The sequence below is a fragment of the Sciurus vulgaris genome (assembly GCF_902686455.1).
Source record: "Sciurus vulgaris genome assembly, chromosome: 2".
In the NCBI taxonomy this organism is placed as follows: Eukaryota; Metazoa; Chordata; class Mammalia; order Rodentia; family Sciuridae; genus Sciurus; species Sciurus vulgaris.
The window spans coordinates 166,811,843-166,883,931 of record NC_136462.1 but is presented as its reverse complement, the minus strand read 5'-3'; the positions used below and the strand labels follow the sequence as shown (position 1 = coordinate 166,883,931).

General features: G+C 36.9%; 1 long non-coding RNA gene across 1 annotated transcript; it reads left to right on the top strand.

Moving 5' to 3' along the window:
• Positions 1-27,580: 27,580 nt before the first annotated feature.
• Positions 27,581-63,767, top strand: LOC306655231. The gene is made up of 4 exons (XR_013762240.1): positions 27,581-28,769; positions 35,596-35,668; positions 57,952-58,063; positions 63,084-63,767. It is a non-coding gene; the product is annotated as an uncharacterized lncRNA (long non-coding RNA).
• Positions 63,768-72,089: the final 8,322 nt, after the last annotated feature.

Here is a 72,089-nt window from a genome sequence, read left to right as displayed (position 1 = left end):
ACACACACACACAAAGTTTATAAAACACTCACTATTACTACCCATCCCTTAAGCTTCTTTAATAACATGGGGTTCTCATTAACATCACCCCCACTGACCTGAGAATTCAGCCAGTTATCACAGACTTAACCTGTGAAGCTGCAACTCAAAGCTACCAAGAATGAAGAAATTGTGGCTGAATCTTGCCTTGTGGAAATGTACCAAATACCCTGTCACACAAATTCCTAGCTCTGACATGAAAAAATTGGATTAGGAAATAGCTAAGGAAGAGATATTCATGAAGGCGTAACTTTCTGAGTGCAGAGAAGAAAATGTCTTTGCGTATTTGTTACTTTCTGTGGTTATAGAGTTATTGGGAAGCAAACAGTAACAGTGCAGAGGTAATTCTGAGAAAATGGGCTGAGTGACTTATTGCTTGTTGGTTCAGAGCCTGCAAATCTGTTTTCCAAAGTGCAGCAAGGATAAAGCTACAGAATAATGTGCTGCTTTTTACCTGTTCCCAAGTCCTTTATTGGGTCCCAGGAGGGAAAGCTGAGTGAGAAAAGGAATAAAGGAAACTCACACACCAGATTCTGTATGTTACAGACTGGGTAGCTGCAAGATGGATATTTACCAGGCTTCCATTTTTCATCTTAAATAAGTGACATATCTTCATTAATGAGGACAGACCACACTAAGATTGTGCATCTCTGTTTCTTTTTTGGAAAAAAAAATAAAGTCAATTAAAATCATTGCATTTTGGAAGGGAAGCAATTTACGCAGTCTTTTATTAGCAGCACAATGATGTTGTTTTCCTTTGTTTCCAAGACATCAATTAACAAGCTTCTAATGGCACAAAGGTGGGTGAGGAGAGAAACAGGATATTTGAGAAGGTGACTGCTTTCAAACCTCTAAACAAAGAAAGCAGCTTCCAGGATTGAAAAACAAAATATGATATTTTCTCTGTGCTGTTGATCTCTTTACATTAGTTTGTAGACCTATTTCTAGCAACTGGCCTTATGCTGTCTGGTGAAAGCATTTAAAGAATGATGTTTTTCCTAGAATATTTCAAATATTTAAAATGATGTGAAGCAAATATTTAAGTCATATCTAGAGAGCAAGTAGTGGTTTTAGAAATTTTGATTGTAATAAGATTCCAGTTGGCAATTTTGGTGATTTTTTTTATATTTATTGATTATATTTTTGATTCATCAGAATGTATAATATATATATTTTCCTGCTTTTAATTGGAGTTGGTGACATTTTTCTCAAGAAGTCACTGTGAGACTAAATAAAGTAGAAACCAAGAAGTGATGTGCAACCAAGGTCAGCAAGAAAACTAGGGGAGGATCCCAGGTCTTCTGACATACATAGAACCACACAGGGAAAACACTCAGGACAGGAACCTGCCATGATTAGAACAGCTCTTTGTCTTTCCTTTTGTCCTAAAATTGTTTTTCTTTTTTTCTCTTTCCTATTTTTCTTTTGTTTTTCTTTTTCCTACAGGAGATTGAACCCAGGGGTGCTTAACAGCTAAGCTACACCTCCAACCCTTTATTTATTTATGTTTTAAAATTTTGAGACAGGGTCTCATTAGTTGCGCAGGGCCTGGCTAAGTTGCTGAGGCTGGCTTGAACTTGCAATCTCCTGCCTCAGCCTCCCAAGCTGCTGGGATTATAGGTGTGTACCACAGTACCCAGCCTAAAATTGCTTTTCTGTCAACTTTGCCTAACTCTCCCCGTGATGTTACCATTCTTTGGCTTTATGAGGGTGTAATATTTTATCTCCATGACTTTTAGTTTCTTATCTTTTCCTAAGATGAATGTTTAGAATGGCCTCTTATCTCCATCTTTTTATCGTTGTTTTAATTTTTTTTTTTTTTCATTTCCAGTTTAGAGTGAATTTTTGTTTAATTTTGGACATATTGAGCAAGACATCTAGAATGCACTTTCTGCCAAATGGGTATAAATGTGGTGTTGGAATTCAGGAAGAACCTCAGGGTTTACAAATAAATCCAGTTTTGAAACCCATTCATAAAAAGAAAGTAGTTGTATAACACTGAACCGGATAGAGGTAGCCCCCCCCCCCCCCCCCCCCACCCGGAGAGATTCAGTTCTAGAGCTCTTTCATGAGGATAATGGCAGCAGGAACAAGAGTCAAGCATCATATTCATAAAGGGAGGAAAAAATCATGCTAGGTCTAATATACTGAAAAGCAAAGAGGATCTAAGTTTCCAGGACTCATCAAATCATTGTTCTCAAATATTGTGAAGAGGTTCAAGAAGAATGGAGGATGAGAGTAGCTAGGTGAACTTGACTTCCAGGTGGGACTTTCAAGATCACACGAAGTGTTAGGAAACCAAATCAAATACCTAGAAATGACCTGTGGTGAAGTCTAAGTGGGAAGCAACATCTTCAAAATCAGTCTCATGGCTTCTCAGATTATACTATCCTATGCTAGCCTGGGTTTCCTCCATTCTCTTGCAAAACATTGTCTATGGAAAGGTCTTGAGTGAGCATAGGGTATCATGGAACAAGACCCCAAAAGAATGGAAGAAGGGGGATTTAGGGAAGAGTGAAACAGTGAGAAAGCAACCCAGAGTATTCTAAAGCCAACGAAACTAAAGCTGTTTGTACTTCAGAGTGAGACCATGGGTAAATGTTTCTCCATTTCTTCCCAAGCCCATTTACATTTTTGTTAGTGCATTAGAATTATACCTAATAGTTTGTTTTATTTTGACATAATCATTCATGCATGGAATTCCATTTACTTCATTTCAGTTTCAGGTGCTGCCTGTCTTTCCTTCCCCTCTTCTCCCTGTGTATTCCCCTTTTTCTACTCTAATGGCCTTCTTTTACTCATTTATTTATTTATTTTAATTGGTGCTTTATAGCTATACATAAAGGTGGAATTCACGCTAGCACATTTATACATGCACACAGCATAATTTCATCAAATTAATTCCATATTTCCTCCCCTTTCCCATTATTCCTTCCTCCTTCTCAACCTCCTTTTCTACTGCACTGAAGCCCCTCTCTTTTTCTCCTTACTTTGATCTAGCTTCTACATATGAGAGAAAACATTCAAATCTTAATTTTCTGAATCAGGCTTTCTTTCACTTAACATGATCCAGTTCCATCCATTTACCAGAAAATGCCATGATTTCATTCTTCTTTAAGACTGAGTAAAACTTACAAAGGGCAGTAAAGAGAAGGGAGGAAGAATAGGAGAGGAAAAAACAGTGGAATTAATCTGACAACTTTCCTATGTACATATACGGATACACCATAGTGACTCTCTCTATCATGTTCATCCACAAGACAAGTAAATAGCTGAAAGATCAATGGAATAGAGGGAAGGGAACAGGGGGTGGGAAGATTAGAGGGGCAGGGGAAGTACTGGGGACTGAATTAGGTCAAATTATATTCCATGCTTTTATAATTTTGTCACAATGAATTCTATTGTCATGTGTAACCAAAAAGAACCAATAAAAATTTTGTACTTACATTACAATATTTTGATCTATTCATCTATTGATGGACATCTGGGTTGGTTCTGTAACTTGGATATTGTGAATTGTGCTGTTATAAACATTGAGGTGGCTGTATCACTATACTATGCTGATTTTAATTCTTTCTGATATATACTGAGGAGTGGGATAGCTGGGTCATATAGTAGTTCTATTTCTAGTTGTTTGAGGAATCTTCTACCTCTTTCCAGAGTGACAAAATGCATTTTTTAAATTTCTTGCTTCAATATTATTAGAGAACCATCTAGCTAGAGTATACTTTACTCACTCCTATTTCCTGAATCTATGAAGACTTTAGCTCCCAGAGGTTCCTATGCCTGCTCACTGTTCTCTCTCCTCCAAAGCTTAGGAAATGTATTTTATATACTTTGTTTGAAAAGGGGTCTTCCTGATTCCTCAGATTGCTCCACTTATTTCTTCTAATTACCCCACCCCTAATTGGGTTAAAAACAAATTGCAATGTCTTCTCTGTGCTGTCAAGTTTCTTGTATGCATTTGTAGACCTGTTTTCAGTAATTGGCCTTATGCTATCTGGTTGAAACATTTAAAAATTAGTATTTTTCCTGTTGTATCTCAAGTATTAAAATAATATAAAGCAAACATTTAAGTCATTTCCAGAGACTAAGGAGTAGTTTTAAAAGTTTTGATTGTGGTAAATTTCCAATTGGCAGTTTTGGTGATTATTTTATGTGTTGTATATTTTAGTATTTATGGATCTAATTTTTTATTCTATTTTATTATAATACTACCCATCTTTTCTATTTTAGTTACAAAAGTAATGAGTAAAAAAATCTGCCAAATTATTTCTAAAGAGGCTCTGTCATTTTGCATTTTTCCCTCCACATACATAGTGCTTATTCATTCACCCAGAAGTTCTGAAGGTCAGCCAGTCCTTGACTTCTCAAAAAGGTGTGATAATAAATTCCTAACCATTTTTTATCACTTCCTGTCCAAAAAAGTTTCCTTTCTTTCCTTCTCCATCTCACCTTAGGAATACTTGAATAGGAGATGAGAAAAGAGAAATTAAAGAAAGCAAAAACCTGTATATCTCTGTGTATGTTCAGTTATTAATATATTCAAGTGATTACTTGAATGGATAAAGGGAAAAGTAAATAAGATAAAAATAAATAAAAGAGAAAACTGTAAGTTAATATTTACAGATATCATCTAGTCACGTTTAATTATTTTTTTTCTCCCTAGCTTTGCTGCAACAGGCTATAAATTTATTGATATTAGGCCCTAAGTAGTGCCTAACGTCACACTGCAATTCTTATTGGTTACATCTTGACTATTTGAAATACTATTGCACCGGAGAGATATGAAAATCTTCTCTTTAAAATATCTACTCCAGCAGGTGAGCACCTTCATTCTGCTCAAGGAGATGTTGCATGCATCAACATTTATTAGGTAATTTTCAGCCAGAAGAATAAAAAAGAGTAACAGATTCCCTGCATGGGTGAGGGTGAGGTGGGGATTGGCCTGCCCTGCCACATACAGGGCATCCACACTGTTCTCTTGAGGACCTCAGATTGGGATGTACATGTCACACATCATACAGCAACTTCATCACCCAAAATTTCCATCTCAGAATATTTCCCCTACTTCTCTGCCAGTACACTTCCCCTTGTCTTGTTTTCCTTCATAGCCTTTTCTTGGTAGGTGCTTGTAGAATGATCAGTTCTATTTACCGTCCTTAACATTGAGTGGTGCACCTGGCAAGAGATTATGTATGTATTGTAAAAATTTGTTAAAAATTCCCTCAAAATTAAGGCCAGTTTTTTATTTTCTCAGGAGGCCTTTCTGACATAAACTGGGTGTCATTCCCTATTTCATAGGTTTATGTGAAATGAACTATTCTCTGTTACATTATGACTGGACGAGCTTCAATTATTTTCACTTGGTCTTTATTTTCAGAGATTAATGTCACTGGAATGGACATTGAACAATAACTCAGGCTACCCTCTGTTTCTATTTGGACAGTAAGTAAACTATGCACCCTGAACAGTATTAGTTTTTACTAGGGAAGAAATCTCTCAGTGATATAATTATTATGTCATGGTTTTTTTAAAATACCTTTCCAACTAATCAGAAATCTTGATAGACATTGAAAGAAGATTTTATATAAATGGATAGTTCCACAGAAATTTTTAACAGAATCTGCTATCGGTCCCTGATGTAGGTTCTATAGACTGACCTGGAGAACTGAGGAAGGAAGAAGACAAGACAGTTCTGTTCCCTCTCGGTCTGCTGAAGGTCAGAAGAGAATCAGGAACAACTGTACATTATGTTTTCATAAAAAAAGGGCATGGGTACTTCCCAATGCATTTCCTAGGAACTTGATATGAAATAATGATACTGATTAGAAATTTTTATAAGAATGTTCTCTTGGTTCTACCTCTAACAAATACCTAGGCTTAGGATCTCCGATAGACTTTTGTCCAGTTTTGCCTCTGGAAAAGGAGGTCTTATTTAGCATGACCTCTGGATATCTTATTTGTAAAAAGTTTCCAAGAAAATGATATTCAATCTCAGATTTCCTAGAAAAGTAATTTTTATGAAAAAAATCTGTGTAGCAGAAAATGATAGTTCATTTCCATTAGGTGATTAAAATAATCATGACTAAAATATACTTTAGCTTAAAATCTTCAATGTTCTCAAATATTATATATAATATAGATTTTAATATTTTAATGTATAATATATAATATACATTTTAGTATAATATAATATATATATATATATATAGAGAGAGAGAGACAGAGAGAGAGAGAGAGAGAGAGAGAGAGAGAGAGAGAGAGAGAGAGAGAGAGAGAGAGAGACAGGGAGAGAGAGACAGAGAGGGAGAGAGACATACCACGTTCTAATATAACCATGGAACCAATCCCCATTACCCAAAGTAACATGAATGATGCATCTTGTGGGAATGGTTATGTATTTCTTTCTCAGAGTCATAAGAACAGGTGGGATCTTTTTTTTTTTTTTTTTTTATTGTAAACAAATGGGATACATGTTGTTTCTCTGTTTGTACATGGCGTAAAGGCATACCATTTGTGTAATCATAAATTTACATAGAGCAATGTTGTTTGATTCATTCTGTTATTTTTTTCCCTTCCCCCCACCCCTCCCACCCCTCTTTACCCTCTATACAGTAGTTCCTTCCTCCATACTTGCCCCCCTCCCTAACCCTAACTCTAACCCTTCCCTCCCCCCCATTATGTGTCAACCTCCACTTATTAGCGATATCATTCGTCCTTTGGCTTTTTGAGATTGGCTTATCTCACTTAGCATGATATTCTCCAATTTCATCCATTTGCCTGCAAATGTCATAATTTTATCATTCTTTATGGCTGAGTAATATTCCATAGTATATATATACCACAGTTTCTTTATCCACTCATCAATTGAAGGGCATCTAGGTTGGTTCCACAGTCTGGCTATTGTGAATTGAGCAGCTATGAACATTGATGTGGCTGTATTTCTGTAGTATGCAGATTTTAAGTCCTTTGGGTATAGGCCAAGGAGTGGGATAGCTGGGTCAAATGGTGGTTCCATTCCAAGTTTTCTAAGGAATCTCCACACTGCTTTCCATAGCGGCTGCACTAATTTGCAGCCCCACCAGCAGTGTATGAGTGTACCTTTCTCCCCACATCCTCGCCAACACCTGTTGTTGCTCGTATTCTTGATAATCACCATTCTAATTGGGGTGAGATGGAACCTTAGGGTGGTTTTGATTTGCATTTCTCTTATTACTAGAGATGTTGAACATTTTTCCATATGTTTGTTGATTGCTTGTAGATCTTCTTCTGTGAAGTGTCTATTCATTTCCTTAGCCCATTTGTTGACTGGACTGTTTGAATTCTTGGAGTAGAGTTTTTTGAGTTCTTTATAGATTCTGGAGATTAGTGCTCTATCTGAAGTATGATTGGCAAAGATATTCTCCCACTCTGTAGGCTCTTTCTTCGCATTGCTGATAGTTTCCTTTGCTGAGAGAAAGCTTTTTAGTTTGAATCTATCCCAGTGGTTGATTCTAGCTTTTATTTCTTGTGCTATGGGAGTCCTGTTAAGGAAGTCTGGTCCTAGACCAACAAGATGAAGATTTGGACCTACTTTTTCTTCTATAATCTGCAGGGTCTCTGGTCTGATTCCGAGGTCCTTAATCCATTTGGAGTTTAGTTTCGTGCATGGTGAGAGATATGGGTTTAGTTTCATTTTGTTGCATATGGATTTCCAATTCTCCCAGCACCATTTGTTGAAGAGGCTATCTTTTCTCCATTGCATATTTTTGGCCCCTTTGTCTAGTATGAGAAAATTGTATTTATTTGGGTTTGTGTCCATGTCCTCTATTCTGTACCATTGATCTACCTTTCTATTTTGGTACCAATACCATGCCGTTTTTGTTACTATTGCTTTGTAGTAGAGTTGAAGATCTGGTATTGCAATACCCCCTGTTTCACTCTTCCTGCTAAGGATTGCTTTAGCTATTCTGGGTTTCTTATTCTTCCAGATGAATTTCATAATTGCCTGCTCTATTTCTGTAAGGTACATCATTGGGATTTTAATTGGAATTGCATTGAATTTGTATAGCACTTTAGGTAGTATGGCCATTTTGACAATATTAATTCTTCCTATCCAAGAACATGGAAGATCTTTCCATCTTCTAAGGTGTTCTTTAATTTCTTTCTTTAGTGTTGTATAGTTCTCATTGTAGAGGTCTTTCACCTCTTTTGTGAGATTGATTCCCAAGTATTTTATTTTTTTCGAGGCTATTGTGAATGGGGTAGTTTTCCTAATTTCTCTTTCTGAAGATTCATCACTTATGTATAAAAATGCGTTGGATTTATGGGCATTGATCTTGTAACCTGCTACTTTACTGAAATCACTTATGAGTTCTAAGAGTTTTCTGGTGGCAGGTGGGATCTTATTTTAAAGAATAACAGGAATTGCTGGGATATTTGATTTCAACCACAGAGAACATATCCTAAATTTTTACATGGCTAATGATATCCTTTGAGGGAAAATAAAAACTGAAAAAAAACATTATTCCTTTATGGTTTCTAGAACAGTATCTTTCTTACAGGTACCTGACCATTATTCCCGTGAATGACAAATAGACCTACAGCAAAAGAAAAAATTATATGAAGAAGGTGGGCTATATTATTTAAAAACTTCTTATGTTAGCAAAGATTTTTTTGGTTGGAAGTGATAGCAACTGAACTCAAATTAAAAACTGATTAGCTGGTACAATTCAGAAGTCAAAGGATTGACTGGACTTAAGAACTCTGGGTGAATAAATAGGCACTCTCATACATAACTGAAAGAAATGCAAAATGGCATAGTCAATTTAAATAATTTGACAGTTTCTTATAAAGTCAAACATAATTACCATATTTAATAACAATCCCACTCCTACGTATTTATCCAAGTGAGATGAAAATCTATGGATACATGTGTCTATTGTAGGTTTTTTTTTATTGTAAACAAATGGGATACATGTTGTTTCTCTGTTTGTACATGGAGTCAAGGCATACCATTTGTGTAATTGTAAATTTAAATAGGGTAATGTTGTTTGATTCATTCTGTTATTTTTTTCCTCCCCCACCCCTCCCACTCCTCTTTTCCCTCTATACAGTCCTTCCTTCCTCCATTCTTGCCACCCTCCTTAACCCTAACCCTAACGCTAACCCCTCCCACCCCCCATTATATGTCCTCATCCGCTTATCAGCGAGATCATTCGTCCTTTGGTTTTTTGAGATTGGCTTATCTCACTTAGCATGATATTCTCCAATTTCATCCATTTGCCTGCAAATGCCATAATGTTATCATTCTTTATGGCAGAGTAATATTCCATTGTATATATATGCCAGAGTTTCTTTTATCCATTCATCAATTGAAGGGCATCTAGGTTGGTTCCATAATCTGGCTATGATGAATTGAGTAGCAATGAACATTGACGTGGCTGTATCTCTGTAGTATGCTGATTTTAAGTCCTTTGGGTATAGGCCAAGGAGTGGGATAGCTGGGTCAAATGGTGGTTCCATTCCAAGCTTTCTGAGGAATCTCCATACTGCTTTCCAGAGTGGCTGCACTAATTTGCAACCACACCAGCAATGTATGAGTGTACCTTTTTTCCCACATCCTCGCCAACACCTATTGTTGCTTGTGTTCTTGATAATCGCCATTCGAATTGGGGTGAGATGAAATCTTAGGGTAGTTTTGAGTTGCATTTCTCTTATTACTAGAGATGTTGAACATTTTTTCATATATCTGTTGATTGCTTGTACATGTTCTTCTGTGAAGTGTCTGTTCATTTCCTTAGCCCATTGTTGATTGGATTATCTGTATTCTTGGTGTAGAGTTTTTTGAGTTCTTTATAGATTCTGGAAATTAGTGCTCTATCTGAAGTATGAGTGGCAAAGATATTCTCCCACTCTGCAGGCTCTCTCTTCACATTACTGATAGTTTCCTTTGCTGAGAGAAAGCTTTTTAGTTTGAATGTATCCCATTTATTGATTCTTGCTTTTATTTCTTGTGCTATGGGAGTCCTGTTAAGGAAGTCTGCTCCTAAGCCAACAAGTTGAAGGTTTGGACCTACTTTTTCTTCTATAAGACGCAGGGTCTCTCGTCTGATTCCGAGGTCCTTGATCCATTTTGAGTTGAGTTTTGTGCAGGGTGAGAGATAGGGGTTTAATTTCATTCTGTTGCCTATGGTTTTCCAGTTTTCCCAGCACCATTTGTTGAAGAGGCTATCTTTTCTCCATTGCATATTTTTGGCCCCTTTGTCTAGTATGAGAAAATTGTATTTATTTGGGTTTGTGTCCATGTCCTCTATTCTGTACCATTGATCTACCTGTCTATTTTGGTAACAATATCATGCTGTTTTTGTTACTATTGCTTTGTAATAGAGTTGAAGATCTGGTATTGCGATACCCCCTGGCTTCACTCTTTCTACTGAGGATAGCTTTAGTAGTTCTGGGTTTTTTATTCTTCCAGATGAATTTCATAATTGCTTGCTCTATTTCTGTAAGGTGCATCATTGGGATTTTAATTGGAATTGCATTGAATCTGTATAGTACTTTAGGTAGTATGGCCATTTTGACAGTAATAATTCTTCCTATCCAAGAACGTGCGTGGGAGATCTTTCCATCTTCTAAGGTTTTCTTTAATTTCTTTCTTTAGTGTTCTGTAGTTCTCATTGTAGATGTTTTTCACCTCTTTTGTGAGATTGATTCCCAAGTATTTTATTTTTTTCGAGGCTATTGTGAATGGGGTAGTTTTCCTAACTTTTCTTTCTGAAGATTCATCACTTATGTATAAAAATGCATTGGATTTATGAGCATTGATCTTATAACCTGCTACTTTACTGAATTCACTTATGAGTTCTAAAAGTTTTCTGGTGGAATTTCCAGGTTCCTCTAAATATATAATCATGTCATCAGCGAACAGGGATAGTTTGAGTTCTTCTTTTCCAATTCAAATCCCCTTAATTTCTTTGGTTTGTCTAATTGCTCTGGCTAGAGTTTCAAGGACGATGTTGAATAGAAGTGGTGAAAGAGGGCATCCCTGCCTTGTTCCAGTTTTTAGGGGGAATGCTTTCAGTTTTTCACCATTTAGAATGATATTGGCCATGGGCTTAGTGTAGATGGCCTTTACAATGTTAAGGAATGTTCCCACTACCCCAATTTTTTCTAGTTTATTGAGCATGAAGGGATGCTGTATTTTATCAAATGCTTTTTCTGCATCTATTGAAATAATCATGTGATTCTAACTTTTAGTCTGTTGATAATGACATTTATTGATTTCTGGATGTTGAACCAACCTTGCATCCCTGGGATAAAACCCACTTGATCGTGGTGCACTATCTTTTTAATATATTTTTGTATGCGAATTGCTAAAATTTTGTTGAGAATTTTTGTGTTGGTGTTCATTAAGGATATTGGTCTGAAATTTTCTTTCCTCAATGTATCTCTGTCTGGTTTAGGTATCAGGGTGATATTGGCTTCATAGAATGAGTTTGGGAGGGTTCCCTCCTCTTCTATTTCATGGAATACTTTGAGGAGTATTGGAATGAGCTCTTCTTTAAAGGTTTTGTAGAACTCGGCTGAGAACCCATCTGGTCCCGGACTTTTCTTTGTTGGTAGGCTTTTGATGACCTCTTCTATTTCATTGCTTGAAATTGATTTATTTAAGTTGTGTATATCCTCCTTGTTCAGTTTAGGTAATTCATATGTCTCTAGAAACTTGTTGATGTCTTCGAGATTTTCTGTTTTGTTGGAGTATAGATTTTCAAAATAGCTTCTAATTATGTTTTGTATTTCACTCCTGTCTGTTGTGATATTTCCTTGTTCATTCCCAATTTTAGTAATTTGAGTTTTCTCCCTCTTTCTCTTTGTTAGTGTGGCTAAAGGTTTATCAATTTTGTTTATTTTTTCAAAGAACCAACTATTTATTTTGTTAATTTTTCGGATTGTTTCTTTTGTTTCAATTTCGTTGATTTCAGCTCTGATTTTAACTATTTCCTGTTTTCCACTACTTTTGGTGTTGGTCTGCTCTTCTTTTTCTAGGGCTTTGAGCTGTAGTGTTAAGTTGTTTATTTGTTGATTTGTCCTTCTTTTTTTGAATGCGCCCCATGAAATATATCTTCCTTTAAGTACTGCTTTCATAGTGTCCCAGAGATTTTGATATGATGTGTCTTTGTTCTCGTTTAAGAATTTTTTTATTTCCCTCCTGATGTCTTCCTTTATCCATTCATCATACATATAATACATATAATAGTGTATTATTTGATCTCCGGGTTTTGGAGAAGTTTCTGTTTTTTATTCTGTCATTTATTTCTAATTTCAATCCATTATGATGTGATAGAATACAAGGTAGTATCTCTATCTTCTTGTATTTGCTAACAGTAGCTTTGTGGCGTAAAGTATGGTCTATTTTAGAGAAGGATCCATGTGCTGCTGAGAAGAAAGCGTATTCATTCTTTGTTGGATGGTATATTCTATATATGTCCATTAAGTCTAAGTTGTTGATTGTGTTATTGAGAACTATGGTTTCTTTATTCAATTTTTGTTAGGAAGATCTATCCAGTGGTGAGAGAGGTGTGTTAAAATCGCCTAGTATTATTGTGTTGTGGTCTATTTGATTTCTGGAATTAAGAAGGATTTGTTTGACATACATGGATGAGCCAATGTTCGGGGCATAGATATTTATGATTGTTATGTCTTGCTGATTTATGCTTCCCTTAAGCAGTATGTAATGTCCTTCTTTATCCCTTCTGACTAGTTTTGGCTTGAAGTCCACATTATATGAAATGAGGATGGATACTCCAGCTTTTTTGCTGTGTCTATGTGCATGGTATGTTTTTTCCCATCCTTTCACCTTTATTCTAAGGGTATCTCTTTCTATGAGATGAGTCTCTTGCAGGCAGCATATTGTTGGATTTTTCTTTTTAATCCAATCTGCCAGTCTATGTCTTTTGATTGATGAGTTCAGGCCATTTACATTCAGGGTTATTATTGTGATATGATTTGTATTTCCAGTCATTTGACTCATTTTTGTTTTTTGACATGATTTGGTTTCTCCTTTATTTGGCTATTCTTTTAGGCTAGTTCCTCCCTTTGCGGATTTGCATCATTGTTTTTCACCTCTTCCTCATGGAATATTTTGCTGAGAATGTTCTGTAATGTTGGCTTTCTTTTTGTAAATTCCTTTAGCTTTTGTTTATCATGGAAGGATCTTATTTTGTCGTCAAATCTGAAAGTAAGTTTTGCTGGGTATAAGATTCTTGGTTGGCATCCATTTTCTTTCAGGGCTTGGTAAATGTTGTTCCAGGCCCTTCTAGCTTTTAGGGTCTGGATTGAAAATCTGCTGATATTCTTATTGGTTTTCCGCTGAATGTAATTTGATTCTTTTCTCTCATGGCCTTTAAAATTCTGTCTTTATTTTGTATGTTAGGTATTTTCATAATAATGTGCCTTGGTGTGGGTCTGTTGTAATTTTGTATATTTGGAGTTCTATAAGCCTCTTGTACTTGGTTTTCCATTTCATTCTTCAGATTTGGGAAATTTTCTGATATTATTTCATTGAATAGATTGTTCATTCCTTTGGTTTGTTTCTCTCAGCCTTCCTCAATACCAATAATTCTTAAAATTGGCCTTTTCATGATATCCCATAATTCTTGTAGATTTTGTTCAGGATTTCTTACCATCTTTTCTGTTTGTTCAACTTTGTTTTCAAGATTAAATATTTTGTCTTCAATGTCTGAAGTTCTCTCTTCTAGGTGTTCTATCCTATTGGTTTTGCTTTCTATGGAGTTTTTTAACTTGGTTTATTGTTTCCTTCATTTCAAGGATTTCTGTTCATTTTTTTTTCAGCATCTCTAACTCTTTATTGAAATGATCTCTTTCTTCCCATATTTGTTCTTTTAACTGTTGATTGGTGCGATCATTTAATGCCTGCATTTGCTCTTTCATCTCCTCCTTCAATGCCTGCATTTGCTCTTTCATCTTCTCATTTGCTTCCCTGATTGTTTTAATTATATACATTCTGAACTCCCTTTCTGACATTTCTTCTGCTCTGCTGTCACTGGGTTTTATTGATATAGTATCTAGGTTTGTTTGGGACATTTTCTTCCCTTATTTTCTCATATTGGTCAGGTATCAGTGGGACTCTGAGATATTGCAGATTTCCTCTATTCGCTTATAGTGTCCCTGTAGATTTCCAGTATATCACCTCCCAGCCTTCAGTAGTCTGAAGTCTTGGAGGAACTTGATAATGCAGTGCTTCCGACGAAATCTGCCCCTAGCCCGCTACTAGTTCCAGGGCTTGGAGCTGGCTCTGTGTGGAAAGGCTCTCACTGGTCGGCCTGCTCCGAGAAGCTGGCCGTGGATGGAGCCTGCTGCCGGAGGGAGCAGGACTGCTTGGGGAAGTCCCTGGCTGCCCTGCCCTGGTCCCTGAAGCCACCTGCAGGCCTAGGCTCGCTGCTGGGTCTGGGGCTTGGAGCTGGCTCTGTGTGGAAAGGCTCTCACTGGTCGGCCTGCTCCAAGAAGCTGGCCATGGAAGGAGCCCTACACCGGAGGGGGCAGGGCTGCTTGGGGAAGACTCTAGCTGCCCTGCCCTGCTCTGAGATGCAACCCCTGTCCAGGCCTGCCACCCGGGCCGAGCTTCACCCGGTGGGGGAGACTCACCCCGCGACTCTATGTTAGTCGGAGTCTCTCAATGCCTCCCCTTCTTGAATCCTGGGTTCTGGAGCGATAGGAGATGCAGTCACCCTCTAGTCCACCATCTAGGATCCATCTCTATTGTAGCTTTATTCATGATTTCCCCAAACTGGAAACAAACCAAATGTCCTTCACGAAGGGAATGGATCCACAAGTATTGGAACATCTGTATAATGTCATACTTCTCAACAATGGAAAATAATGAACTACTGATACACAAAGATATGGATGATTCTTGAGCGCACATTAAGTGAAAGAAATGATACTGAAAACACCATATACTATATGGTTCTATTTATGTGATTTTTTGCAAAGGGCAAATAATAGAACAGAAAATGAATCAATGGCTGTCAGGGCCTATGAAGAGGGTGATTACAGGAGTGTGGAGGAATTCTGGGAGGTTATGGATCTGTTTTACACCCTTATTGTGGTGGACACAGAACTGCATATATTTGTCAATTTGTAGAACTCCAACACACACAAACACACTCACACTCATTCACTCACTTTCTCTCTCTCTCTTTCTCTCTCTTTCTCTCCCTAGGGATGGACATGTGTCTCATAGTAGTCTGTGTTTTACTTTTTCTTTTTTTGCTTTTCATCATTCTCTTCTGATGTATGTATCTTCCTCCATGCAATGAAAAAGTTGCAGTGCCTTACACCCAGGTACTGTCTCACAACAACCCAGTTTATTAATTTCAGAGAACAGGGGAAATAGCTTGTCCCCAAGTATGTTCACATTAAATACGTGATGCATTTTTGATGCATTTTGAGTCAAATGGAACCTCTTGACCAGTCCCTTTGATCAAATCAATGGAGTGCTGTCTTGGAAATCACATGTCTATTCCTGTGGGAAGGGAGATGGGATATGTTGATGGATCACCTGGAATGGAGGGTGGGTCTGGTTTCAAAATGAGGAGGTAGTTCCATGATGAGGGATGGACTGATCAAAACGGTGATACCACTCTACAACTGATCGTCCATTTGCAGGATATAGGGAAGTCATTAACTGGGGATACCCATGCAACGAAGTTCCATAGGAATTTACAGTTAGGCATCCAAATCTGTCCTCCATGCTGAATCAGAATCGCTGAGACTTGGAGACAAAGAAAATTTCCTTTTTTGATTGTCTATAATGGGTATGCCCTTGATCTTCTTATTGTTACTGTGACTATTACTGGCTACATATATTTTTTCTTTTTCTAAATCACACATCTTTTGAATATCTAATGAGTTGCCTTAGGTCAACTCCCTTGGCCAACATAGGAGGTGTGAGGTTACCTAGCCCACCCTCACTACCCCTGCACCTCATGACCCCCCTCTGCCAGTTCATGCATGTCAGCAAAGGACCATTCAACTAGACTGATGATCTTAAGTATCACCCTACCTTATGATCTCCTAGAGAGCTTGTTAAGCAGAGACTGCTCTGTGCTACCCCAGGATTTCTGATTCAGCAGGACTGGAGTGGGCCTGAAATTCTACATTTCTAACACATTAGCAAGTTCCCAGGTGAAATGTCCATTGTTGGTCCTGGGACCTGACTTTGACAACCACTGCTCCAAACCGCAGACTAATAATTTCATCACCAGCTGTCTTTAATCTCATTTTTCTAATTCTGTACTTTTTTCCAGTTTGTGACTCAGTCAAGAAAGTGTCTAAATTTGGGTTTATTATTGATGGCTACACTCTTCATGCCTTAGTTAAAACCAGAGTTGGGGACAGAAACAATGACAAAATTACATAGTTATTTGTGTTTGATTCAGATTTTACAACTTGAGCTATTTAAAATATGGGTGATGTTCTTCCATGGGATTGAAGGACTCAAGAACTTGGCTGTTAGAGTCACAGTTAAAAAATTTTAACATTTATTGTAAAAAGATCCAGCCTTCCTAAATAAGTCATTTGTAGGCTTTTAAAATAAAAAGTGATAATGAATATTTATAATTTTTACAAATTTAGGGCCAGATTGTGTAAACAATTTTGTTCCCATTTTTGCTTAGCATCCTATGTGTTTCCTCACACCCTTCCAAACCCTTTAAAAATGGGATTTCTAATTGGAGGTGCAAGATTCTCTCATATGGATGTGTCACAATTTGCAGGAACTTTCTGTGTTTTGTTTTGGTCAGTGAAATTTCTGATTCCAAAAGTTCGAGTTTATCAAATAATGGTTTGAGCATACCCTCAAAAACATATTCCTCAAATATATTCATAATAGTAGAGCCACTGGATCAAGAAGACTGAACTGTTTAAAAAGACATTTCTTTACTAACACAGTACACTGGTTTATCCAGGCAACCAAGGCCCTCATTCAGACAAGGGAACTTCAGAGACCTTTCCTTATGCTTAGTGGGAGAAAGAGGGACATTTAGGGGTACCTTGATGTAAGGGAGTTTTCAAAGTCTTTCAATTCCATTTAATTCCAAGGTCTTCATCATTTTAAAGTGTCAAACATTGGGGCATCATTTTCTGAGCTCCAACACAGGTAGCATAACATACCATGGATTCTGGTGACTAGGGAGTGGTCATCTTTGAGAGACCACAATTCTGCTTACCACACCAGGACTGCAGGACCCTCTGCCTAAACAGACCAAGCCCGTCTAGTGTACTCTCCGAATGCAGACCCAATGTCAGTGAGAGCATCCTAGGGTCAAGGGACGGCAAAGAGGCACTGCTGGTGGATGCTGAGAAAAGCAGTTGAACATGCAGGTTGGAGGGTCTGCACAGGTGTGCATAAGGTCTCACACTGAGCTCTGTGGAGGTGTGGGAAGCATGGGGGTAGGAAGGCCACCAGCCCTCCTTGGAAAGCCTTTATTTGCACTTTCGCTCTGGGGCTCACAGAATTAGGGGGAGATCTACACCACTAAAAGGTAAAAAGGAGACACTGTATTTCATTTTTCTGGTTAAAAGAAAGTTAATTAATACTTAAACCTAAATTGTATGAATTCTTTGATATTTCTGAGAAATTAATATCCTAGATGTTCCTGTTCTTTGGCTGCATTTTATATTACTTTATAAGTTAGCTTTAATTATTTCTGGAATAACATGGGGAATAAACAAACTAAAACTTTGAACTTCACTGGAAATTTTCTCTATGCATATAAGTTTAGAACATAGTGTTTACTTCTGATTTCATTTAATCACCTAATGAATACATCTACTCTGGAGTAAGGAAGCCACATGTGGTTATCATGTTGATTTGAAATTTTGAGAAATTACAAAAAGCAAAATCTGGTTGTCTTACTTTGCCATTCTAAAGCATTTCTAGAGTCATAAGAATATATCCACAGTCAGCCATTGCTGGTGCTCTGCTCTGAAAAGCCTGATGTCCAGCCTCCTGAATCATGTTACCCTGAAAAGCCAAAGAATGAATCTTTCTAAAGTGACAAGTGTCCAAGCAGCCAAAGGATAATACTAATTGTTTTAGTGTTAAATGATCACAAGAGGATGGAACTCCAAGCAGTCTCTGGAGTTGAAGCATTTGTAATCTTATGCCTCTAAGACTTTGACAACTTTCTAATTCTGAAATTTAGTTAAAGGTTTGTTTGTTAGGCTTTTCTTTCTTATCCTTGCAGCTGTGTTGCTATGCTTCTTATGACCTTGCAAGGCTTAATCGAGGTGCAGCAGTTAAACGGGAATATTTACCTTCCTAAGACAATGTTTAATTTTGTTAAGCTTGTCTGCCTGATTGTTCCGTGTGTTTGGACTAAACAGTTCTCAGCATGAAACCTTAGCTTTTGACCCTTAACCCCAATTTCTAGTCTTCCAAAGAAGTGCTTGCTCTTTGTACTTCAATTTTCCTGAGAAACTTAAAATATAACACTTCTGTACTATCATCTCAGCATTTTTCCGGGAATGGAGTTGAAGCAAGTCTCAGGTAACATATGCAAGGCTAATAGTTGGTTGATTAATTGAAAAAATATATTTAAAGCCAGAGCTCATAAAAAATGATTCATACATGTTTTAAAGACTTTTATTTTAACTTAAAACATATAAATTGACATTCATTTGCCAATCTTTGATGTAAAGCCGAGGTCTTTCCTCTGACTCTGGGTCCCTTAATTGGCATTATGTGTTGTCTCTCTTAATAAATCACACTCTTAATGCATCCCCTAAGACTTCCAACTTAGTTTCTTTACATTGAAACAAGAATTAAAGTGAGTTTTGAAGCAATCTGATTGAATAAGCTTCCTTAGTTGTTAGAGTTTCTGACACCTTCACATTTTTCTCAGCCATACCTCATGCTATGGAACCTGTAGGTTCTTTGTCTTACTCAATACCATTGGTAAACAACCAAACCATTCTAGGAGCAGGTGGGAAGTTACCTCTTTTCTCCCCAAATTTGGACAGGACTGGAACTGTTATGGTGCTGGTGGATGCGCTTTTGACATTTTAATGCAATTATAATAAGTTTAAGGTAGTCTGGAATGTCAAGGTGGCATTAGCAAGTCTGGAGTTCCCCTTGGCAGGGGATAACTGGGTGGTAGACATTTGATTATTGGCATCTGTCTTTATCTTTTGCAAGCAAATGGTAACTGTGGGCAACTAAAGCTGATAGGACAGCAAGCTATTAATAATTGGGGGGTTCAGGATGTTGGCACTAATTCAGCAATCACTTTTATTGGCTTCCTTTCATCTAACCATTCTGTAGCATTCAACATATTTTTCATGGAAACACCTCTTTCTTCAAGAACTCATATTTCATCAATTTGCATAAATCTAATTTATATGAGACATATTTGCCTCAACTACAATAGCAATTATGGCTCTAACACATATGGTACTAAAAGTTGCTGACTCTTGGAAAGGATAGGTGTGTTCTGAGATAGAAGTGTATTGGCTTGTGGAGAGAAGCCTTTCAGGAGTGGGAACATTCAGGGCTCTGCAGTAGATATTAATTTGTGCCTTGCATTCACTCCTTGGCCCATGTCGGGTGACACCTGTCACTTTGACATCTTTCTTCCTCAAGTGCCCATGTCTCTCAACCTAAGTCTGGAAATGCTGTGGAGCTTAGCAAGCTGAAGAGCAGTTCTTGAGGGTTAAGATTCATGGGGGAATGAATGTTCATTGGTGAATATCCCAGCTTTCTTTTGCATCAGAGGAATGGTTCTGAAATAGATTCTACTTAACCCCTTGTTATGGTTTGAATGTGAGGTATCACCAAAGGCTCACATGTGATACAATGTAAATAGGTTTGAAGGAGAAATGATCAGATCATCACCTTAACCTAATCATTGAATTAATCTTATGGGATTAACTGAGTGGTAACTGGAGGAAGTGGTTCATTGGAGGCAGGGCTCTGGGGTACATATTTGAATCGAGCCAGTAGAGTCTCTCTCTCTGCTTCAGATAGTCATGTGAACTGCTTCTCTCTGCCACACTCTTCAACATGATGTTCTGCCTCACCTTGAGGCCTGAAGAATGGAACCTGCTGTCTGTAGATTGAGACCTTTGAAACCATGAACCCCAAATAAACTTTTCCTCCTCTACAATTGTTCTGGTCAGCTCTTTAAGTCGCAGCAGTGAAAAAGTTGACTAAAACACCCCTCTCCACAAGCCAATACACTTTCCGTGTTCATGTGTCTTCCTGGTATTCAAATCCTTAACTCTAGGTCTTCTATCAAGGTAACCAAACTAAGACAAGCATCAGTCAATAGGTCGTATAGAGAGAACTAAGAACTGATCAGGTGAGTGGATTAACTGGAAGCTCCCTAAGAAATCTTCTACTGCTTTTGGAAATCTAACTTGTCCTCTCCCTCTTCAAACTGTTAAGTCGTTTCTATCCTCATATTTATACATGTGGGCCTTCCTCTTTGAGAACTCTAGGAAGAAATGTCTTAAGGAAGGTGTTACATGCTTCCAGCTGCAACAAGAGTTTGACCGGTGTATTGTCTTCATCATTCTGCTCTGATTCTTTTCTCTTGCCCAATTTCTGTTTCCTCTCTTGATTTGTATCTCAACTTCACTTTGACTTTCACTTTATCTGTGCTTCTGGGCCCCTGCAATAGGAATCCAATGCTTAGCTGAAACCCCCATCTCAGACTTAGGCCCCGAAAATTCCAGTCCTGCTTGCCACTCTGTCTTTTTTCCTTCCTCTTCCTCTACAATTTTCCTTCCTGTAGCTTCCTCTCAGCTACACTATAATCATGACCCCCACGTCCTGTTTCTCACCTGTGGACTCCAGGTGGCATTTCCAATGCATTATTTTACGAACATTTTTCTATAAAACTTATCTTCCTGATACTGAGAGCCATCTAAATGTTTTTCTTCAAAGATACACAATATTGAATTAGTGCTCTTTCAGAAACAGAGCAAAACTATTGTACTCTCTCTCCCCCATTCTTAAGAACAAGTATTTGGATTGTTAAGTGATTGAACCACACTCCATTCTCTCCTATTAATGGAAAATTGGCCATAAATTGCCGAGGCGTGACTAGCTCATTTCCCAACACAGCTGCAAATGCTTTATGCTGGGATCACTTTCGATTTCTCAGAATGAAAAGAGAAAACTGTACAGAACTGACACCTCTCCAAACAGCATCCTGTGTCACTCTTAGCAGAGAACAAGTACTCTGAAGAGACAATTGATTGAAAAATAGTACCACCTCCAGCCAAGGCTTTTTCCTTGGAACACGTCTTTATTTTTTTCATGGTGTAGTAGATTTGCCTGTGAGCTTTGAGAATGTAGTCATTAAATATTTTCCCTTTTTTTTTCATTTTAAACACTAATCTAAAATGCACGTTTGTGAAGTGCTCTGTAGTTAATACACAATAATTCATAACAACATCTTATTATAATTTTGAAAGCACATTACATTTTACAAAGCATCTTTACCCATAAATTATCTATTTGAATCCTCTAACATCCTGGTGAAGCATGCTTAGTATTCCCATTTCATAGATGAAGATGTTCAGATAGATTTAATGATGTGGTCAAAAGATGTGATGTATCAAAGAAAGACAGTTGAGCTTATATCCCTGACACCACATCTCATATCTCAGTAGGTATTTATCTTTTGTCTCCCCCCAAATCTTCTTTCTCCTGGAACCATCCCTCCTTTGGTAAAGTATTTCTTCCTGACTTCAAATGAAAGTCATAGAGTGGCTACTAAACACTGTGCCCATTGACACCTTTCTCTCAGGGTTTATAATGCATGCAATGCAAAGAGCATACCAGTCAGAATGTTATCCAGTAGGTATAAAGGGAAGATTTTTTTCTTTTCAGAAATTACATTTCTTCTCTGTCACATGAGAAAGGCAATGCAGTCCATGAGAATGAAATTGACATAGGTAGAGGAAAAGAGAGAAGGAAAGTGATTGTTATGGTTTGGAAGAGGGTGACCCCAGTCTATGAGGCTAACTGATCCCATGTCTTACACCTTTGCTTAGGGTGTCATTACAGTCCCCCTAAACCCTTGGAGTTAAAGTTCATCACTTGCATTAAACAAAATCATAGGCTTCCCTTCCATTGCTTTAGCTCATTTGAGCTTTACAAGAACACCATGAGTTAGGTGGCACAGTTCTTGCAGTTTCCATTTTGGAGATGAATTAACTGAGGTTATGGTCATTTGACACCAAGCTACTGAGATAAAACTAGGCAACCAGTCTGAGATCAGAGCATCCCTCTTTTAAGCAACTACAATTCCTTTATTTCTCACTATACAGTTTCTCTACTACCACAGGACAGAGAGAAGGTAAAATATGACAGAATTGATTAGATATAAGCAACCACTTGATTAGATAAAGTTTTTCATTTCTTCGAAAATAAAATATCCAAGTTCTACCAACTTAGATATTCCCACTTTGCTATATGTAACTATTTCTTCTTCTAGATGACTTCACTAGCTACCCACCCCCCCCGAAATTTCTATTTAGTTTAATCATTTATTGATCACCTGTTTAACCTAAAGACCAGTGCTAGTGCTGGAAATTTTATAAATGTGTAAGACATGATCCAATTTAATTTTATAGCTTTTTCCTTCTTTCTCTGATGTTTCTGTTATTTTTCCCACCAAGGTTGGTACCCCACACAAATCCCTTTAACCTGAATGAGACCCTGTTTCCCAACCACTGGGGATAGCTGCTGTTGGCTTACATTTGCCCTCTTTTCCTGAGAGAATTGCCTTTGGTTTCCAGGAACTGTATCAATAGAAAAGTCTATTGGTTGTGCCCTTCTCTCTTGGGGCAGCTTTTAGCCAATGAGAGACTGGTCCTTTTCATGCACACTTTTCAACTCCTTGCAGGACCAGGCTTAAACCAGACTTTACCTGAAACTACATATTTCCTTCCCTTCTTTCTGCATCCAGTTCTGTTTTTCTCACTTGGAAGGCTTCCTCCAGATAGTACTCTTTCACTTGTCAATCTTCCCTGTGTCAAAAAACTAGTTATAAGGACCAAGACCTAAGACATCATCTTATTTTCATTTTCACATCCATATCATGTTTGTCTTTTCTATTGTCTTATGCTGCTAACTGTACACTTCCCAAATATGTTGGTAAACTGGACTCAATGGAGCTGCCTGGTGGTTTTAGGGATGGCTGCCAAACCTCAATATGCCATATTGCACACTTCTGCTCAGTTGGTTAAGCCAGTAAGTCCAGAGTGAGGGATGGCCTGCTTTCCAAAAATAGTATAGCAGTGATGGTACTAATTTTAGATAAGGACATAAAATGCCTGGGGATGTTAAAATCTTCTAAATTATTTTCTGTTACAAGATCAACTTAATGTGAAAAAACTTGCAAGAAGCACAGAAAAAGTGAACTATGTTACAGTTTTTCACTTGAAGTGAAGTGAATGCAAGGGTTAAGGAATAGATGCAGGAACCCTTTTCCAATATCAGTTGGCTTGGCTAATTGAGTAACTCAGACTACAAGAGGGCAGAAGGTGGGAGTCTCCTCTATCCATGGCCAGTAGTGTTGAATAGAAATGAATGCCAGATCATTTTGAGAAAAGTTGAGAATAATCTAGGAAAAAATGTGCAAAATTGATACTTTATGTAGGGGTCACCAGTTTAGTAGTGAGGACAAAGCCAGCCATAGTATAGGAGGAGAGAAGGCCGAGTAAGGAGGAGAGAGCTCAGAAAGTCTCAGATTGGATATTTATTGACATCTTTTATGTATTTCAGAAGAAGATTGATGGGGAAATGTGGCCAAAGGGAATATATCTTTATTAAGCACATACCTTATTATAAAACAAACGAAATAGGCTTTATCTAATCCCATGAGGTATGTACAGTTTATTGTCTCGTCATACAATTGAGGGACTCAGACATGAAGTTGGGGGACTTTCTGTGGTCACACAGCCTGCCAGAGTGGAGGAGCTGAGACTCAAACCCGTCTTTTCTGTTCTAAGCTATTACATGTGGTGTTACCTCTCCTGTCATCTCTTTTTCTGTGCTATAACTTCACTATATCTCTTTGAAGTTCTGGTATTCTATCTTACAGAGTTGGAAATCTGAGCTAAAATCCTATCACTGATATTGTACAGCTAATTTTAAATCTATGTTCCTAACTATAAGGTTGTTAAGGTAATGTTATAAAGTTCTGAGTATCTGTTATATTTCCTTTGTATAGCGTAAGATTGAGCTGCTTTTTTGCTTGTTTCCAGTTATACCCCCCACCCCCTTTTTAAAGCTTTGACAACATTCTAGCTAAGATGTAGCAGAAATTAGTGAATATGTCTAAGTCTGGTGACCCAATCATAATCATGATTTGGCAGTTTTTATCATAGTTCCTCTCAGCTTCCACTTTTCCTACCTAGAGAACACCCATTTCTTAAGTGCATTCTCATTTAGCTTTTCTTCCTTTTCCTTCATGTATTGGATTGCCTAGTTTTTAATCTTACTCATATCTAAGGAAAACCACTGTAATAGTTCCACAGCCTTATTGACTCCTAACTTCTGGTCATTCCCCTTGGCCTCTTCTTCATTACTGCTCACAGCAGTAAATCAAGTAGACTATGTACTAGAGAAAATAGCTCACCCATCCCTTCATATTATTTTGGGTATAGCACCATTATGTCTCTTGAGCCATGATACATGTGTTCATTAATATAGCATTATTAAACTAAAGTTCAGAATTCTGATTTGCCTAGGGTTACAAAATTACATGGTGGCAAAACTGAAACCAAAATTCATCCTTGTCCTCAATGTTTCTTCCCACAAAATTCCACTGCCACTCAAACACAACAGGATAATGCACAGCATGTACCATGGGATATTTTCTGCCATTTGTATTGGCAGGGAGGATATCTTAGGGATTTTTCCCCTAGAAGCAGATCTTTTATGGGAATTTTAGTAAAGGCAATTTATTCAAATTGTGTTCCCAGGAGAAACCAACCAGTGAGGTTGCAGAAGCTAGTAAGGAAGAGGAAGGAGACAGGCAAAGGCACACTTTCAGGCTAAGTTTCAGCCTCAGTCTCATCCCATTGGTATTTTGGGAATGCAAACGACATTGCAGAGATTTCTTCCATTGAAGTCAAGAAACTGGGCTTTCATACATCTATATCAGATCAGTCACTTCCTTCAGCTTCCCTTGAAGATGTGAACCTTTGATTCTACATCCGAAGAGGCTCCAGTAGCCCAAGAGGGGAACTCTGAAAGAAGCAGCAGGTATAAGACATTAAGTAAAGAATTCAGGGTGCTGAAGCATAGCATGCAGACCCATACAAAAGAATCTGAAAGGATCTGAGTAGAGCCCCAACACTGGGCACTACCCAGGCAAAGGCCATGGCAACAATGAAGCTTCACTCATCTCTGCGACCACCTAGCTCTTTTTTCCTGTCAGACACTCCAACACCACATCTCCACATGAGTTCTGCCTTCATCCTTCATGCCAGTACCTCTCCAAAAAGGCCTTCCATGGCCATCCTCTGTAATGTATTACATTACATCTCTACCCATCAGTATTTATTGTCCTGTGTCATTTTCTTTGGTGTAATTACAGTTTAAGCCTTACAGTCTCTAAGCCTGTTTTTATAAAAGTTTAAAATCTCTCTTTTCAGGGTATGCTCATGAAGCTTAAGTTTTCATCTTTCTTTTATCTTCAATCCTAGAAGAATGCTTGGCACATAGTAGGTGTTTAATATATATATATATATATATATATATATATATATACTGTTGAATAGTAATATAAATATGAATGAAAAAATAGTCATGGAGTTTCTGGACAGAAATGTGGAACGATTATGAAGTTCTGATATGTGTACTGTGGTACATGGAATTTCATGTTACTCTCTTCTTATCATTATGTGAGAGAACATATAGGAAGGAGTTCAACCTGTAGTCTTTCAAATTATTGTAGATAATACCATTCTTAATGGGTATATTTTACAGTGGCATAATGCTTCCAGAATATTTTTGAAGAAAATTATGGCATGGAAAGAAGGCTTTCAGTTCTTGATACATTATCTCTCTCAATGGAATATAATAGCATCTTTTTTCCCTCGAAAGATGTGTGCATTTCATTAGCTCATTATCTGATATGTGTTTGTCATAATAGCACTTTTCCATTTCCTTTTTTTTTTTTTGGTACATGGGACATATATGGGAGAAAATTCCCATGAGTTAGTGTCACCTTCTGTTCTACAATGTATTTCATTTGGAATTAGCCACAGCCCCTTTTCTGCCAACGTAGAGGGAAATATGTTGATTAATTACATAATTGGTATTCTATTCCTCAGGTCAGAAATTGGCCTAGGTATTCTGGTTGTCACAAATCTTTCTCTCTCTACCATTTTTTTCCCACTTAGCCAAATACCACTTCCCTGAGCAGCAATTTAGTCATTATCCCATGATATAAATGTGAAATCTGTCACAAAGAAGATGATGTTGTGACACAGAGAGAGATCCTCTGGGAAGTTTAACCAGGTTTTCTACAAGATTGAAATGAATGTGACATTTTGCTCATATTTATAATTAAATTTATCCTTTTAAAAATGTGTGTGTGTGTGTGAGTGAATGTGTGTGTGTGTGTTCTTTACTATGGAGAGAATGAGAATGAGAAAATGTGGGTCTGACTGTAGACTGAAGATAGAAACCAATCTTAGCCTTAAACATATCAATATGTGGGTTATGCTTTAATTTAAGTTTCAAGTCACTCAAGGGAAAGCATTAAAGTATAGCTGTGACTTCAGGCATGGACTAATAATAGATGGCTAATGGAATCCCCAGGAGAATTGTAATTACCTTTAAACATCTTTCTTCTCTGTGGGGTATGAGAAAAGTTGCTATGACTGGTCTCTCACTGCTGCATCTCCAGCTTTTGGACAACATTGGCACAAATAGGCACCTAATAAATACTCATTAAAATTGGAAATAGAAATAGATGTGATTAAGAGCAATAAGGGGTTGGAAAGGAAGAGAAGAAAGAGGAAAATGAAGAAGAGATAGGAAGAAAGGAGAAGATGGGAAGGTGAGAGGAGAGGAGAAAAGAGGAGATGGGAGGGGAGGAGGGAAGAAGAAAACTTCTGAATAATTACACTAAGGGCTTGAGGAAAATCCTAAACCCAGCTCACAGTAAAAAAGTGACAGAACAAATAAAGCAAATCAAAGAAGTAAATGCCACAGGCTGTTAAATCATCAGGAAGAAAGCAAATAGACTGGGAATAATAAGATGTGGAAGATTGCAATAGAATCTCTGTTCTTCACCACTTATGGGTTGTTCCTATGCTTCATTGAATAGGATCACAATTGCTCATTTTCATCTACAGTATGCAGGAAAATATGTATGATACTTGACCTATGGTCATGTTAATACCATGTGGAATTTCAGAGAATATAAATAAAATGACACATCTTCCTACCATCTCTTCTCTTGAAGTCTACTTGTTACCAAATCCTTGGAGAAGATAGGGACAGTCAATTGGAGAGAATTTCCTGACACATGATGTTGAGTCTAAGAAGAGGGAAATGTGACACTCTGCAAACCAACTGCATGCTACACATATCTGTCAGGCCCTGTAGAACTATACAGACACCAAGGTCAAAATGCAGATGGGTGACAGGGGCAGGCTCTGGGTCATCAGTACACCTGAGCCCTGATTTTCTCCTATGTCTGATGTGAGAGTCACCAAAAATTAGCAAGTCACTACTGTTCGTGTTGCTCAATTTCATACAAACTCATAAAAGAAATGCTCTGCTGGGCAGTAGGTCAGTCTCCTCACCATGCCACCCTCATGGGTCCCCAGGTAACCCCATAGGCAGGAGTCCTGGTCAACTTCGGGGCATTTGGTTAACTTCTTGCATGGGGTAGAGAGTCAGAAAGTTCTCTGAAGCAAGAAACAGTGACTAGGACCCTGTTCTGGGTCTGACATGTCCTGACCACACAGCACAGCCACCATGGAGGAATTTGGAGAAGACCAGTATACTTTCTTTGAAAGAACAGTGACAATAGTTTTGGGCTTGGGTGGATGTCCTGCCAGATGACACTGTTTGTCTCCATCTGGTCTCAGACCCTGGGGGAATTTGGAAAACTTGAGAATGGTTCTCCAAAGCAAGGGCTCATGGACCTCCTATACCCAACTTGATCAAGTTTAAGGGGGTTACCTTGTGATTACATGCCAATTTTAACTGTAGATCTCAAGAAAATTTGAATGTTTCTGTTGGCTCCTTATTACCTCTCCATGAGAACATGTGGGCCAATCTGTTGGAAGATAAGAAATAGTAAGCCTGCCCATGTCACCTCAGTAGACCCTCTTGACAGTTACTAAGCAGTCATGACACGTGAGTAATCATGGCCCAAATTAGAAAAAGCAGGGAGGTAACTCCCTTCTGATCTCAGATAAGAGAGCAATGAACATGTCACTGTATGCCACTCAAGCTTTATGCTTGTTTGCATGGCAGTGTTATTGTGGCAACAGATAACTAGTTCAACTTGTCTACTAAAAGTTTAGAAGGTAAGTGGAAAATTACTACTTAACAGCAAGCATCAAAAGTCTCAACAAGTTTTCTACATTGCCAATAGCAGCTGGAATGTGTGTGTCCATTGATATGTTTGATTCTGCAGATATAGAAATGATCAAGAATAAGAGAGGACTGAAGATGAAGAAAGGTCAGTATGGAGACTTTCTTCTGGTTGAAAGTGATAATAGTTTTTTCTCAGTAGTATTCTAGGTATGGTCTCTGAGTGTACAGATTTTAGCTGTAGAGACTTCAAGTGACAATGCCAGAGCAAAGCAGGGTGGAACAGGTCAGATAATAAGTGCTGATACAGTGCAGCATGGGGTATAGCTCTCTCAGGAAAAAATGGAGTCCTTAGGCATCCTCTGGGGCAGGAGAGGCTCTGAGTTGAACATGAGAATCAGTAAGATTTGCTTAGATGAGAAAGAAAGCATTTTAACTGGCAAAATACTGTTTGGAAAAATAGAGTTTCTCATGAAAAGAATGCAATTACAATTCCTATCACATCTTCTGAGTTTGAGAAAAGATTCCATTTTAATGTAACAATGGAGACATAGATTACTTACAGATATTAGAAGCTTACATCTGAAATTATACTTTCTTGATTCATGATCGACAGAGACAATAAAAAATCTCATGTGAATCTAGATCTGCTTCCAATCCATCCTGTTTGTTTCCATCTCTGCCATTATTCACTCATTCATTTTATGAAGACATTTGTTAATTATTCATGGACTGCATGCTTGATAGAGGTAGAGATACATCAATAACTAAACTTGGCTGCTGGTCTCAAGGGCTCAGAAATAAGGAAGGGTGAAAAGATGTCAATGGAATTGTTGATCAATATGACAAGTATTTTAATGGAGATGGGCACCAGGTGTCACTTGGTGCCAAGGAAGGGGATACTTATGGTAGAAAAAGGCTATTAATCTAGGTATTTAGAGATGAGTTGGAGGTCATCAGATAAGCCAAGGGATTAGCAATTTCTTCCTCCACTGGGCCTAACACAAGCGTTTGGAGATTTAAACCAATCCTTATCAGTTGACTGCATGCTCTCATGATACCTCAGCATTTTCTTATTGTCTGATTAGTTCAGCTAGTTTCAGGGAGGCACTTTCTGCTACTGTTGCGCTTGCTATTATAATATTTGACTGGCTGAATTTGATGCTCTTGTTTTGGGTCATTAAGTGTTCACTGAATTCTTAGGATGGGTGGTGTATGTAGAACTGTAACCCATTGTGGTGCCTGTGCTGGATCAGGTGGAATGTCTTAAAGTTAAAGGACATGGATCCAGGGAGACACTGGATCGTAGATAAAGAGGACATACAAGGCAAAGCTTACAGACCAATGTTGAGGGTAAAGCCTGAGTCTGCAAGAAAGTCTACTTAGTTCCTGGTCTCTAGAAACAGAGCTAAGATGGGGCTTTTTGTGCAAGAGATTAACTGAGGAAGTGCTCTTAGAAGATGGGCAGTGAGAGAAGCAAGCTGGTATACAGGAAGTGGCCAAGCCAAAATGTAGCTTCAGGTGGAGTCCACCCTCAGCCTGATCCTATGGAAAGCTCTGGAACATACATGGTACCATGACTTTGGTCACTTTGAAGTAAGAGGCCTTTCTACTTCCATATGATTCTATAACCAGCACTCAACACATCTGGGGAATGAGTGCACTGGCCCAGGCACCAACACCACCAATATCAAGGCCATACACCATAAGACATAGAAGAAAGGGTGCTGGAGTTTTCCTCCCTGGGTGCGAATTCCAGTACTTTTAGCTTTGAGACCTTGGCAGTTTCTTAACATTCATTTCCCTCTCTGTAAAGTGAAGATAATTTTATTTATTCATTTTAGTGAAGATTAAACGAAACATGTTGTGCAAAGTTCTTGAAAAAACACCTACTTTAGCATGGATATTTAAAAGAGTTTGCTAAGTCTCTTAAGCATTTTACCATAACCATTTTATGTTACACATTCTGGTATTTTGCAATTGTCTTTGGCTTCTACTGAACAGTGTTTGCATCATTGAAATACATAGCCTCTCCATTTGCCTGCACATCAAACTTCCTGAATTCTTAACAAACAACAGAATCAGAAATGTAAAGACTTAGAGAAAAATGCAGAAGTCACAATATACATAGATATTGTTGTGTCAGAAAGATGGACTCACAAGAAAACCCTTCTCCACCTGTGATAATTGATAATAGAAAAAACAACTATTGGTATAGAAAAGAAAGATCATAAAAATGATCTCATCAGTGTTGTTATTTTTTCCCTTGCTCTTTTTTCTGTTATCACTACTTCTAATACTACTAATATTTATATTATCATTTTTTGAACATTCAATAAATGTTAGGCAGTGTAAGATGTTGCCATAGAAAGAAAATGAATAAAAAGTATTTTATGGTTCCACTCAAAGAACAAAATGTCAACATACTATCAGTCTCTGAAAAAAACACTAGTGTAATTTTAATTTAGAGAAGGTTATCAGGAAAGTATGAATTTAAAAACTCTATATGCATAAAAGCAATAATTACATTCATTTAAAACAATTTTTAATATATTAAGTGGAAAACGGAAGTGCTGATGTTGAAATGGGTGAACAATGTATACCTGGAAAATTCTTTATATGGAACTTTAAAATTGGATTGTTAACAAGTATATGTAGGGAACTCTTTACATTCAGTGTAAAGGTCCTTGATTATTTTTATTTTTTATAAGACTTTTTTAGTCATAGATGGACATGATACCTTTATTTTATTTGTTTATTTTTATGTGGTGCTGAGGATCAAACCCAGTGCCTCACACGAGCTAGGCAACTGCTCTACCACTGCACCACACCCGGCGCCAGGTCCTTGATTCTTGACACAGAAGATGCAGATCTTTCATGAACTAGCTGGGCACATCACTTCAGTTCTTGAATTCACAAAATAAGAATGTTGACATAACCAGGATCATTCAGTGATTGTTTGCCTTAGGTAATTGCAGTGCTGTTGTTGATATTGTTTTATGACAAATCCAGCAATGTTACTCCATAGTTAAATTGAATACAGTAATGACATTCTGCCTTCTGACAAAAGATAAACAAAACAAAATCACCCTATTATTGTGATTCAAAATCAGTGAAGATGATCCAATGAATATTAACTTTAGAGGTTGAAAAAGGATATAAAGAAAATGATGCTATTTATTAAAATTAAAGAAAACCCACATATAGAAAAGTGATTTTTTGGTTGAAACATAAACAGTAAAATACTGTCAACTTATGTGGTTACTACTGAGAGGCATAAAAAAAGAAAAAAAGAAGGAGAAAGAGGGGAAGACGACTGGCTGAGGAGATATTGTTTTGTCTGATATATGTCTTTAAGGAATTGGTAGTAAGAATATAGGTGTGCTGGTATACTTTCTTTTACTTTGAAATAACTAATAATATTAATAATTTATTCATTTTAACTTATGCATGTCCTTTAAAATCTAAAGTGAATTTATATGTTCAGCATATAGCTTGATTTTTATCCATTTGGCTTCTCTATATATTTTGACTTTAGAGTTTAATCCATTTATATCTAAAGCAGTTACTGATAGGATAGAAAATAAGTTCCATGCAAATGGTAATCAAAGGAGAACTGGGGTGGCTATAGTTGTATCAAATTAGATTTTAAGTCAAGAAACTTTTACAAGTGATGGAGAAGGACATTATAAAATAATAAAAGGTCAGTTTAATAAGAAGATACAATAATTATATATGTATATCTACATATATAATACATATATATGTATACATATATATGTGTATATATACATATGTATACATATTTATATATGTCTGAAACATCAATGCATCAAAATATTTAAAGCAAATGTTGGCAGAATTGAAGGGAGAAATAAATGGCAAGACAATACTTCACTTTCAGCAATGGAAAGAACATCCAGACCAAAAATCAATAAGGACTGGGGAAGTGGTTCAGTGGTAGAGTGCCGGTGAGTTCAATCCCCAGTGGGGGGGAAAAAAAATAGCAGACATGAGCAACACTTTAGAATATAATAGACCTGTACAGAAAATTCCACTCAGTAGCAACATAGTACACATTCTTCTCCAGCACACAGAGAACTTTCTACAGAATAGGTCTTACATGAAGTCATAAACAAGCCCTCAAAGAAAAATTGAAAACATGACCACAAAGGAATGAAAGTAGAAATCAATCTCAGAAGGAAAGATGGAAAATTCATAAACTAGTGGAAATTAATTGACATACTTCTTCAGGAATCAATGGACTGAAGAAGAAATAAAAAGGAAATTAGAAAGTATCTTGAGACAAGCAAAAACACACCATTTAAAAACTATTGGATATAGCATTAGAAAAGGAAGTCTTGTGATGAAGAATGTCTACATTAAGAAGGAAAGGTCTTAAATAAACAACTTACCTTTGCAACTGAAAGAACCAGAAGAACAAACTAAACACACATTTAGAAGAATGAAGCACAAGCTAAAAATAAGAGCAGAAAAAATAAAATAAGGAATAGAAAAATAATAGGGGAAAAATCAATGAAACCTAGAGTAGGTTTTATGAAAAGAAAATAAAAATTGGCAAACTTCTAGGTGGACTAAGACAAGAGGAGAAAAAATTAAATGATACAAGAGGAGACATTACAATTGATGCCACAGAAATAAAAAAAATTATATGACAACAAACTGAAAAACTTAAAAATGATAAATTCACAGAAACATAAAATGTTCCAAGTCTGAATCATGGATAGAAATAGGAAATCTGAACAGAAATATAACTAAGAGGGAGCTTGGTTAGTAATCAAAAACCTCCCAACAAAGATAAGCCAGAACCAGATGACTTTACTGGTGGAATATACTAACCATTTAATACATTAATGTCCTAATTAGAATAAGATATATTCTGTGTTTGAATAATATATCAAAATGGATTCTACTGTCATGTACAACTAAAAAGAACAAATAAAAATTAATTAATTAATTATTTTTAAAAATTGATGTTATTCCTTAATCTCTATAAAAAAGTTGAAGAAGAAACTTCCAAACTCATTTAATGAGACCAGCATCACATTTATACAAAAGTCAGACCCAGATACTATCAGAAAACCACAGATCAAATCCTTAATGAACACAGATGCAGATGCTCTCAACACAATACTAAGAAACCAATTTCAACAGCACATTTCAAAGGATCATACTGTAACCAATTGGTATCTATTCCTTGGTGCAACACGTGAAACCCAGTTAATGTGATACATAATTCAGTCATGCTTTGGTGGTGTTATTTCAAGGGGAAGCTCTGAAGTGGACCAGGGATACAAGAAGGAAATGGCAGACTTTGAACTCACATGACCAGTGCAATTATTCCAAAAGTGGTCTCAGAACCATGAACAGTGTTTGGCAGCAGTTGGGAGCTTTGCAAGAAATGCAAATTCTATAGATCCACCCCAAAGCTTCTGAGTCAAGTTACAGGGAAGTGGAGCCATCATTCTGTGTTTTCAAAAGCCTTCCTGTTGCTTCTGGAACATACTCAAATTTGAAAAGCACTGTCATTCCCTTCCTCCTGATAGTGAATATTAATTGCATTAAGCAGTGAATATATCCACAAAAAAGCACTGACATGTGATTACTCCATCTTCATGGAGAAATGCTCACAAAAGATTTGTATAGATTATAAATAAGAAATGGGGCATCCGAAGCAGTGATTTAGGTTTTCATTTCTCTAAAATCTACTATTACACTAATTATCTTAGTATAATACCAAAGTTGGGAACTGAAGAACTGAGATGGAACAAAAAAAAAAAAAAAAAAAAAAAAATTGCACTTGCTGTTTCCTATACTTTGGGTAAAATTTATACATTATTTTCTAATGGAAAATACTATATAGCTCTTTTTGTCATATAACATGTATATCACTATCTGTTTCACAGAGATATCTAACAGAAAGATGAGAGACAGTTCAGCTTCAAATCACAGTTTTATTTGCCTTAATGAAATAAAGTGCCTGTGGAATTTAATGGAATATGCTTCATAAAAACTAATTTAACTTTTATTCTGGCGGCCACATCTATCAAAGAGCAATTTTCAATGAAGGTTGAAATTCTGTAAAATTTAATCACCAACAATCCAGAAATAGCTGACTATGAAAGGTATTGCAATTTGTATTCAGATGTCCTTTTGTATCTTATTTTACTTGCTTTGTATAACTTCTGAAGAGACTTCACTCCTATAGAAGAGTGCATGCTTTGTGAAAGCATATTTTTGTTCTATTATTGTTGACATTCACGTATTAGTGTAACAAGCATATATTGAGCATGGCATATGTGCCTGGCTCCATTCTAGGTGGTAAGGATAAATTAGCAACCAAATCAGATACAGCTGGTGATTGCATCCTGCATACTAGCCCAGGACACAAACAATAAACACACACAATTTTATAATCTGTCACAGGTTGATAAATGCTGCAAAAAGGATTGAAGGAAGGAAGGTGAATAGAGAATCACATTAGTGCTTTTAATGGGGGGGTCAAGGAGTTTCTCTGATGATGTGATACTTAGGGAGATGAGGAAGTTCAGCATGCGGATAAGGGAGGAAGAGATCTGAGAGGAGATTAGTGCAAAGGCCCTGGTATGTCAGGGAGTTAGAAAAACTGGGCCTGCTAGGCTGAAGCAGAGTAGGGGAGGATCGTGCCTGAGCTAAGTAGCATAAATCTCTGGTTTGGTAATCTGAACAATCAGCTCTTTTGGTGCCAAAAGAGATTTTGGAGCATTAGATCAATCGGCTTCATTTCTTTCTCTTTATATGCCATATGCAAATTATTAATCTGATACCAAAACACTATTAAGAAGACTATTTGCACTCCCGTCAGTATTAGTGAACTCTATTTGATGTCTGCAATATAATATTGACTACATGACTGGGCAGGCCAAAAAGAAAATGCATGTGCTGCTAAATGGGGTCCTCTTCCTCTGTTTTAGGAGCGCTCTCTCCTTCCTCTCCTACCATTACATTAGAATTTAGAGGAGGACCAAAGGCTGAAGGTTTTCTCTGGTAAGTGGATGATGATATAAAATGGGGGAGGGGGTGAGGCATGAGAGAAGAATGGAGGAACTTTAGATTACATAGAGGGAAATGAGAGGGGAGGGTTATGAAAAATGGTGGAATGAGACAGACATCATTACCCTATGTACATGTATGATTATATGAATGGTGTGAATCTACAGCATGCACAACCATAGAAACAAAAGGTGTACCCCATTTGTGTACAATGAATCAAAATGCAGTCTGTAAAAATTAAAAAATAAATAAATAAAAAAGGAATTTAGAGGAGGGTGGGTACAGAGGATTATAAAAATTAATTTTAAGCTTCCTTTATTTTTTAAACTGGGATGATCCTTTGAATTTTGGTGAAGTCTCTTTTTGATTTTTATATCTTGAATTCCTAGTGATTAAATTTCAACAGGAGGCAAAATGTTTAAAACTACTTTGGATAGCAGCAACCCAGAGAGGGCAAGTCCATATCACAACGTGTCTGTTGCTATAGAAAATTTGAGAGGGTCATGTCTTCCTTCACCCTGCCCTTCTTTTAGCAATCAGACTCTCTCAGGTTCCCTCCTGCCACAAGGCCTTTGTACCTGCTGTTTTGTTTTGTTTTGTTTTCTGTTGGGAGTGTATGTTTAGATGACCTGGGGATGTCCAGACCCACCCCAAACACATTAAAATCAGGATCTCTATGTATCAGTCCTTATAGAAGTTCCCCAGGGGATTGATTCCACTTCCCACCTGCTCATCTTCCTTGCTTAGGGACACTTCCTCATAAACACTCCCCTGCCCTGACCCTACCTCAGATCCCTCAATTACAGGTGCACCCCCTTGGAATTTGTATCACTGTAGGCATTTTACATTTCTTTGTGATAATATTTGTTTAATATCTGTCTTCTTTGAACTCTTTGCCAAGTGATCTTTAAGAGACTGGCTAACTGTGACATCCAGCACTGGCAATCCTGGTGTCCAGCTACCAAGAGTAATGACTAAATTCCTGTTAAGTGATTTCCCTACTATTTTTTTTCCTGAATGAAGCAAGTAACCTCTGTACACAGACCAAATGAGTGTTGATTGAGGTCATTCCAGGCAAATTTATCTTCCCCAAACGGAGCTTTGTTGTTCAAACTAAAGTAATTGAGAGAACACACCATAATAAGAGATGCATTGTAAGGACATGTTTTCTGTGTGACAACATTTTTCATGAGCACGGACCTTGCTCTATGTGAAGGAAAACACATGGTGCTTAAAAACTGTGTTGTTTCCTACACCAGACTGTGCCTTTATGAGAGAAGCAACTATGTCTGATCTTCTTATATTAAATAAATCTCTAGGTCCTAGAACTTGGCACTTAGTAAATATTCAATAGCTGTTTGTTGAATGTGATGAACTAGAAAGAAGAAACTACACTAAGGGTTTTATTTTTTCAGATGATTCCCATTTGGTAAAGGAGAAAAAGCAGTTTTATGGTTTGAATCTTATGTCTCTCAGAAGACCAACTATTGAAGGCTTGGTTGCCAGACTGTGGTGCTACTGGGAGGTGTGGAGTCTTTATAAAATGGGACCTACTGGAAGGAAGTTGGGTCATTAAGGGCATGTCTTTGAAGGAGCTCTTCAGACCCCTGTCCCTTCCTTTCTCTTTTCTTCCTGGCTGGTATGAGGTGAGCAGTCTTCCTCTGCCATGTGTTCCCACTGCCTTGATGTACTGTGCCCAAACTCAGAGGTTTTCACAGTGGTCAACTCAAGTGAATCAAACCTCTGAAATAATGGACTCAAACAAATCTTTCCTCCGTTAGGTTGATTTTTTTCAGGTATTTTGTCACAGCGCTAGACAACTAACATGGGCAGTGATTTTCATTCCTGGTTGAATATTAGCATTACCTGGGGAGGATAAGTAGTGTTGGAAAATACCCATGCCTGGACCCTATCCCAGACCAATGAACCAACCAGAATCTTGGAGGGTGGAGTATTGATTTTTATTTGGAACATTTAGTTTTCTATTATTGCTTAATTAATTACCAGCTTAATTTAGCACTTAAAAAAAACCTAAGTATATTACCCTGCAGTTTCTCAGGTCAGAAGTTCATGCATGTAGTAGCTGATCTGCTACTCAGGATCTCAGCAAACTGAAATCAATTTGTTGGCTAAGGCTTCAGTTCTCTCTAGGATTCTTTATTCTTTCAAGCTCACAGATCGTCAGCAGAGTTATTTTCCTTATGGTTCTAGGACTGAAGTCCCTTTTGCCTTCCGAGCTATTGTCCAGGGATCATGCTGAGTTTTAGGGGGTCACACTGAGGTCCTTGTCATGTGATCCCCTCCATCTCAGCAACAAAGAACCTCCTTGGTATCAACCCTCTTCAAACTTCAAATCTTTCTTATTTTTCTGGTGTGACCTGTTGGACAAAGTTTCTGCTTTTAAAGGACTTGAGTGAATAAGTCCGGCCTGTCCAGGTAATCTTCCTTTCTTACAAAGGTACTCTACAATAGAACCTGATTTTGAAAGCAAAATCAATCAAATTCTCAGTCCTGATGATGATGAGGAAATATAAACTGGGAATGTGCATGCAGGACTTTTTGAGGCTTACCTTAGAATTCTGCCTACCACGATTGGTATTAAACAACCCTCCCCAAATGAGATTAGGAGCCACTGGACAAAGGTATTAAACATTTCAAATAGTGAAGTATTATGTGACCTTTTAACACATTAATTTTTTAAAGAAATAAATCTTCTAATCCTCAAAAATTTCCAGAGATCAAGAGACATCAATAGAATGTCTAACTATAAGGATAACTGAGATTTACTTTGGGCCCTGTGAGAATCTCAGTAAAAATACTATACTAGAGAAGCACTACCAGTGGGATTTAAATTAACCCATTTCTGAAACCCATCAAGGTCTCAACTAGACACAGAGCTCATCCCTGGCAGTCTGGGTGAAAAGACTAATTATAATGATGTGTGTGGGACTTAGAGAATGATCAAGGGATAGAGACCCAGGGAGAGTAGCAGGAGTGAAGTTCACCAGTTGTGGGATGACTCTATAGAATCTGTGGAAAAGCACGGAGAAGACTGTAGATGGTAGGGACACAGCTATTTCTGGAGACCAGGGAGGGGTGGACAGAGGGAGCTGGGAGAAACCCTGTCATTGACACCTCCCACCGTCCGATCTCCTGCCTGTGTTTCCTAGTGACCCAAATCAAGTAGAAGCCTGAAGAAGAGATTATCCAGAGGGAAGAGACCTCCTCCAAGGGCAGAGTAGAGAATAGAAGAAGGGAAATGACAGAGGCAAATAGAAAATAAATCACCACATCTTGAAGGTGATTTTTAAAATGTACATTAAGGAAATAGATTTTGAAAATTAAAAAGTGGTGTAATGTAACATGGGGATTTTTTTATACCCTAAAAAATAATTTACCAAATGGTTTTCTACATTGGTAGTCACTGCCAGTTAAATCCCTTACTCATCAGTACTGGGCCCAGGGATCCCTTCTAGTTTTATTTTTCCAGTTCCATGGTGATTAACTTTAAGGAAATGAAGTTGGCACTGTGAGGGAGGTAGGGAAAGTGAAGGTAAAGATGCATATTTTTTTTTGATTTTCAAGTTCAACATACATGACTTTAAAATGCAAAAAAAAACACAAAGTTATCTTGTTCATGGAATAAGTAATATTATTGATAACTTAGGATATTTCTAAATGATGTATTTTAAACACAGTGTGTGTAATTTACTTGACATATATATATATATATATATGAGTAAAATAAAAACATATGAGTAAAATAAAAATAAAATGTGTTTTTCAGATTTGGACTTCTAAAATGTTTCTTTATTTCTAATTTTTGTTGATTTATAGCATAGGCAAATTTTAAATCTTCTTCCACCATATCTCAAATTAAAAAAAAAAAAAATCAGATTCAAATCAGAGAAATTCCTAAACAGATGCCCCGCCCCCTGGGGAGAGAGAATTTCTCTTTTGTTCTCCCTATTCCTACCCATGTTTATGTTTCTGTGTTTGTATCTCTCCAAGTGTTATCAAGATAATCTTGAGCACTTTCAACTTTTTCACTTTAAATCCTCTAGCTGTATGTTGTTGATAAAATATTAATAAGTAAAAAACAATATTTAAGTTAAAACATTTTAATATTTAAATTCAAGAATCCTGCATCATTGAACCTTTTATCTTATCTGTGCCTAAAATACTAATAAACAAGGAAAAACAAAGGTAGACTGTTGAACTGTCAGGAAGTGATTTTAACAGGAGATAGGAACATGAACAAAACGAAGATCTCTACAGGTGTCTGGAAGGCAGAAAGTAGTTGTTATCATAGCAACATGTGATTTGAATGAGCTCAAAAGTTAGCAAGTGAGCGTGGATTTCTTCATGCTATGACCTGTGAAATTGGCAGATCCCTACAGCAGAACTGAGAGAAACGTAGAAAGTAAGGATCTGGCTGATGCCTTTACTAAAAGGCTTCTAGAATAGCTCCTCGAGCCCTCCTCCATCACCCCTCCAGTGCAGCTGAAAGATTCATTCCCTAGAAAAATTCGAGAGATTGCCTTTAAAAGATTGGAGGAACTTTAGGATGTGAAGGCAATCTGGCTGCGACATCTGTCACCCCATTGATCGCCAGGGTTGATTCGGCTGATCTGGCTGGCTAGGCGGGTGTCCCCTTCCTCCCTCACCGCTCCATGTGCGTCCCTCCCGAAGCTACGCGCTCGGTGGAAGAGGACGACCTTCCCCAATAGAGGAGGACCGTTCTTCGGTCAAGGGTATACGAGTAGCTGCGCTCCCCTGCTAGAACCTCCAATCCGCTCAAGATTGGAGGAACTTTAGATTACATAGAGGGAAATGAGAGGGAGGAAGTGGGGGTATGAAAAATGGTGGAATGAGACAGACATCATGACCCTGTGTACATGTATGATTACACGAATGGTGTGAATCTACATTGTGTACAACCATAGAAACAAAATGATGTACCCTATTTGTGTGCAATGAATCAAAATGCAGTCTGTAAAAATAAAAAAAAATAATAATAAAAAAAGAAAAGTTCTTCAGGTCAGAGCTTGGACATTGAAGAGATGAATTCTCCAAATTCAGACCTGTTCTATTATGCCATTTGGAGGAGGGACACAGCTTTGTGGGTGCCCAGTTTTAGGGGGTGTAAGAGAAGCATAACAACTGGGCATTTTTTCATAACATACACAGGTATACAGTGGATTTTCTCCTTCATTGTGTAAGAAGTAAGAATGAATACACCAAAGGCTGTGACTGATATTATCAACAGAGTCCTTCAATAATCTACAGATAATCAAAGAAAACTATCAATGATAAGGAGAAAGAACAAATTAAGCAAAGAGACCACTAGACTTAAGGGGATAAATAGCTGACTGAGGGGAAGAGATGCCAACTAAAGCTTATAATTCCCAACGATATTTGAAAGAATATTATATCCACAAGGAGAAAAGCATCCTTTACATCCTTTAAAAAAATAAATTGAATTTACACTTTTTTTTTGGGAGGGGGGCACTGGGAATTGGACCAAAGGGCACTTAACCACTAAGCCACATCCCCAGCCCCTTTATGTATTTAATTTAGAGACAGGGTCTTGCTGAGTTGCTTAGGGCCTCACTAAGTTGCTGAGACTGGCTTCAAACTTATCATCCTCCTGCCTCAGCCTCCCCAGCCACAGGAATTACAGGTGTGCCCCACCATACCCTGCTGAATTGTGCATATTTAAAGTGTACAATATGATGCTATAAGATATAGTACATATAGAGTAAAATGATTACTGGTGTGGAACAAATAAACATATTCATCATCTCACATATTTACCCATTTCTCCCCTGTGGCAAGAGCTGGTATAATCTGCACATTTAGCAGAAGTTCCAAATATATTACACTATTATTAATTGTAATCATCATGGTGTACATTACATCTTTTGACTTCTTTATGTTATATATTTGCTATGTTGTATCCTCTGATTCTCATCTTCCCCATTTGCCTTCCCCTATTAGGACCCTAGCAAATCTCAGTTTTACTATTTTTATATATTTGACTATTTTTTTCTTTTTTAGATTTCATATGTAAGTAACTGAGTTCATGTAGTAATATATTGCTTTGTGTGTCTGTGTGTGTGGCTTGGCATAAAGTCCTCTAGATTCATTCACTTTGACAAATTCAGGATCTCCTTTTTTTTAAGTCTAAATAACATTACCTTGTCTGTGTCCTTCATTCCTGCTGTGAATGTTTCATTTATCAGGACCAGTGTGGTTTGCTGTGTAATTTCTCATGGAGAAATGCATGTGTTGGTCAGGAGGGGGCAGATTCTCAACATCCACTCCCTCTGGTTTGACTTATCTGTCTTCCTGTTTTGAGTTATGCCTGGTCTGGTCCCTGGCTCCCGAACCTCAATCAGCTCATGCCATTCCTCATCCTCTTCTTTTGAGGTGTTCACAGGAATCCCACTTATGGGGGTCCCATTCTTTTTTCAGTAACCACCATCCTTACTCTAGCTTATGGTAAATATTTACCTTTGTTTAGTAAAGCTGCAGGCCAGAGTTTCCAAATTTTCATTAGCACTCCTCATATGATCAAGTAATTGCACACTAATCCCTGCTTGAGTTAAACATGCTTCTTGCTCCCACTTTAATTCCTTCTGCAACTGCTTAACGCGGGATTGGGCTTGCAGCTCGGTGTTTGTTGCTTCCCATTCTGACACAAGCAGGAGTTACCCCACACAAGCTGCTATCTTACATAGCTCTTTCTTTTCCAGACCACATTACTTGTCCATAAGGAACAGATTTTACTAATCTTTGATATCTTTTGGGGACAACACTGTACTCATATAGTGGCCCCCAATCATCTATAATATTTATGATAAAAGACACTCAACAAACTGTGAAGAGAACAAAAGTTCCTCAACATAATAAAGGCTATATACGAGAAGACCATAGCTATTAACTATCCAAAATGGAAATTAGAACAGCAGTCTTATATTTAATAGTCACAAAAATAATGAAATACTGTGAAATAAATAAGGAGATACACATTCACTAAAACTAACAAAATATTGATAAAAGAATTAATAAATAAAACTAATATTTCATTCACTTGTGAAAAACCAACAGCTTTTCCTCTAAGATCAGGACTACAACAAGGATATCCACTGTCACCATGCATATTCAGCATAGTATCAGAGCATAGTAACATAGTCCTCATGAAAGGAAAACACTTCAAATGGGAAAGCAAGAAGTAAAATGATCTGTTCATAGACATGATTTTAATATGTAGAAAACTCTTAAATAAGCAGAAAGTCTTGTTAGTGCTAATTAATGAGTTCAATCAACATAGCCACCTGATACAAAGTCCACATACATTTGTATTTCTTTTTTTATATTTTTTTAGTTGGCAATGGACCTTACACATTTAAGATTGTCCCTTATTAAAAAACAAAGAAAAAGATTTTTAAAAAGATAAGTATTGATGAGAATGTGGAGAAATTGGAACTTTTGTACACTTTTGGTGGGCATTTAGAAACTAGTAAAATTACTATGAAAAATATGGGGTATCTCCCCCCAAATTTTTAATAATTACAATATAGATGAACTTTGAGAACATTCTGCTAAGTGAAATAGGCCAAAAGACAGAAGGGCAAATACTTCCCTTATATGGCATAAATAAGTAGTCGAACTCATAGATTCAGAGAGTGGAGTGATCATTGCCAAAGCTGGGGGAGGAAAAAATGGGGAAAAACTACTTTAAATTCTTAAAAAAATCCCTAATACAAGGCTTTTCTGTGGATATGACTTCATGATATAAAAAACGAAAACAAACCCTTATATAAAAAGTTTTATTCATGCATTAAAATTTGCATGCAATAAAAAAAATAGCAAACAATGTATATCAATACACAAAACTATGACCAAGTTACGTTTATTTCAGGATTGAAGATTGTTTAAACACTTAAATTTTAATTAATATATTATATCTCATTAATAAAGAATAACCAAAGTTATATAATCACCTCAGGCAGAAAAGCAGTTCATTGAGTGTATTTATTTTTACATTTGTGATAAATTGTATCATTCATGATAAAAAAATTCTTTGTTAATTAGGAATGAAAAGAAGCTTTCTTATGGTGAACTTGGATGGCATGAAAATAAACCTGAGATCAGGATTGATGTAAGAATGTCTGATATCACTATGTATTTTCAGTTTTGAACTAGAGGTTCTACCCATTGCTACAAGGCAAGAAAAAGAAGCAAATTAAAAGAAAAAAAAAAAGCAGTTACTGTGTTGGGACAAAAATGCCTTGATTGTTTTTTTAGTGCACAAAATCTAAAGGAATCTTCAGAATTAACATTTGTTTAGTCACTGGCTACAAGATCATCATTAAAAATCATGTGTTACATACACGAACAGCAAATATTTAGAAAATAAAATTAAGATACATGATATCATTTACACAGATTCAAAAGTATCAAATGTCTAGACAAAATCTAATAAAAAATGTGTATTACGTCCACATGGAAAATTGCAAGATATTATTGCTAGAAATAAGGAAATTAAAAAAACATAATGATGCATACTATTTTCATAGCCATGAAGAATTAATATTGTTAATATTATTAAGGTGTCAGTTCTCATCAAATGTATCTATTTATCTATTTGATAAAATTCAATCAACTTCCTAGCAGATTACATTTTTAGAAATTGGCAAATTGATTCTAAGATTTACATGAAAATGTAAGGAGTCAAAATGACTAAAATTATCTTGACAATTTGACACACCTATATTACCAATTTTTGCTACACTGTATAAATCTGCTATAAAATAAGAATGGGCATCACAGTGCCAAGGTTGACAACGGAACACAATAGAGAGTCCAGGAAGACTTGTGTATTAATTGACTTGATTTCTGACAAGTGTAGCATTACAAATCAGAGACAAAGGAACTTTTTCCCTTAATAAATTATATTAGGTCAATTGAATATTAAAATGGAAAATATTAATATTGACCTTACCTCTCACCATATACAAAAATTAGTTCCAGGTGATTGCACACCAAAATGTTACTCCTTTTTTGTACATACATTACAATTGTTTAAAAAAATGAAGCAAAACAACTGCATTTCATACCAGAGTTTAAGAAATATATTGGCATTAAAATTCTCACCTCAGCAACCTTGCATCTGAAAGGTTCAGAAATTGGAGGGGAAAAAAAATCTGGGGATTTTGTTCTAAAATTCTAGAATATAAAAGTTATATTCATTTCTGTAAGAACTCATTAAGTTCATCTTTTAGACACTATTTCTAAAAGAAGCCAAGAAAAAAATCAAAGACCTTAGGAAACAATGGAACAAACCCAGGAGAACAACAAAAAGAAATAAGAAGACAGCTGAGTGCATTGCCTAGAAGTATTTATATCATCCAAAAAGTAGTAGGATAAGGAAAGTGGATGCTCTATGAACGTGATAAAACATAAATACTTTCTTTCTGATAACAAGAAAAATAAATAAGTGCAATAAAATTCTCCAAGAGATTTCCAACATTGTATGAGAAAATCATGTTACATACTGAAGCAAGATGAAGTAAACCATTACTTGAACAGGTGATGAAATATAATGGAATACAGTTGGTATAAATGTTGAAATATTCTCCTTCTAGGAACTCAGTCTAAGGGACACAGAATTACTTCTTTGTGAGTTCAAGCACCACCACTGATCTCTGCATATTTATATATTCATTATATTTTAATACTATTTTATTAGCTCATAATTATCAGAACCAAATTATAGATGTGCAACTTTACTGAAAATAGAAATCAAACTACAACTGCTACACAGCTTAACATTGTCAAAGTGATGCAGTGATTGACAGATTCTGACTAGTGGCAGAGGTGGAGGCTATAAGGGTTAGGAGGAACCATGTCAGAACATTAAATACCTCATCTTATAAGGTGAGGAATTGACAGCTGTAGCTACAAACTGGTGGGTCTAAAACAAGGACCTTAGTATATGATTTAAAATGTTTAAAAATATAATCAAGAAATGTAAGAAGGAGAAGACAGTGTAGGTTGGAGAAATAGAAAATATGCTAAATAACTCCTTGTTCATCATAAAGCCTCAGCAGATATGGCATAGTATTGATAAATTCAGACATAAAGACACAAATATTTTACTTAGTATTACTTCCAAAAGCCCTAAAGTAGAACAAGTTAGAAATTGTTTAGATAAATAAAGAGTAGGTATGGAGGGAGGAGGGTTTAAGTATGGTAAGTAGGAAAATCTCATTTTGAACTTCTTTCTCTTTTTTCTTATGTTTTGCTTCTACATGCTTGCATTATATCTATTAAAATAATAACTAATAAAATTTCTCAAATAAGACACAAATAGTTGTTAAAGGAATTCCCTAGAAGTAGCCATAAAGTTTAAATAGTAGTCCATATAAGGAGAACTGGAAGTCTTGTGCTAAAGATCTTATTTTGGCATCACTATGACATGGGCCTTTTTGTTTTGTTTTTTTTTTTTTTTTTGGCCTGATGTAGTAAATTGCACAATTATCAATTCTTTGCATATCTTTTCACGTAAAGGTGAATTTTCCCCCATTCCTACAATCTGGCCAGCCCTCTGACTTGCTTTGATCAATGGAGTAGGAGCAAATTTGATAAAAGAAACTTAGAAAGTACATATAAATTGGGATTTACCCTCTCTTGCTGCTCTTGGAATGGGCAATTCGGTGTGAACATTGAAAGATGAGAATTAAATGGTCCCTAAGGACTGACCAACCTCCAGAATGTGAGACCACACTAGGTGATTCAGCTGTTGTGAGCTGACCTGCTGGCTCACCACAGACTCCTGAATGATCCTGGCCAAAATCAGTTGAATGATCCCAGATCAGATGAACTGGCCATTTGTCCCACAAAATTGTGAGCTCAGCAAGTAGTCATTGTTTTGTATTTTGCTGTGGTTTTGTAGTAAAAGCTAACTATCATATTTGTTATAGAATAGTAGCCTTTTTACTATCACTGTCTCAGAGGGAGGTTGTGAATAGTAACAGGATCTTATTAGATAAGATCTTTAGATATGACTTGGAAAGAAAATTCTGTATGTCTTTAATTAATAGTGTATACTTGATAAATATGTCTTTAAGGTAGTTTGTGAGTTTTTTAGGACACAACATTTACGTGATATTCTCTTCATTGTTTCATGTTTTGAGGCTCAAATGTTCTTTCTAAAAATACTTGTATCTATTAAGATTCACATATATCTACTCCTGTTATATTTTGCAATACTTTGTACATTAAACTAACCTTGAGATACTGCCAGAACTAAAAAGGACTCCCAGACAATTGAACTGGGATTAAATATTGGGTTTTGTCAACTGTAGAATTCACAAGGAAACATTACTTAGAATGTTTGGTTTCTTAACTAAAGAGATAAGAATTTGCTGAGTAATATTTAAATATGTAAATGGATATTCCACAAACTTTCACATATTTTAGAGATAGTACAAATTAGATTACTTTAGAAGTTAATCCAAAAGTCTCTTTAAAGTTTAAGACAGAAAAGCTATGTATGTCTTTTAAGGGATTATCAATCCATAGAAAACTCTAAAGGAAAATATTGACACCTAGATTCATTAGGGTCAAAAATCTTGTTTAAGACAGGGCATGTAGCTTAGTGGTAGAGTACTTGACTGACATGTGTAAGACACTGTTTTTGATTTCCTAACACTGTAAAAAAGAAAAACATAAATCTAACTTAGATTATTTAGACTTCCAACAACCCATTCAAGGATCAATAATGATATCAAGGTGCCAAAACAATTCAGTGGGGGAAGAATAGTTGTTTCAATACATGATCCTTGAACAACTGGATATACATAATGTATATACAGAATGAATTTGGACTCCTTCCTCAAAAATACAGAAAAATTTAATTAATAATGGATTATAGATCTAAATACAAGTTCTAAAATTCTTACATTGCTGATAACATAAAGGAAGAAAAAAAATCTAGGTGTAAATCTTTATGACCAGGAGTTAAGCAAAATTTTCTTAGGTATAATATGAAAAGATATAGTTAGATGTAATACCAAATGTACAGAGAGAGAGAGAGAGAGAGAGAGAGAGAGAGAGAGAGATAGAGAGAAGTTACATTTCTTCAAAATTAAACACATTTGTACTTCATAGTATTATAGGGCAAGGTCTGGTTGCACAGCTGAGACAGCCACTTTCTCAGGGGTTCTTGTCACCCCTCCAAGATTTCAGACATGTCACTCAGAGTGGCAGGCATGAGTTTAACAGAAGGGATAGGAAAAGGGGGAAGGGGACACTCTGAAGGGAGAGAGTGGGTCCTCTCAGAGAAGAGAAGGATGGCATGCTCCTTCTGCACTTCAGTTTTATTGGAGGTCTCAGGAAAGTTTCCAGAGAGTCCCACTGAGATCCACCTCTTGACTTCTGACCCAGAGCAAGGTTGACTTAGACTTTCAAGTCCCCACTGTCCTTGGTAAAAGTCCAGGGAGCATACTGATCAGTTCTATTTAGAACCTGTTCTTACAGATTTTATGTCTAAGGGGTATTATCCTTATCTTCCTGAGTTCTGGAACCTGGTCTATGTAAGGGTCACCAAATTCCCTGCTACATCCTTTAGGTTAACTTATGATCTTATCAGCATTTTGGGCCTGCATTTCTCCTGCAGGACAGGTCGTTTGCTGAGGAATGCAACATATCCTATTGACTTAAGCCAGGCAGGGCTTCAGGGAAATTTCTTTTTGAAAGAAAGCATGTAGGGGTTGATACAGTGGGTTCAGTTTATAGAATTATTCCCTTAACCTCATGTTCCCACTTCTCAAATCTGTCTGTTAACTATCAAAGGGATACAACCACCAAAACAAAGTGAGAAGACAACTTTCAGAATAGGAGAAAATCAAGAAAATCTGAGAAGGTTGTGGTATCCAGAATATTTAAACAATCTTTACAATACAATAACAACAACAACAACAACAACAAAAAACTAAAACATAGGCAAAATATCTCAGTAGACATTCAAATCAAATGGTCAATAAACACATTTAAAAATATTCTACATCATTAGCCATAAAGGAAATGCAAGTCAAAACTGTAGTGAGACAACAATTCATTCTTACTAGAATGGCTAAAATAAAAAAGAAAAGGATTGCCAGTTTTGGCAACAATGTTGAAAAATTCGAATCTTCATATGTGGTGGTGAGGAATGTGAACTGGTAGAGCAACTTTAGAAAATAATCTGTCCAGTTTCTCAAAGGGTTAAACAGTTACTATATGACCCCTGCAAGTTCACTATTAGGTATTAATCCAAAAGAAATGAAAGTATAAATTCACATAAAAGCATGTATATTATGTTCATATTACCATTATTCATAGTAAAGAAAGACTGGACACAACTTAAACGTCCATCAACTAATCTATAGATAAATAAAATGCGAAGTCAATATAATATAATAGTATTTGACTGTAAAAAAATAAACTGCTGATCCCTGATATAACTTTGACAAACTATGAAAAAAGTACTAAGTGAAAGAAATGGCTACATATATATATGAAATGTCTAGAATACACAAATTCATACAGACAGAAAAATATTAGTAGTGCTGGTAGCTAGTGGGAGAAAGAATGGGGAGTAACTGCTAAACAGTGTAGGGTTTTCTTTGGGGGTGTTGAAAATATTCTTAAATGAGACTTTAGTGAGGGTTGCTGAGTTGCATGCATTAAATGACTGAATTTTATGATACACAAGTTTCAATAAAATTGTTATGTTTTGAAATATGTATTGAATGACAAATATGTTTTGAATTGATCTTGCCAAATAAAAATGAATTCAAGGAATGTAAATATTTACAAGACATTTAAGAAATTTTTCATTTTGAATCTTTTTTTTAAAAAGCTACATATATTAAACTCAAATTTGCTAACTCAGAGCAACTATCTGAAATACTAAGAGAAAAAAGATTGTATTCTTTCTTGGTCAAAAAAATATTATTATGCTACTCTAAGTCTGACTTACTATGTATTCTCTGTCTAGGTTGTCCAAGGTATTATTTAAGAGAAACATCAACATAAATTAGGAGGATTTTTTAAAATACCAAATGTAAGTGAAAACAAAGTAAAAAGTTTGGTTTTTTAAGTTCTTTTTTCCTCTAACATATTCATGTGTAAAACTCATGCTAATATTTCATCTTTATTTTCTCATTCAGCTTGCCAAAGAAACAGGCAAGGTGTGATATTTTAATCATCTCTGTTGCTTTAATATTCTAGCAACATATTTTTTGCTCGAAGTTCTGCAAAGAATCATTTCTCAAACAGACGCTATGAGAAAAAATGAGAGAAACTTTTATCTTATTTTGCATGAGCAACTCAGATGAATTGATATAAGTACTTAATAAAAATAGTGTTGGGGAAGGGAGTAGGGAGTGGGTTGTAAGGAAACAGAATTAGAATCAAATCACTCATTATTTAAAGTAAAATAAGATTGATTTAAAAAAATATAATCAGTGACCTGATTGGGTTCAAATTACTATTTTCTATTTAGGTTTACTCCTAGTTTATGTTTGTTAATTGTTTTTCTCTCCCATATTGTAAACTTCTCAAAGTCAAGTAAGGTATAACAAGTAACACAGAACAGTCAGATAGGAGTACATTATAGTGTTCCACTGTAGGGTAATTACCATAGTTTAAAGCAACCTATTATATATTTTATGAAGATCTAGAAGAAAAAAGTTTAAAAATCCCAAACATAAAGAAGTGATAGGGAGAGAAAAATGCAAATTATCCTGATTTGGTCAGTATATGTCATATGTGTGTGTTGAAATATCACACTGTACCCCATTAACCTTACAATCATTATTATGTTAATAAAGTCATGAAAAAAATACTTTCCCCCCAAAAAACTAATTTCTTATTCAAAGAACAATGAAAAAGTCACGGAATGCTTAAAGTGCAGTGGATTAGACAAAGGGGAATGAAAGAAAGAAGTGGGGATAGTAATAAGAAAGACAGTGGAATGAATCTGACATAATTTTCCTGTGTACATATTTGAATACACCACAGTAAATCTCAACATAGTGTATATCCACAAGACTGGGATCCTAATTAGAAAAAGATATTCTCCATGCTTATAAAAATATGTCAAAATAGACTACTGTCATGTATAACTAGAAAGAACAAATATATAGTAATAACAACTTGAATTTTAATAATGGTAACAATAAATTGAATTTTGCATTAGATGAAACACCTTTTTTTTGTATTCAAAGCATTTTCAGGGATGAGGATATATTATTATTTCACATCACAGAAAAAGAAATCATACAGATCAAATTATTAAATGGTTCATTTCTATAAAATTGAATATATAGTAAGGGCTCAGATTCAAGTCAATTTACTGAATCATTTACTTAATAATTACATAGTAGTATATTGATCTTCTGATGATGTAAGCCAATCTAGTAATTCTTTTTTTTTTTTTTTTTTTTTTTTTTGCAGTGCTGGGGATCGAACCCAGGGCCTTGTGCTTGCAAGGCAAGCACTCTACCGACTGAGCTATCTCCCCAGCCCAGAAATTCTTTTTTTATAATCATGTGTGCTTATCTTTTATGTGCTGTTTCTCTAGCGAACCCTAATTAGACGATCCATCCCACTCTTTTTTTTGTTTGTTTTGAGAAAACAGCTCCCTTCCCAGTGGCTGAGGATGCTGAGACAGGAGGATTGTGAGTTCAAAGCCAGCCTCAGCGCTAAGCAACTCAGGGAGAACCTGTCTCTAAATAAAATGCAAAATAGGGCTGGGGATGTGGCTCAGTGGTTGAGTGTCCCTGAGTTCAATTCCTGGTACCCCGCCCCCAAGAAAGAAAAGAAAACACCTTCGTTATCATGAACCTAGAACCTATCTTTATTTCCATTCTTTAACCCTATGCTCAACCTCCAGACCTGCAAAGATCAAAATCTATGCACTCTTTCTCATAGGTAAAATTTCAAATGTTCCTAGATAGCTGCACTGAAAAGAATAATTTTTCAACCAGCTTTGATATAATTTGCAATAAATTAGTATGGTCCATTCATGTTTTCATTCATTCCTCTCCAATGTGATGATATGTTGGGATACTATCCTTGCCCCAGTTACATACTATTGACTCTAACACCAGATGCACTTTCCTCAGCCTGGCTAAATAGTGAATCCCTTTCTTCTTTGTAGGGATGAAATTGCAATTCAAGACAGGTGCGTGAAAATCAATTTTAGGACTTTCATTGGAACAACTCAAAACAAAACAAAAAATCAGAAACCTTACTACTGATGTTGCCAAGCAAAAAAGGGTCACATATAACCTAGAAATCCTAGGTTATAGGATATAGGATTGTACAATAAACACCAAAACACCTACAGAGAGATTGCCCAAGAGGCGAACCCAGAGGATGACAGTGCTGAGAGGAAGAGAGAGCTGGGCATCATGGCCCACAGCTGTAAAATGGAAACTCGGACAGTAAGATTGTGAATTCAAAGCCAGACTCAGAAATTTAGCAAGGCCCTAAGCAATATAACAAGACCCTGTCTCAAAATAAAGTCTAAAAAATGAGCTGGGGATGTGCCTCAGTAGTTAAGCACTCCTGGGTTCAGTCCCTGGTACCAAGAGAGAGAGGAATGGGGGTCGGGGATTAAGAACATTTCTCATTTCTTTTCATATATATAGCCTTCCATTTTGGTCACAAACCCTTTAATATGTATTCTGTGAATTGTCTGTAAAATAATATTTTCCAAAATCCAAGGATTCTAGATTTCACACCATCTTGGTTGTTATTGTGAACACTCTTGACTAAGGTAGTATGAATGATGGATGTATCCATCTAATACATTATTAAACATGGTGAATAATGTTATGGCTTTAAAAGATGGACATTTTCATGGGAGATGAAATTTGGTTAAGTGTTTTGAATTTTGTCTTTGAGGTCCTTGATGGCTATGCTAAATATTCTCAACTGTATTTTACACACAAAAGATTCCATTAAAGTTTTTTGAAGAAGACAGTGCATGATGAAACCTTTTTTTGCTTAAAATAAAAACTCTAGAGGTATAGGTAGAGCTATCTTGAAGAGCAAGATGCTTGAAGTAGGGAGAAAGGCTATCAGGTAATGAAGCAGAAGAGCTGGGAAAAGATAAACCTGGTCTGTAGCACTTTAAAGGAAGAAATAATGGAAATCCTGGTAAAAGTTGCAGAATTTCACAACTGATTGGTCATGGGAATAATCAAATAAAATGTGTGGTTCTGAGCCAGAATCTTTTTCAAAATTTCCTTTTCTCCTCTGTATTACATTATTTCATTCACTGGAACTCTATAAAACTTCAACTTATTGTATTTAAGAAGTTATCGAGCCTATTCTCATATCTTTCACTGAATTACTTTTTAGGGCACTATTGTTACAGTAAATTTAGATTTTTCCATTATACTTGGGCTTTAATTTCTAGTAATTTTTATGGGTAAAATGAAAAGTATTCTTTGATTTTATTGAACTGTACTCTACTTTTATTTTTGGTCTGATGTTATGAGTTTTTTGTTTTTTTTTTTCTGAAAAGCTATTGCTACAAAATTCAGACAGAGTACAGAAAGGATGACTTGTCTATGCTATGTGATGTCTCGGGCTCTGCTGTCCCAGCCTCAGCTATTGCTGGAATGACTTGAATATGCATCTAGTGGAGCTGGCATCATTCGGGGACTTCTGGAGTTTAGGCTGTGGTAACTTGAAGCCTGGATTCAGATGGGATTGTCAACTCCTGCAGCTACACATGACCTTTCCAAATGACTTGGCTTCCTCACAACATGGAAGCTCGGGTCTAAGATGTAGTATACTAAGAGGAGCACTTCAGAACACCCAAGCCGAACAGGCATGGATTTTATGGGCCTAGCTTCAAAAGTCACATGACAATTATTTCCCTAGTTAAACAATTGCAAGATTCAGGAAAAGTGGACATTGACACTCAGTGTGAGGAGTGCCAATAAATATGCATTCACTTTTGAAAACAGACACACAACATTCATAGACATTCTTTGAGTATTGATAAAGAAATTATCTTTTTGAGTGTGGAATGCAAAATTCAGCATGTCTGTTTTATAAGTTCTGTGTTTTATTGTTTTTGTTTCTGTTTCTGTTTTTTTGTTTGTTTGTTTGTTTTGTTGTTTTGGTACCAGAGATTGCACTCAGGGGCACTTGACCACTGAGCCACATCCCCAGTCCTATTTTGTATTTTATTTAGAGACAGGGTCTCACTGAGTTGCATAGCTTTTGCTGAGGCTGGCTTTGAACTTAAGATCATCCCGCCTCAGCTTCCTGTGTCACTGGGATTACAGGTATGTGCCACCTTGACCAGCTTATTGTACAATTTCTATTACATAATTTTTTGCACTGATACATTCTATCTTTTCATGTCAGATTAATGAAGATAAAATAAAAATCTATTGTCATATTCATGATTGTAAAGACTTGCAACTAATTCTTGCTTAATGTAACTTGTTATTCATGTCTTTGTTAGGAAATACTCAAGATAACTCTATCTTCACATTTACTTAATTGACAAACATATAGTCTATACTTATTCTATGCTAGACAGTCTTGAGGGCAAGGATCCACTCACTGCCAGCTTCTAAAAAACCTGTGAGTTAAGAATGATTTATACTTGTAAGTACTTGGAAAAAATTAAAAGAAAAAATACTATTCATGACTGTTGAAAATTACATGAAATTTTGATTTCGATGCCCACAGATATTTATTGGAACACAGCCACATGAACTGTGAATTGGTTCACTTATGTATCATCCATGACTCTTCTCATATCTCCATAGTAGAGTTTGGTACTTTCAATACAGACTGCAAAGTTGTCCTCAAAGCCCAAAATATTAACTATTTGGACCATTATAGAAAACGTTCATGAATTCTTGCTCTAATAAAATATTTATAAATGGACCTTGGGTTTTGATGAGGAAATTGAACAATACTCATCATATACAAGTAAATCTTATTAAGTAGAATGTAAATTAGTGCAAAAAAGAAAAAAAGAAGTCAGGGAAGAGTGATATTTATGCCTACTGTAATGCAGTATGACCTCATCTTGACTTGATTCCATCTTTAAAATCCATGATTCCAAATAGGTCATGTTTACAGGTGCTGAAGGTTAGGATTTAAACTTACCTTTGTAGAGAATACAATTCAAACCAAAATGCCAGGTATAGGTGGGTAGCGAGACGTGCAACTACTTTTCTCACCTTGACCTTAACATGTGGGACCAAAACCAAAAATGAAGCAAAAACAAAACAAAAACCCACAAATGGGTTAATGGTAGAAGAATGAAAAGGAAATCCAGCAATTGTGAGAAAACCAGGGAATACTAGAAACTGTAGGAATGGGCAGAGTATACAAGTGAAAAATAGAAACACAGAAAAAACAAGCAAACAGACAAACCCTGTTTGGTAACTTATTTTACCTCTGTGGTAGATTCCACAGCTGCCTTTAATTCTCACCCTCTCCTGCATTCATACCTTTGCCCCAAATATGGTTTTCCTGCCTCTTGACTTTGAACGGCACTATGTGACTTGCTTTAACCAGTGGGGATGAAGTGACAGTGTGTCCTTTACAAATCATACAAAGCCTCAGGTGTTTTCTGATTCCCACTTGAGCTTTTGCCATTGCCAGGATAAGAGCCATGTCAACCTCTCCAGAGACCGGCAATGGGGAGCACAGCCACCCTGACCCCAAAGGCTAAAGCAGAGTTGTCCACTAGATGAAGACTCTATAGAAACGTCTGGTAGAATAAATGATTCTTGGTTTAGGACACTGAGCATTGGTGTGGTTTGCCATGTAGTATTATGCAAACTGAAACAACAACCGTGGTATGAAACTTAAGAAATATTTGCTTCAACCTCCTGTGATGCTTACACTTTTGCTTAAAAGGTTAAAACAAGTAAGATAACCTGATACTTATACAAGAATGTACTATTGTGGCCATTCAAGTATGAATACCTCACACACCAACAGTGGAATATCAGGGTTAAGGCATGACTTTCTGGGAAAGAAGGAAAGTTATTATAGTATGTCTACTTTGAAAAAGCATTGAAAATTAAAACTAATGTTTATCTAAAATTAAGATTTTTATCTAATTTTTTTAGATATCTGCTTTTCTATTCTCTTACTTCTGTAACAAAATATTGTATACACAGGAATTTGTTTCTCACAGTTCTGGAGGACAGAAAGTCCAAGATCAAGATTTCAGCATGGTTTAGTTCCTGGCGAGAGTACTCTTCCTTGCTAGCAGATGGTTGCTCCCTCACTGTGTCCTCGTGTATGGGAGAGGGATAGGGAGAAAGGAGTCTCTTATGTCTCTTCTTGTTTTGTAAGGTCACCAATTCCATCACATAGATCAGATACCTGCTCTTATGATCTCATTTAACTTCAATCATCGCCTTGAAGGCTATTTCCAGTTCATTCAGATGGGTAGTTAGCAATACTGCCTATCAGTTTTGAGAGACAATTCAGTCCTGAGTAATACCTCCATTAGGCTCCGTGGTTCTGACTCCTTTTCAAGTAGTAGATTGTACAAGAAACATGATAGTAATAATTATAGTTCCTTACATTGACATGCTATTTTATGTTTTTCAAGACTTTATTTATGAGAGAATTAATATTTTTGAGCATAGTAAACAACTACTGCCTTATTGTGTAAATGAGGAAATTGAAATAAATGATAAATGAGTGTTTTAGTCAGCTATTTCATTGCTGTGACTAAATGATCTGATCAGCATAACTTTAAAGGAGAAAAAGTTTATTTGAGGGTTCATGGTTTCAGAGGACTTAGTCCACAGAAGACTGGCTTCATAACTCAGGGGTCAAGATGAGGCTGAACATCATGGTGGGAGAGTGTGGCAGAGGGAAACAACTCACATGTTGATCAGAAAGCAGAGAGAGGCCTCCGCTGGCCAGATACAAATATATACCCAAAGCCACTCCCTGATTCCCACCTTCTCCAACCACATTCTACCACTTCAGTTACCACTCAGTTAATCCCTATGAGGGGATTAAATCACTGATTGGGTTAAGACTCTTACAACCAAATCATTTCTTCTCTGAAACTTCTTGCATTGTCTCCCAAGTCAACTTTTGGGAAACACCTCACTTCCAAACCATAACAATGAGAAATATAAGTGAATTGCTGCAAGAAGGAGGAGGGAGGGAGAGAAGTATTTTTAGCTATTATTTTACGGCATTTTTGTATTTTTTTAAAGGCAAAGTTAAAGAAAGAGAAAGCGAAAATAGAAAAACTTCTCACCATGTGTTTCAGCATTATTAAATATCATCTAATTTTTTTTATATCACACTAGTATCACTTGATCTGTGCTTTGAGAATCATAGAACTAAAGAAAACAAAATTGTAATGCAATTATTCTCTCATCTTATTTTCCTAAAAAGAATGCAAGGAAATGAGGGAATACAAAATTATAAGACAAAAGGAAGGAAACAAAGTGAAGAAGAGAATAGAGGAGTGGAGAGAGGGACACGAAAAGGATCTGACGATTTTCAAATTATCTTGTGAAATAAGGAAGCATTCATTAAATTATAAAGAATCCTTATAAATTAATTATTGGGAACTTGATTAATATTTGTTGAATAAATTAAAGGAATTCCAACAGCTCTTACTCCATAAATTCTGTTAGTTGTCCAATGTTAACTGATTTTTCCTGAGGGCAGTTGGTCAAAGAACTTTTAATATTTCCGTGGAAAATATTATCCATAGGCATTCTCATTTTTAATTACATTTTGTGTACATTTTCATCTTTGTTTTCATGGCACCAAATATCCTTCAGAAATATAATTTATGAAATGATACATGTCTGACGCTAGGCTGTGCCCTAAAGCAGGAGTCATCATTGTGCCTTGGGATGGACCCGCGAATTGTCTGTAGGGTCTTTGTGTCCTTGTTTTATTGAATGTTCTCCCTTCTCTCAGATGCCTACCGTGACCTGGGGACCTGCTTAGAAACATGCTTTCTTGTTTCTCTCTCTTGTATAACAGCACCTTTGTAAATGTATTAATTACGTTTTCCACACCTTATGTTTCAAGGTGTTTGTATAGGCGGTGATACACATTCCACACCACTGAAGATATAAATGACCTGAAGTGAGTTAAACAAGGGAGTTTTATTTTTCTCTTTTGAAAAGGTGGTCAGTAAATAGGCTAAATCCATCTCCTTTTTTCTGTCCCTTCCACCATCTCAGGATGTGGCTTTCCAGCTCACCCTGTTGTCACACTGTTTTAAGCTGGCCGCCCAATCTCTGACATGGCTTCCACATTCCTGCTGGGAAGAAGTAGAAGAATCAAGGCAAATAGGTAAGCCAGCTAAATCTTGCCTCCTTTAAATAGCTTTCCAGAAACTCTAACCCTGGACTTTTGATTTCTCTTTCTTGACTGGAACCATGTTATCTGACTACCTGCTTCCCTTCAATGCAAGGGATGCTGTGAAATGGAAGGATTTTTTTTTTTTTTCTTTTTCAGTTGGTGCTCTTTATTTTTTTCCCCATGTGGACACATTGCTGTATGTTCTAGGAATATAAATATTAGAGATGATATGTTGAATTAAATGTGACCAGAGGAAATCACAGAATGACTTGGAGGGAAGAAGTGTATTATGCTCAGAGACCCAAGAGATCTAGCCGGAGCTTTTATGGAGCTTTCCCTGAGAGATGCAGGGTAGGGCAGGGTAGACAGCTTAGGACTAGCTAGTATGTTTAATGCCAGAGGGCTTCCAGACATAGGTGTGGTCTCTAGTTGCTTGATATTTGGTCTTGAGATGGTTTAGAACAGGAGAAATATTAATTTGCTTGTGAAAATTAGGTAAGGAGGGCTGTAGACACAGAATTGATTGCTTAACATATAAATGATGTGCACATGACCCCACCTCTTGCTATCCTAAGAATTGGCTAGCCCTGGGAGGACAGTTTCCCCTCAGCTAGCCTGCTTCTGTGATGTCAAACTCAGACAATACTGAAAATTAAAATTAAAATGCTGTGATATGAAGTATTTTAAACCACAGTTTTATATTTTTACTATCAAAACTAATTGTTATGTATCTTTAGTAATTAAATTGACTCAGTATCTCATAGTAAATGAGGAAATTTAAAAATATAACTTTACACATGATGCATAATTATTAAATACTTTAAATGAAATATATATGTACATGTATATATAAAATATATATATAGTGTATATATGGGTTTATTTGTATATTAATTGTGATTTTTTTCCTCTGATTTGGTCTTGAGGTTTCTTTGGACAGTGCCTTTAAACTCTACCCCTGCCCTGATGGAAATCCAAGGGCTTTGGTCTTGGATGTTTACAGTGTGTATTTTACAAGAGATTTGTGTACCTAATGTCTAAGTGTCTGATCCATAATGAGGTGTCCCTCTCACAGGAAACTTATTTATGCTAGCAGATGTCCTAATGGCTCTCGTCTGACCTGTGTCCAGTATATTCCTACCAACAGAGCCATTCTCTAGCAGAACCCAAACCAGTAAAGACACTAGGTTTGGATGTGTCAATCAGGTGAGACAGGGAGGAAACAACACAAGACACAAGCAGTAAAAGAAGCAGTACGTTCCTTACAGGTCTATGCAAGAAGAGTAGTAATGATCAGGAGTGACAGGATAGTCAAGGGGTGCACTCTGCTCAACCAGCAGGTGGGGAGCACGAGAGAGAAAGAACCCATGGCCAAAGCATTTCATGGGATCCAGGGAATGACCCAAGCAGTTTTCCCTTGGGGAGTTGTTATTGGTGGTTTTAGAGAAGGTACATATGAGTCCCAAGGGGCCATACTATGAGTTAGAAATGGTCACGGTAGCATACCTATACACTGTGTGCAAGGTATGGAAATCAGCGCAGTGAATCCAGTAAGGTTTATCTATGCTTTCCATAGGGAGGTAGTTGCCAGGAGGTGATTGTATCTGAATGGGCCACACACAGGAGGCAACAAGCTGAAAATTTTGTCAAAGGTGACTAAGCCCTTCTTTTTCTGTGAGACAGCCCTGTACACAGAATGTATGTTAAGACAATCTAGAATTATAAATATTGGCTAAAATATGTATTTGTGTGTATATATAGTTAAAAGGGAAAATTCCTTAGGCCAATTATACCAAGTCGAGTTTATTTGAGCAAAGAAAAGCATGGCAAAACAAAGCAAAACAAACGATGCCAGGATCAGGCAGCTCCTAGAACCAGAGCAAGTTATGAGGACTCCAACCAACAATGCAGTCAGGCAGCATTTACACAAAAATGGAAATGAGGCATAGAAAACAACTGAATTGGCTACAGCTTAGCCAATCAACCAGCCAGTTGGTTATAGCTTAATTAGTTAATTGACAACAGGACAGCTGTAGCTAACCAAAGTCCAGTTGCTATGATGAAATCCCTTGTTGGTCCTTGTTGGGCCAAATGCATGAACCCAGTCCAAGTTCATGGCCTTTTACAAATTTTATTTAATACGCCCACACACAAATATATAGCAAGTGACCTAATTGGTTTCTTACTTAATGTTTCTTCAGCACAAATGCATAAGGGCAAATACAGCTCTGTGAGTAACAGAGGGTATTGAGATATAACAGCAAAGGTATAACTAATGAAGGAATACTGCTATGCTGATTGATATGCAGGTCAAGGACTACTGGGTGTTTTCTCAAATTTCAGGACATATATTTCATCCATAAACTTGACAGTGTATCAGTCCCTTGCCATTGATAGGGGATGGATGAACCATTAGCCAAATTAACCACAGCATCATCAGGATCCAAAATGACTGCCCCTTCCCAGCCTCCATGTGCTCTGTCTGGGTATCTCTCTTGCTCCCCGTGTGTCATAACGATGCATCTCTTCCTCATTTCTGAAATAACTCTCCTTAGCAAATCCTTTCATATGGTGGACTCTTTGGGAATTGTGGGTAAAGTTAATTTGACAGGCATGATTATTATTAGAATTTGTTTACAGTAAGGAAATTTCTGATTATCTGGGACCAATTCAGTGAAGTGCTGAAAATTTCAGAGGTTAAAGAGAACAAAAAAGTAACGAAGGTCATCTTCTTGATTTTTACCAAAAGGGTAATAGAAGTCTAGAGTGTCAAATCTACTTTGAAATTCCCAAGGAACTCTTTTAAATTAATTAATGTAAAATAATAAGATTTTGTGCAGATATGGTTAATCTTCATATAAAGAACTGCACATGCTTCATAGCTAAGCACCTGTATCAATCACCAGTCCTAATTCACCATGGATCTGCTTTCTGAACAACCCATCTCTAGTGGATCTAGTTTCTTTTATTAGCAGCATGCACCAGGACAGAGAGGAGACATTGGTCTCTCGAGCTTCCTATGAAGTTGTAAAGAATCATTACTGAGTGTCCAATGCTGGAACCTGATTTCAACTCTTTTGGCAGAACTGTGTGTTCTGGATGCACACCTGAAATTTCCAAATACCAATAAATATACCTTCCTTAGATTTGTACTCTGAGCTAGTGAACTGCCAGGAACAATTATAGGTAAGACTTTTCTTGGTGAGGCCAGATTTTCACATATAAAAACAATCTTATATAGTTTTTATGTTGTTATAAAGTTCTTGCTTCTGAAATAGATTTTACATCTGTTGAGGGACTAGACTCTTTTATTCTTCATTCTGATCACAAACCTATATGGGAAGTATACATATTTATTTTAGGAACATATACCAATTAATTAATGGGAATCATGAAGGAATAAATAGATATGTTCATAATTAGAGGAAATACTTTTCATGCTTATGTATTTGTTATCTGGAAAGACTCCCAGAAGCACTCAGGTAAGGTAAGAACAGAAGTCAATCCTTGGGGCCAGGTAAAAACCAGTGTTGGGGATGTTGTGCCATGCAATCTATGCAAAGCCTCTGCCAGAGAGCCTAGTGCACAGTAACAACTTGAGTTATATTTATTGAGGGTTTCCTGTAGCACCAAGTACTCTGTTTGGTGTTTTTTATTAAACTGGTTTAATTTTCAGAACAATTCTACTGAAGAGCTGCTACTAGTCTCACCATATCACAGATAAAGCAACTGAGAAAGAGGGAGTGTAAGTTACTTGCCCAAGGTCACATAACCACTAGCTGGGATTTCATTTAACTATTAGTCTATTTTGCCTTGTTATTAACCATTATCATTAGTTAATGCTAATTAGCTATTGCTATTAGCCATTGCCAGTATTTGCTAATTATATTATGTAATGCTCCATACTACTTCTCTGCACCTCCTCTAAATGCTATTTATTAGTAATTGTAGTAGAGTATTATTATGATTGTTCAGTTTTTAAGTGTCTCACATCTGGAATTTGGGCTACCAGAGCTTAGATTATTTTTCTTCCATTTTTTCTGTGTATTGAAACTAGTTAATTAATCTTTCTTAATTGGCATTCTCATCTAGAAAATGGGATTTTGTTAGCTTTTGTTGCTGTGACCAAAATACCAAACAAAAACAGGTTAGAGAAGGAAAAGTTCATTTTTGCTAACAGTTGGAGAGGTTTCAGTTCATGGTCAGCGGGCTCCATTGGTTTGGGTCTAAGGTGAGGCGGAACACCATTGTGGAAGGACTTGACAAGAGGACAGTTTCTCAGCTTATGACTGCAGGAAGCAGAGAGACAGAGGCCTGAGAGATGATAAATCCTTCTAGAGTTCTGCTCCAATGACCTACTTCCTCCAACTAGATCCAACATGCCAGAAGTCCATTCAACAACCAATGGACTTAACCATCAAATAGGTTAATCCACTGATAAGGCCAGAGCCCTCGCCTAAAAGCCCTACCTCTCACTGAAGCTTGCTACCTTGGAGAGCATGCTTTCAGCATGAGACTTTGGGGGACATTCCAGTGTCAAACCATACAGGGATCATACTACTACTTTGACCATAGATTTAATACTCTCCCCCGGCCACACAATATGATTGCCCTTCATCCTCTGAAGGTAGATGTTAACATACAACTCACATTTGGTGAAAGAAATGTGAGTAGTAGTGATTAGTGTAACTTATAAGCAGATGTTTCAAGAGCCAGTAAGTAACATCCTCCGTCCAATCACAATGGAGTCCTGAGTCCCTGAGAGACTATACTGAGCAGAGTTATCAGGTAGCCCATGACGGACGTGTAGTGGGAGCAACAAATAAATCTTAGTTTAATCACTTGAGACTTTTGCAGCATAATCTGTCCCATCCTGATCTAGCTGCTTTACAGCCCAATCAGTAAACACTGATTAGTATGCTCAGCAGTAAGGAACTCCATAACGATATTGTGTAGCTTATAGTATACAATGGACTGACTGGCTGCTTTTCTTCCTGTCATCCTCATTCAGGGACCTAGGCTGACAGAAGAGCATACTGGTTTCCATGTCAAAACAAGTGTGAACTCTTGGAGTTTCTACCAGCAACTAAGGCACAGCACTGTTGCTCACATCTTGAGGAACCCACCTAATCAAAAGAGTGCAGGGAAGAACAATTCTACCTCTACTTTAGAGAAGTAGAGGTACTTGGTCAACAGTACTGATAACATGACTTACAAATCTTTCATTTTTACCCTTGTCTATATCATCCAATGCATATTTTATCTATATTGCCAACTTTAAATTTGTATTTATATATAAATATCTAAAGTATGAGAAATAGTTTGTGAGCAATTAACATCTTAGTCCCAGGATTAAAATTATTTAATAAAGTCTCTTCAGATGTAATGTTTTTGGGGTACTTGGACAACTTCTCTTAATGAAAAGGAAATTGTGGTCTCTATCTTTTGAAATGCTTAGTTACCAGAGCCCTTTTGGAAAATATTAAACTTTAGCATCCTTCACTTCAGATTCAAGGGCATTTACAGGGATATCAATAGAACTTGTTTTTCTACCCCTCCCCATTTCACTCTCCTTTATTCTAGCTTATTCAAGAAATGTTCATTGTGGTTGTTTTATAAACAAGTCATAATCATTTTGTGCATTGCCTACTACATATACCTCATAACCATTCTGCGAAGAAATTACTGTGTATATTATTAAATTTGCAAAATTGATCAATTAAACTTTGGCTTGATTTCAAATCTTAACCTTATTTAAGATTAACCTTATTTAAGATTATAACCTTATTTATAAATCTGTATGCTCAAACTTCTTAGTAAGTTATACATGCTGCATGGATACTACTGCTTTGATTAAAATAAAAAGACTTAGAAAAATAGAGGAGCACTGCATCTTATACCATCGCCATGATTTTTCATTTTGATTACGAATCCCTCCGGTGTCTGAATGAGTTCCCATATATAATCATTCATCTGGTACTTTGGATAATGTCTCTGTGATGCCTACATGCAGATCTCTAAACCAGCTGAAGGCCTACCAGCTTGCTTTTGAACAGAAAATTGGATTCTGTTCCCTAGAAAATACCAGGGACAAACAGAATGTGAGGATCAATGCAAATTAATGGCATATTGCTTGATACAGATTAAAAGAGACAGAAAAAATGTTGCCTCTTGGGGTTAATCAGGGCCTTTTAGGGACCAGACTTTTGTTCTGAAATCCAACTCTAGTATTTCCTGTCTGTGAGACAGATGCTGTTGAAGCAGCTCTGCTGCATGTAGTGAGAAAGGCAGGCAAGTGCATGAAGTTTTGTAACTTTTGAGTTAATGAAGGGGGAAAAAAGTCTGTTAAACTATTTGCCAGGGTCTCATAGTGTTTCTCAGGCTTTAATGACAGAAATATCTATGGATATCTCCCAACAATCTCTGGCCAAGAGTTCACGAATGGATGCATGTGCATAGCCATGTTTCCCTCTTGACATTGCTGCTGGGAAGCTCAGAGTTGAATCTGTGGAACAAACTAGACATTTTTGCAGAACTTAGAACATCAGGGGGTACTATTCAGCTATTGCTTTGCTTTCACTAACCACCCACTGTCTTTTGTAATTACTTTAGTGCTTTATATAGAAAAAAGCAAGGAATGACTAAATGCATACATTCGTTCATTGACTGAATGCCATTTGTTAAAATTGCAATGATGAGACTGTGTCACTGTAGTAAGTTGATTTTAAGCCCTTTGGGTATAGGCCAAGGAGTGGGATGGCTGGGTCAAATGGTGGTTCCATTCCAAATTTTCTGAGGAATCTCCATACTGCTTTCCAGAGTGGCTGCACCAGTTTTCAGTCCCACCAGCAATGTATGAGTGTACCTCTTTCCCCACATCCTCGCCAATACCTATTGTGGCTTGTATTCTTGATAATTGCCATTCTGATTGGAATGAGATGAAATCCGAAAGTAGTTTTGATTTTCATTTCTCTAATTGCTAGAGATGTTGAACAATTTTTTATATATTTGTTGATAGGTTGTATATCTATCAACAAATACATGAAAGTGAAGTGTCTGTTCAGTTCCTTAACCCATTTATTGATTGGGTCATTTGGTTTTTTGGTGTTAAATTTTTTGAGTTCCTTATATATCCTGGAGATTAATGCTTCATCTGAGGTGCATGTGGTAAAGATTTTCTCCCAATCTGTAGGCTCTCTCTTCACATAGTTGTTTCTTTTGCTGAGAAGAAGGTTTTTAGTTTGAATCCATCCCATTTATTGATTCTTGATTTAACTTCTTGTGCTTTAGGAGTCTTGTTAAGAAAGTCAGATCCTAGGCTGACATGGTGAAAATTTGCACCTACCTTTTCTGCTAGTAGGTGCAGGGTCTCTGTTCTAGTGCCTAAGTCTTTGATTCACTTTGAGTTTATACTCAGAGGACTTAAAATCAGCAAAATCAATGACACAGCCAAATCAATGTTTACAGCAGCTCAATGCACAATAGCTAAACTATGTGCCCATCCTAGGTACCCTTCAACAGATGAATGGATGAAGAAAATGTGATATAAATATCATATATACATATGTGTGTGTGTGTGTGTGTGTGTGTGTGTGTGCTGGAATATTACTCAGTGCTGATGAAGAACGAGATTATGGCATTTGCTGGTAAATGGTGGAGTTGGAGAATATCATGCTAAGTGAAATAAGACAAACCCAAAAGACCAAAGGCCAAATTTTTTTCTGATATGCAGATGCTAATTCACAATAAGAGGTGGGGCGATAGGAAAGAATAGTTACTCTTGATTAGGTAGAGAGGAGGGAAAACAGGAGAGGGGGTACGGGGTAGGAAAGATAGTAGAGTGAATCAGTCTTTATTACCTCATATACATATGACTGCATGACAGATGAGATCCTACAATATGTATAATCCAAAAAATGAGAAATTATACTCCATTTATATAGATTTATCAAAATTTATCAAAATTTATTTAAGTGAATTCTATTGTCATGTATAACTAATTGGAACAAATTAAAATATGCAATCATAAAAAATTGCAGTGGTGAGACAAAGACTTACCAGATATGAGAGAGTATTATCAGACCAAAATATCTCACAAGTTGCAGAATACATAAACCTACAGTGATTGATGAGGTTTTTGAAATAGAATGTATTTGAATCAACTGGTGGCCCATCTCAGGGCTATTTTGAATAAAAAATGTATTTTTTAAGGAAATATTAGGAAGTATGCTTAAACCCTAGAGAAAAAAGAAGAGGCCAGCTGATTTGGATTAAAGCAAAAATAAATTAAAAAAAATAACTTTGAAATATAAGTGGAAATTTTTGGGGGCATTGACTTTGAAAGCAGAAGTCAATGCTTCATTGTGAGAAGAATGAAGAGTTGTCATCAATATTAATAAATTACTTGCATTTCTTAGGTAGCCCACAATGACTGGGGTTCTGGTGTAATCCAATCAACTTGCTTAGTTTATCAGCTGGAATAGAAGACAAAAGTTGTATTATGGTAGTGGAGTCCATGAAATTCTGCACAAACTACACTGTGGTAAGACAGAGAATATAGATCACTGTCTGTAGCTTATATGACACTCAAAATGAAGCTCCTGAGTCTGTCTGACTAATAATCTACTGGTGATGGATAGTGAATCCATGGAGGAATACAAAGGCACTTCAGACCATGCTATTCAGAAACAGGAAATGGGCCAGAGGCTATAACTGGCGACCAATAGCTGAGTAGTGTGTAGAAGAGGAATGTATATTGAATGGACCAAGTGTCCATGAATGGAATAAAAGGTGGTATGTGTGTGTGTGTGTGTGTGTGTGTGTGTGCATGTATGTGTGTGTGTACATACATGCACACACACAGATCCACACAATATGGAACTGTGATTATGAAAAAGAGGCAGGCTTGTTTGTGAATCTCTTGTGATGATATGTGTGCATGTTCAGGGTTCCAGAAATGCTAAAGCAACTCTTGGTGCAAACACTTTTTAAAGAGGTCTACATATATTAATTCATTTTTTAGCTTTATGATATAGATACTATTATTATGCCTCTTTAGGACAGGAAATTATTTTCCACATTTTTTATTGGCACATTATAATTAGATTTAATAGTGAGATTTGTTGCTACATATTGCACATACATAGTGGGATTTGTTGCTACATATTGCACAAGGTAGAGCAGTATAATTTAGTCAACATTTCTCCTTTCCCTCTCTTCTTCCTCTTTCTCTACTGGTCTTCCTTGTTTTTCATGAACTCCCCCCACTTTCTTCATTTATCCTTTCTTGCTTCCACATATGTAAAACTTAGGACCCTTGAATTTCTGAGTTTTGTTTATTTCTTGTAACAATGCTCTCATGTTCCACCCATTTTCCTGAAAATGACATAATTTCATTTAGGAGTAGAAATTGAGACATAAAAACACTTGAATCACTTTCTTACAGTCACTCAACTTCTGAGTCCAATACCTGGAATTCACACCCAGGCAGTGAGACTTCAGACTGACCCACCATATTATAACAGCTTTGCTGTTCTGAGACTCCAGTAGAATGGCCATGGTGCACCATGCAGGGACTACCAAGATATCAGGAGAGGCAGGGTTAGAGGATCTTCCAGGCACAGCATGGGCTGTGTTCACATCAGCTTTTCTTCCCTTCGCCATCACTTAACACTTTGGTCCTCTTTTTCAGCCTGAATCTCAATCACAAAATTTATCTCCTGTTCACATTATCTTTATCTTTCAGATACCTGTCTTATGCAGATGGTGTTTTTCCACTTAGGAAGCACAAATCATTTCTTGGTGTTTTAAGTCGACTCTTTCCTCTGCAGTGAACATTTGGCAACAGGTGTGGCCATGGCATCTTTTGGTCAGCTCTTTAAAAATAGTAAATTCTCTTTCATTCTGGTTCCCTTACTGGCCCTCAAAATATATAATGCAGGGGATTGTTCAAGTGATTCTCCATAGGAAAAAGGAAGTCTGAGTGTCTGAGTTAAAACAAGATTCACCAAAATGTTGTACCTACTTCATAGTTAAGCTCTTGGAAATTAGACTCATTAGAGCCCCTAAGTACTGACACGACTACCAATTATCTAATGACTCTTAGAGAACTTTGCTTTTGTCACAGGAGATCATGAGTAGACAACTACCTGCTTGTCAGTGAACATCCCTCTCTAATAACTCACTGTAAAGACCATTAATGGTGACACTCCTGTCTCTGATCTGCAGTATGCTCCAATTACAATTGACAAGATATCAGAAGATAATCTACGGCAGGAATATTGAATGCCTTCTGCTATTTGAGAAGGGTGCAGGATAGGAATTGTTAATTTTACCCAATAAATTATTTTTACTCTAAAGTAAACAATTGGAGGCAAGTGTGAAAAGAAAGTAAAAAAGAAGAGAATGAAATGACAGTGCCCTTAATTGCTTCTTAGATTTCTTAGATTTTCTCTCCCTTTTTTTTTAGCCACACTAGATCTGTCTCTTTCTGTGTTTACTTTAAATTGTTTTTGTCTTCCCCAGGATTCAGGGTCACAATTATAACACGAGCAGTGAAGATTTAGGAGCTACCAATTACCTAGGACTTCTAATGGCAATTTAAAATGTTATCTGGAAAAATTTAAACTCCAACTGAAGAAAAAGAGAAAGAAAAACAATAACATTAAAAACCTGTAGTGACGTTTTAAATTCTGGAAACAAAATTCTTCCTAGATTTTGTGGGTAATGCTTTGTGCATAGGGAGACCTTTTAACATAAATGTCATGTAGGACAGGGAGGGCCCACCTCTTTGTGCAGACCAGACAGCTTTGCAGGAGCAGCAGAATGCAGCTCTAGGTTCTCAGGAGAATGAGGATTTACATATGATCCAGGCCTGGAGGACTGTATTGGTTCAGTCTGGAAAACAGAGCAATTATAATCTATACTAAATGAGGACTTTATGATGAGAATTAGACCTTCCACAAATGTGGAAACCAGTGAGTAGTGCAAATCTGGGTGGGGGAATTGAAGAAGCAGAGAATCAGCTGCTAACCCGTCTTACTGCAGCTCTGGTGTGAGTGACTTCAGAACTTGGAGGAACATTCTACAAACAAGGGCGTTTGGCCATTTAAATGGGATCATAAAAGGAGGAATGGAAGGAAGGCCAACTCACCTCAATGGGTGCATAGCCAAGCATCTGGTGGTAGATCTGGGGCAGCTGTTGGATAGCAAGACCTGAAATGAGAAGGAGAAACAGAACAGTGAGAAGAGGAAATAGGAATAAGCTGGACCTGCCAACCTCCACTCTGTCCACTGCAGCATCTCAGCACCATGACCTTGGGAGAGGAATGGTTTCTGTTTCACTTCCTCTTCCCAAACCCCATGAATATTTTTCTCTTTGACCAACTCTAACTGAGATTACAAAAAGAAAGGATCCAGGAACCCAGTTCCTAAAGTAAGCAATCCAGCACATGGACTATGCAATAGCTGATTTATTTCAAGGTTTCTGGCTATTGATTCATTCGCTAAGCACTTAACTCTGTACTCATGTCCTCTGCCCAATCCCAAGTTTATTTTTTGTGGGGGAATTTTGTAAGTCTGACTTTACTTGTTAGAGACCCATTATTTTAGTTAGGGTAAACTAGCATCTGTGACACATACACTCAAAAATAATAGAGAGATTTAAAATAATAATAGTTCTTGTTGTTGTTCGTCCATACAAATGCATGCTCCCCATTGGTAGGAAACTCTCCTTCAAATGCTTTTTCAGGGACCCAGGCTCTTTCTATCTTGTGACTTTACTATTTTTAAGGTAGGTTTCAAGAATGTATTGTTCATCAGCATCAAGTCAAGGGAAGATTAAAAAAAAGCATGAAAATTCACATGTGTTGGTGGTGGAGGGGATCAGAGGCCAGTCCTGACAGTGATAGACTTCAGTCCCACTCCCATTTATTGGCTAAGACTCTACATATGGTCACTTTGAAAGCTAAGGAAGATTGGGAACATAGTCTACCAGTGTGCCTGGGGCAAAGAAGAAACAGTTTTGACCAAGCGCTAGTTGAACTTCCCCTCTCCTCTCTTTTCACTTGCTCATTTGAGATTTGCAAGCACTATAGCCAGACACCCTGGGCACATGTCGATGCTATCTCAAGTGAATGACTTATTCAAAAGGAGGAGTCTTTCCCGGCACTACTGGCCATGAGCCTGACAATGCTGATCAGACAATACTGCTTTTTCTGCATCATTATGCATTATCTTCTCTGGAATGGGCAGCAGAGTTTGCAGAGCAAGATTGCACTGATACTTGTATGGCTCTGCAGTTATAAATCAGACTGAGGCAGAAACTACAAGAAACCATAAGCATCCTCCAGCTGTGACACTTCCTTTTCTTTGTGAGTTGAGTGTGTTAGACTAGTACTCTTTCGTGACTGGAGGAAATGAGTGAACTTAGCATTTGAAGGGGTTTGCTTTCAGTGATGGAACGGGTTTCATGATGGCAGAATTTGGTTCATTACCTGTAATGACTTTTGTGATTTAGCAATCTGAGCAGCGTCTCCATTTGAGCAAAAGGGTGGCTGCTGTTTAGAGAGCAGATCGATGCAACTACATATGATATCAATATTCTAGCTAATTAGAACATTCCACCCGGGGACCAGTGGTAGAAGCCATAAAAACAATGGTGGCCCATTTGTTGACAGATCCTAACCTATTTCATTCTCCGCTCTACTAATTCTTTTCCTCATAAAGAAATTATCCAAAGGGCTTTATTAAAGCTTTCAGCATCCTCATAAAACAGTCCTAGGGTGGCGAGAAGAGGATATTGATGGATTGTCCATTATCAGCTGGTGTGTGGGATCTCGGAAAAGAGCTGGATGCTTGTTGTAGCTCATGATGGAAGAGCAGAGGTGCTTAATTACACTGAAGCGCCATTATCCCAGCAGCACTTCGGTTATCACTATAAACACTTGAAATCTTTAGGATGAACTACTCTGACTCAATAGTGGTAATTGACTGGAAAGAAACATTTAAAACACTCTGCTCGTACATTTGCACTTGTCTTAGGAGCTCAAGTGTTCCTGCCTAAAACCTTCCAATGCCATCCCTCAAGCATCCAGCTTCAGCCCCATGCATTCAGCCCCACTTATCTCTGCAGAATTAACCTCCCTCTGCCCCTCACTTCCCACATTCCTGCCACTCTGGCCTTTCCTGTATTTCTAAATAAATCAATGGGATTCATTCCTGGCTAAATTTTTTTTTATTTGTTTGCTATTCTCTCACCTTAGAATCTTTCCCCTCAGCTTTTCATAGGACTGCCTCTTTTTCAGATTACAGCTGAAATATCACCTACTTAAGGCCTTCCTCTACTGTTCCACAAAACATCATCCACAGCCCTTTCTATTACATCATCCTACTTTATTTTCTTCTCAATATTTTACTATCACATTGCTTAGTTTCTCCACTTGCTGATATCTGCTCTGATAGAACATTAGTTCCAGATGGGCAGGGATATATTTTTCTGCCTTGATCAACATTATTTTCTGTATCTAGAACAGTGCTGGTTGTATAGAAGTATGGAAATAAACATAGACCGTCCCCCGCTTGTGAGCAAAGGCAAAGGCAATTTATTCAGAGCTTGTTATGGTAAGGAAGTTAGCCTCCATCATCTGCATTTAGCAGAAACTCAAAGGTTGGCAGAAGAGTGACAAAGCTTTATCATGGGGAACAAGGAAGGTTGGGGTATACTCTCATTGGAGACCGTTGACGTGGGGCAAAGCTAGAGGCAGGCTGATTTGAAGTGAGGTGTCCCATGTGATGAGGTAGAGGGGCACATTTGGCTTTCTCTAATTGTTTCCATATCAGAAGCAGAAACAACAATTTAAAAAAAAATGATCCAGTCCTGATCATTTTGGGACATTTGCTACAGATGCAGTCAATGGTTTGGCATCCTGGACTGGTTGTATGAGACTGTTGCTCAGCATTCTATTTTTACATGTGACTTTGTCTCGGTCTGTTTGTATGTTCAATTTTTCAGAAGCAA